This window comes from Lepisma saccharinum, chromosome 21 (genome assembly GCF_977018435.1).
Source record: "Lepisma saccharinum chromosome 21, izLepSacc3.1, whole genome shotgun sequence".
Taxonomy (NCBI): Eukaryota; Metazoa; Arthropoda; class Insecta; order Zygentoma; family Lepismatidae; genus Lepisma; species Lepisma saccharinum.
The window spans coordinates 49,085,809-49,157,897 of record NC_139249.1 but is presented as its reverse complement, the minus strand read 5'-3'; the positions used below and the strand labels follow the sequence as shown (position 1 = coordinate 49,157,897).

At 39.7% G+C, this 72,089-nt stretch overlaps 1 protein-coding gene and 1 long non-coding RNA gene across 2 annotated transcripts; both read right to left on the bottom strand.

Moving 5' to 3' along the window:
* Positions 1 to 32,028: 32,028 nt before the first annotated feature.
* Positions 32,029 to 34,065, bottom strand: LOC146004498 (uncharacterized). The gene is made up of 3 exons (XR_014443933.1): positions 33,979 to 34,065; positions 32,719 to 32,880; positions 32,029 to 32,124 (listed from the first exon to the last, which is right to left on the bottom strand). It is a non-coding gene; the product is annotated as an uncharacterized LOC146004498 (long non-coding RNA).
* A 6,078-nt stretch (positions 34,066 to 40,143) lies between these two features.
* LOC146004169 (uncharacterized) lies at positions 40,144 to 41,004 on the bottom strand. Its single transcript, XM_083142836.1, has one exon. It carries the CDS (start codon positions 41,002 to 41,004, stop codon positions 40,144 to 40,146), a length of 861 nt encoding a protein of 286 aa, XP_082998962.1.
* Positions 41,005 to 72,089: the final 31,085 nt, after the last annotated feature.

Genomic DNA, 72,089 nt, shown 5'->3' with positions numbered 1-72,089 from the left:
GACATGATATTTTTATCTTATGAGCTGCGCGTTCCCAAGTACAAAGCCAAACTTGTATGTTACAGAGACATTAAAAACATAAACGATGCGCAATTATCTGCCGACGCCGCCCTTCTCCCATGGCACGTAATCAGCACGTTGCCCACTCTCGACCAACAGGTGAATCTCCTTAACACTTTCATTCTCCAGCTGTACGACAAGCACGCCCCGGTGAAAAAGAAACGCGTCTCTCGCCCCCCTTGTCCGTGGTTGACGGACGACCTGCGGCAGCTCATGGCAGCCAGGGATCGAGCCTACGGCAAACATCGGAGGGACGTAAAGCGCGGCCAGTCGGCAAGTGGCAGTTTCGAAAGTTTCAGAATATTACGAAATCGTTGTAACCAAGAGGTCAGGAAAGCAAAGCGTCGATTCGCGAACGATCTTCTGAATTATGAGAAAAAGTCGGATGTTATTTGGAAAAAACTGAAAACTTTAGGGGTTGGTAAACAAAAAAGGAACGATCAATTAAACTTCTCCATAGAAATGTTGAACGAATATTTCAGCGAAGTTCAAACACTGGACAATAATGTAAGGGAAGAAACAATACGAACGATTTCGACCACCGTTCACAGCACCGCACCAAAATTTTTCTTCTCGCCCATTCGGCCAGAACACGTTCAGTCAGCTCTCAATAAAATAAAATCCACTGCTGTGGGAATAGACGAAATCTCTGTTCTAATGATTAAAAAAATTCTGCCGTACGTTCTCGCTCCTATAACAGGCATTTTTAATTTCTCCCTGTCCTTCGGCATATTCCCGTCGATTTGGAAACTGGCTAAGGTTCGTCCTCTGCCGAAAACAAACAAAGTTCTCAGCCTCGGCGACCACCGGCCGATAAGTATTCTTCCGGCTCTGTCCAAAGCTCTCGAACACGTTGTCGGTAACCAAACGCGTAATTTCTTATCACGAAACAATCTAATGAATCCCCTCCAATCGGGATTCCGGCGCAACCATAGCACCTGCACGGCGCTCATCAACGTGACGGACGACATAAGACACGCCATGGACATTAAAGAAGTAACTATTCTTGTACTTCTGGACTTTAGTAAAGCTTTTCAGACTATTGACCACGACATCCTGCTATCCAAGCTATCCTTCCTGTACAACTTCTCTGACCCAACCGTAGCTTGGTTCCGTTCGTATATTAATGAACGCCAACAATGCGTCTTCAACTCTGGTGAGAAATCGTCGTGGCGATCAATCAGCGCCGGTGTCCCCCAGGGAACCGTCCTCGGTCCACTCCTCTTCTCTCTGTACATTAACCATATTCCTGACGCACTCGAACACTGTAAATATCACATCTATGCAGATGATGTTCAGCTGTATTTGTCATTTCCTCCAAAGAATATTGAAAATTCAATTCGCGATATAAATTATGATCTGAACAAAATCAGTACTTGGTCAGCTAACCATGGGCTACTAATTAATCCTTCGAAAACCCAAACTATTATTATAGGTTCACAAAAAATGCTTTCCGCATTTGAAATTTCTTCCCTCCCGCCCATAATGGTCTTAGGGAAAGCTATTAAATTAAGTAAAACAGCCAAAAATCTGGGCGTAATGTTTAATCAGCATCTCTCATGGTCAGATCACGTAAATTTAACTAGTAAAAGAGCCTTCGCTGCATTACACGCTCTTGTTCGGCTTAAACATTTTCTACCCGTCAGCATTAAAATCAAACTGGTGCAAGCACTTGTTTTTCCACACTTCGATTACTGCGATTCTGTCTATTCCGAATTACCAGATGATCTCGCTCAACGTCTTCAACGAGTACAAAACACCTGCGTCCGCTTTATTTTCGATCTGAAATATAGGGACCATTTATCCGTTTTCTTTACAAAGCTAAATTGGCTCAAATTAATTGATCGGCGAAAGGTACACAACCTCACCCTTCTCTATAGGGCAATTAGTTCAGAAGAACCGGCTTATCTCTCGAGCAGATTCCCAATGCTTTCCGAATCACACAGCCTTGACACCAGATCGCGAGGGAGAACTCAACTACTCATCCCCCTTCATAACTCAAATTTTTATTCAAAATCTTTCACCGTTTCTACTTCTCGTCTTTGGAACTCACTGCCCCTCGAAATCCGAAACTCATCTTCAGCATATGTCTTTAAGACGCAATTAAAACATTTTTTACTGGGCACAAATAGTTAGCACATTATATTTTAGTGATAAATTGCATACAGTTAAGCGCAGAACAACACTGAAAATCCTTATTCACCTTAATATTTCAAATCCCTGACTACTGTCATGAATATCTGATTGTGTGTGTGTGTGTGTGTGTGTATGTGTGTGTTTTGTTGTATGTTCGTGTGTATAGGTTAGGTTTTTATTCCCGTATGTATTTTTTTTTTCTTATCATTTTTTTCTGTAATTTTTTCTTTGTAATTTTATATTTCTCTTTTTATATTTTAAAATTTACCTTTCTATGTAATGGTTTAAATGTTGTTGTAAACATGGTTAAGTGGTAGAAAAGGCTACAAAGCCTTAACTTCGCCATGATAAACAAGACGCAATAAATAAAATAAATAAATAAACATGAATAAATTTGCTTATTTTGTTTTATATTTTTCAAAATGCATAGAAACCGTCACTACTGACAAAATTCATGTATACATGGACAACATAAGATACCTATTTATTCTTTTACAGGAAAGGCACATGCTCATTTACATATCTGGTATAAGAAGAAACTAGGTTAGGTAGGAGAAAGAACTCACCCTGCAAAATGTATATGCACAAAAAGCATTGAATTCTGTGTAGAAATGGCTGACTTACAATTATGAAACCGATTATTCTTCAAAAATCTTACTATCCAACTCATACTCATGGAGATCTGAGGGAAGCTAATTAAGCAGATGAAATAATTTTCTCTCATAACAGAATGTGAGTGGGTTAGGTAGGTTGTGTTAGATTGGTTTAGAATGTCTGAACCTTTTATTGTAATTTGTGTGTATAATATTTGTTAAAAGCATTACATATGTGCTTCTAGGTGCTAAAATTTACAAGTACGAAGTTCCCCAATGTATTTTTGGTGCAAAATTACTGTCAGATGTGACAATTAGAAAACATTTTTTTTAGTTTTATTTATCTATTCAAACTACATTATAAGAACAAACACTTGGTCATAAGTGCAGAACATAAAAAAAAAGAATTAAATTGAAGTTTGGCATTAAAATTACCCCTGCACGCTGTTACTACTGTATGAAGACATTTTTTTTATTATTTGGTTTATTTTACTTCACTTTCCTTCCATTTCTGGCTAATTGAAAGATGGGGATGAGTGATGATAGTGAGGCATTTCATGAAGTGCCCTTACTCCATGTAAATAACAACATGAACTAATCTGGAAATAATTATGGTTTTTAATTGCATTATTGTTTGTGAATACGTATTTCATTTTTTTATTATTTGGTTTATTTTACTTCACTTTCCTTCCATTTCTGGCTAATTGAAAGATGAGGATGAGTGATGATAGTGAGGCATTTCATGAAGTGCCCTTACTCCATGTAAATAACAACATGAACTAATCTGGAAATAATTATGGTTTTTAATTGCATTATTGTTTGTGAATACGTATTTCATTTTTTATTATTTGGTTTATTTTACTTCACTTTCCTTCCATTTCTGGCTAATTGAAAGATGAGGATGAGTGATGATAGTGAGGCATTTCATGAAGTGCCCTTACTCCATGTAAATAACAACATGAACTAATCTGGAAATAATTATGGATTTTAATTGCATTATTGTTTGTGAATACGTATTTCACAAACAAAACAATATTAGCTTCTGAAGTCAAACGTTGCTACATATCACATTTTCATTAATACTTTTCATGCATTCAGGCTAGATCATCAACTCCAGTATTTTTTAAAATTCGTTAGCAGACAGCAAAACGTACTTTATACTTCTATGTGAAATCAGTTCGTTATGAAATATTTTAATCTGATCCCATTGCTAGAGCCTTATATTATACAAGTGTGAAATGTCACACAAGAACACTGTAATGCCCCTGTAAAATAAAATTGATGACGAGACTCTCATAAACAACAAACATGCCCAGGCCAAGATTCGAATCCAAAACCCAAGACCAAATATTGTCAGTTTTCTAGTCAAGAGGGTTGAAGTGTCAATTATGACAACATTATAATAACCTAACCACTTAAAATTACATTTTATGGGCACTTAAATACAAGGATGTAGCTACTTTTACTTGAAAATTAAGCACACACAAAAAAAGGAACCAAACTGAAGTTTGAGATCGAAAAACAATAAACAATCCCAAGCTTGCAATGTAATTGCCAGCTTTGATTTAGAACTTAATAAAGTAAAAGGATTTCACCAGCAAACATTCTGGCCCAAGTTCCTTTTGTTTTGTTGCTATTTCATCATGCAATTTTTACATGGTTCGATTTTGATGTATGTCTGTTAACACATACTGCGGAGTTTTAGTGATTACTTAGGATTTTGTTCAATATATGCTTTTGTGGTTAGGTTAGGCAGGTTAGGTTTGGTTCCCTTAGCATTAACATAAAGTCCCTAAATGCATTATACTAAGGTTCCGATTTACTTCTACATTCATTCCCATGCTTCTACTTTATTTACTGTCGCTTGTCGACGGAGAATATCTTGTCCATGAGAAATGCGTAAGGTGGTTCTACTTTACTATACCGGAGACACCTATCAATGATTTATTTCACAATTTTTTACATTGCTAACGTACTATTCTGCATTGCGGAACATTTCTTTAGGTGAAATAATGAATTTCTAACAAAAATAATGTCTTGGTAAAAATTTACTATCCTTCGGACACCTCTAATTTTTTCGTTTCATCAATTTTTGACATTCGTACTTACGTATCTGCTTCGCGGAACATTCCTGAAGGTGTATCAACGTTGTTTTGATGAAATTAATTGCAATTTTTTACATTACCAGTACGTCTTTCTGATAGGCCTTTTCGCTTGCCTGAGACGAACTAACCTAACCACGCGCAAATGGTTCGTGGGGCTAGCGCCAATGGTTCGCAATTATTTCCAATTTCTAGATCCTGATACTAACACGACACCAAATTTTAACTATGTTTCCTAACCTAACAGAACTAACCTATCCACGCACCGGAGAATTGATTTTCAACGAACAACATGAATTTCAGCTATGAAACATTCCCACATCACACAAAACACCTTCCCGATGTTCGACAATGCTAGAGGAACTTATTACGGTAAGTAGTTTCTTCTGTAAAAATAAATAAATTTGTCCAAAGGATAGTAAACAAGTACCCCAAAAACCATTGACGTTAGCCAAAAAATTCACGATAGCCCCAAGAACCATCACGGGGACGAGGTATGCCTACTATGTTAGGCTAGGCCTATTAGGTTAAGTTCCATTAGAACTCCTTTCGTTCAATTTAGCATATACGGACAACATCGGTTTTTCTCGATGAAAGAAAATACATGGGGATTCTTTTAATTTTAACCTTCCACGTCCTGCATTCCACTTATTTCTTCAAGATTCCATGTTGAATTACAAATTCCACAGCATCTTCCACACCCGGCAACAACTTCACGACGCATCCTAGACACGTCATCTTGTAAAAGCAGCAATAGCGCGTATTGTGCTCTCGTGCAGAAAGCAAATGGCGGCAGCAGCAATAGCGCGTCGGAAATAGATTCTCGTAGAAAACCACATGCATTCGCATTAAAATTGATCAAAACTACATTCCCGTACATCAACAACGCTACAGAAAATATTTTGCGTAAGTACTTTCTCCTGTAAATTTGAAGAAATCCGTCTCCGGTATAGTAAAGTGTTACCCGTACGGTAATTTTCAAGTTGTTTTTTTTTCAACATAAATAACTTTTTTCGAGTCCAAACAGTGATCATTACTTTAAGGAAGGTTCAAATTTCGTGTGACAATGATTTCCAAAATTCTACAATAATTAGTATTTGTGCTAGGAGAAATCATAAAACAATCGGAACCGTTACCACGTTTGTTACCTTCCTGTGACGCAGAACAGTCTGAAGACTTCCGAAAGGGAATATAGCACCAAACATGATATTCTACAACAGCAACTATAATTTTTACGATAATAGTACCATAAACATCATTAAGTTTGGAGTTGCTAGCATTTGTCGACGTCTTCTTTCACTACTCTAGTGTGCATACAACGTTTTTTACAAACCAATTTATCTTTGTTTTATAACGATTTCATCATGCTATGTATGCAATTACGTCTGTAACACATACTGTGAAATTTTAGCGATTACTTAGACAAAAAAGTTTTAAGATTTTGTTCAAAATCTAGTAGTTCTGTTACGTCCCTAGTAGGTTTAGGTCCCTAGTAGGTTACGATCTGTTAGAATTACCTAAAGTAATATCGCTAAATGCTTTCTAAAAAAAAATTCTAAATTACCTGTACATTCATTCCAACTTGTCTACGATACTCCGTGTTCTAAATACATAATAAACTTGCATTTTTGGAGGCAAAATTTTCACTTCAATTAATGTAAGAAAACAAAAATATTGGTACACGCATTAACTGAAACTCATTTTGGGCACAGGTTTGTATTGTATCGTCAATTTGTGACAGTTCGGTCACTCGTCTTCATTTGTTCTTAAGATTTGTAACATCCTCTGTCATTGGTTAGCAGACAAATTACGTGGCAGCAGCAAATTTGAGCCTCATACTTGCTGCTGCCACGCGCGTGGCAGCAGACTCGGCCATAATTGGCCATTTCGTTATCACCCCAACTCGTGATCGGAGAGTAAATCGTAGTCCTGACTGGTCGTTAACGAGTGCCGACTTCGATGGCTTACGAGTTCTCGCTAACGACTGAGAATATAGTCTGTGATGCACTCAAAACAAGTTTGTTGTAGAGGCTACACCCAAAGAACCAATCAGATGGCGAGAATTAAAATCGAGAGTCGTGAAGAATCGATCGATCTTCCTAAAAATCGATTGTGGTTTGTTTACTGTCTTATGAAGTTGCCCAAATGTCGAAATTGATCTTAAATGTAAAACTGCACGGAAAAATAAATAGTGAGTTTATTCGAATAGATAATATTCATGTATGTGAGTGGCACTCCATGAGGATTTTTCGGAAGAAAAAATGAAACAAATCTATGCACTTACCAAATTAGCTAATAACGTCAAGACTTAAAAAAGAAAGAAAAAAGTTGTACAATGTTATGAATGTCCAGCTTAATATTTTTTAAAGATGTAATAGTAGTTTTCTTAACTGCATAGAAGGCAGGGAGAGGGAGGGTGATTTCTTTCAAATTTATTATGAGAAGAGGTGTTTCAAATATGTGGTAACTTCTCGGTCCACGTTCAGATAGTTTAATTCAAAATTAATGGTGCAATGGTATTTTTTACACGGCTCGATTTTTTATCTGTATTAACACATCGTTACCACACATTCTTTATAGTTTTAGTGATTTCTTGCTGCATCTCGTGTGAAGAACGATTTTTCCCTTCCACACATACCTACATGATTGTTTGGGGAGTATATATATATTGCAACATATTGAAGGTTAGGTTTTTCTTGGTAAATAATATTTTACGTAATTTTAAGGGCAAAAATACACACATATTCCTAAAATGAATGTTTTGCTTGTCTTTGATACAAATAGCTGATTGGTACCTATCTTACGTTTTAGGTTAAGCAGGTTAGATTTAAGGCTCTTAGAATTAATAAAACATTCCTAAATACTTTCGTTGTAAGGTTGGGTTAGTCAGGTTTAGGGTTGATGAAAATCTGCTAAAACTCCACGTCTTACATAACCGGAAACCAAGAATTGTTATTTGCTGCAAATCACAGCTACTCGTGTAAGCTCCTTTAAAATTGTAGTATCTCGGGTAAATAATACTTTGTGTAGAATTTAACAGTGCTAATTCATTTCTCCAAGCTTCAAACTTACCTTCACATATTGTTTCCAGTATTTCAAACTACTTTCTAATACATCTATAAAATTTGCAAAAAGAAAAAGAAAGAAAAAAGAAAAGAATATCATTCAACATTCGGAACCATTGCCAACTTCTCTATTAATGGCAGAATATTGATTTTCGGTAGGTAATTGTGGGAGTTTGTGAATGAGGGCTGATTTTCTATGAGCATTGTAGGAATATGTATGCATTTTATCCTAAATTTTCCAAATTTTATTAGTAGTATAGTGGCACCGGTTCGGCAACCGAAAATGAGGCTCGGTGAGGCTCGCCTTAATGGATTTCTCTCGTAAGGCGAGCCTCATTTTCTTGCAGTGTTGCCAACTCCTCACTCGAAAAAATCACCAAGGTTTTTTTTGGGTCTAACCTAGCCTAAAGCAAGGAGCTGGCAACACTGCTTGAGGTCTGCCTTGCAGCGTTGCCAACATCTTACTCGATAAAATCACCAAGGTTTTTATTTTGGTCTAACCTAACCCAAAGCAAGGAGCTGGCAATACTGCTTGAGGTTTGTTTTGCAGTATTGCCAACATCTTACTCGAAAAGTCACCAAGGTTTTTTATTTTGGTCTAACCTAACCTAAAGCAAGGAGCTGGCAACTTTGCTTGAGGCCTTACAGTGCATAAAGCAATTTGCCAACCTACTGGTACTTTTGCCATAGCTTTTTACAAAAGAGAGAGAGGAGAAAAAGAGAGAGAGGGAAGAGTTAAACAACCGACAATGCTGCCAACACCTACCTACAGCTTTTTTTACTTTATCAAGGGTTTAGCCAATTTAGCAAGGAGTGCCGGCAACAAATATATACTGCCGTAAAAGAGAGAGATGGATGGATGGATGGATGGCAACACAGTATGTGTGTGCGTGTGTGTATAATATGTAGCATTATTAACTAGAGTGTGTTGGCAACCCATCTGCAACTAAAAAAAAAGATAGAGATACCAATATTGCTGTAAGATAAAGAAAGAGAGACCTATTGCGACTTTTGTAAACCTCTCTCGGGGGGAAACACGATGTGCTATACACATGTGCGCGCTGGTGCCTCTTATTATTTTTCGTATTGTGAGGCAAACAAACAAATAAATAATTGTTGTTTTTTAGGATGCCTGGCCCCTAACCTCGCCAGGGTGCGTGGTGCCCAACCCAAAAAGGTTCTAACGGCTGCGGCTCTAGATAACCGCACTTCTGTAGAGTTTCACGTGTTTTTTTTGTATGGTATAGGTGGTGCCGGCAATAGTGGATGGGTTAATTGTTGTTGTAGTATTTTGGTTATTTGGCAGAGTGCTGCTGGTAACTGGAGGAGTTAGCGTGGGAACGTGAGGCGGTGGCGTCTGATTGTCTCCCGCGTTATTGTTCCCACCCGAAGGTCCTCCCGGCTGAGTTCCGGTCGGTCTTTGTACGGGTGGCCTCGGCGGTATTGTGTTGGTTCCGCTGCCGGGCACGCCAGGAATGCTCGGGTATTGATCGACATCCGGCGAAAGCGTGGGAACGTGAGGCTGTGGCGTCTGATTGTCTCCCCCGCTATTGTTCCCACCCGAAGGTCCTCCCGGCTGAGTTCCGGTCGGTTTTTGTACGGGTGGCCTCGTCGGTATTACGTTGGTTCCGCCGCCGGGCACGCCAGGAATGCTCGGGTATTGATCGACATCCGGCGAAAGCGTGGGAACGTGAGGCGGTGGCGTCTGATTGTCTCCCGCGTTATTGTTCCCACCCGAAGGTCCTCCCGGCTGAGTTCCGGTCGGTTTTTGTACGGGTGACCTCGGCGGTATTGTGTTGGTTCCGCTGCCGGGCATACCAGTGATGCAGAAAGCTCCAAAAGCTACGATCCAAATCATGATGGACGGGTGTGTTGTTTTTTTTGTTATTATTTATCGTCAAAGGCCATGCACACGTAACTCGAACCAACCTTGGAATTTTAGCTACCGACAGGTATAAGTTTCTATTAGAAACTCCGCGCACATCAGTTGCAGTCGAGTATTGCTACTGGGTAGTCGCATAAAAGTGTACGCTATACCAAGTGTAATATCAAGTGTAATAGAAACCGAATTAGTTTGGTCTGTCAGATGAGTACCATATCAGCATAAGTTATATGCACACAAGTTGCTTGACCAGCTATAAAACTAAAATTTACGCAATTATACTACTGTTTTGTGTGTGTTAAATTGCTAGCAGCTTTTTGTAGGTAAGTTTTGTTTTTTTTTGTTATTTTTTTGCATGTGTGTGTGTTAATAATAATTGCGAGCGGCGTTAGTGAACAGAAAGTGTTGTTTTGATTAAACAACGAAATTACGCTAAACAAAAAAAAATATGAGTATATATAACATGTGCTTGAAAAAAACTATTCTTCATCGCAAATAACATAAAAGCGAGGTAACAATCGGAGGGAGAGGGGGCAATGATTATGATCATGTTAGTTTACTTATAGTGGATAGTATTGACGCGTGTACACTGGGTTGGATTTGTTTTTTTTAAAGTCTATTTTATGCATAGTAAGGCTAATCGAAACTGGGCCTACAGCGGGATCCGAACCACCTCTGCCGGGTATCGAACTTGGAGTTTACAATTATACAAGTGTACAGGGGAAACTTTATTTTTTTTGAATTTGTTGATACTCTCGATTAGATTTTGTTGTTTTAAGTCTATTTTATGTATAGTAAGGCTAATCGAAACTGGGCCTACAGCGGGATCCGAACCACCTCTGTCGGGTATCGAACTTGGAGTTTAAAATTATACAAATGTACAGGGGGAAACTTTATTTTTGTTTTGAATTTGTTGATACTCTGGATTGGATTTTGTTGTTTTTAAGTCTATTTTATGCACGTATGGTTAATCGGGACTGGACCTACAGTTTCAAGAACCACTTATACCTCCACCGGGTATCGAACTCTTGATTACAAGACAACAACGTTATCGCTGCGCCATCGCAGAAGCTGGTGGAAGTACTGATTGATTTGATGTTTTAAGTCCACTTTATGCACAGTAAGGCCAATCGGGACTGGACCTACAGTTTCAAGAACCACTTGTGCGGGTATCGAACCTTTAATTACAAGGCTATTGCTGCGCCATCGCAGAGGCTAGTGGAAGTACTGATTGATTTGATGTTTTAAGTCTATTTTATGCACAGTAAGGCTAATCGGGACTGGACCTACAGTTTCAAGAACCATTTGTGCGGGGTCGCTGCGCCATCGCAAAGGCTAGTGGAAGTACATAGTTATTCGAATCTTATTTATTTAAAATATTTAGTTTTTTTTTATGCACGCTTATTGATTTTTAAACCTAAAGTTAAATAAAATCCGGTAATTATATCCAAATATACTTATGACTACAACGAGCATTCGCAAAAAAAATGGTTTGAGATTTTTTTTTGCTACGTAAACAAAATAGTCGACATGCCAAATATGAACAGGCTATATAGATTTGAGAGATGGATAGAAAAAAAAATTAATTAAAATTTAATTTCATGATTGCAACACGGAACTTAATGATTGATTGATTGATTGATTTAGTTTATTTTAACTTTGCGTTTTGTGCCTCTTGGCTAATTTGCGAAGATGGGGATGAGTGATGAAATTAATAAAAATGGATATTCACAAACAACCATACCCGACCGGGATTTGAACCCGGGACCCTTGGCGTCGTAGTGCGATGTACTAACCACTCGGCCACAGGGTTGGGCAAGTATTGGTATATACATAGACCAAAGTTACATGGTTCTAGGCCCCATAGGACTCGAGAAAATCAATGTCTTGGAAAATGTCTTAAGACAAATATCTTAATCTTTAAGAAAGTCGACTTCCGGTCTGTCAAGATGTTACTTCCGGTCTGTCAAGAAAATTTTCTTAAGACATTTGTCTTAAGATGTTTTCCAAGACATTGATTTTCTCGGCTCCTAATTGACCTAGGATGATGATTTTAGGTTTGTTGGATAGGATTCGACGAAAACTATTCGACTAGCAAATAAAATCGATTCCACCCCCTCAAGTTTCGAAAATATAGACAATTTTTTTATTTTTGAGAAACTTGATTTGCCGGCTTAGTTTTTACCCTATTTCGAAAATTTTAATGATATTTGATAAAAAATTGAATGTACTCTGCAACCTATTGGAAACATAATGATTAGTGCTTACTGTTTTCGAGTTATTTTAAATTTAAATTTCAAGATGTAATTTCTAAGTTGTTTTGTAACTCGTAAAGTATGGGTTGTAGAAAACCCATTCTTGTTTTATCTGCTATTGCCCGACAAATACTATAAACACAAATAATGTTTATTGCTTGATTTAAAAAAATAAAGATCGAAAATAATTTTGTTTTCTGAAAATAAAAAAAAAATGTGTGTATGGAAAAAAAAAATACGATTGTGTAATTTTTTTATGATGTATGTTTGCATGTAAAAATAAGTATACCTGAAAGTTTTAGAATTTCAAAATAGCTATATATATATATATTTGCTATTATATCAGCCAAAATAATAGAATATATATAAACAAGTACATTTTCATAGTTTCATACCTCTACTAGATTGGTGGAAAAATATACTAATAGGCAATAAAATCTGAAGAAAATTTGTGTCTAACAAAAATAAACTAAATAAAATTACACATGCATACAATATTTATTGTGTTTTTTTCTATCTACAATTATATTTTTCTTATATATTTTTTTTATTTTTTTTATAGAGTTGATTAAAGCACATATTTGAGGAAGGCAACACCACCCATATATAAATAAACATACCCCGAAAAAATGCGCTCTATGAAAAGTTGCCCTGTGTGTAAAAAAACTATATCAAGCAAAAATTTTGCAAGACATTGTCGCACCTGCGTGCCAGGCAAGCATTTGGCTGCCACCGAACTGTGTTCCGGATGCAATAAACACATTACAATTGCGTATGTCAAAAACCATAAGCTTATTTGTCTAAGCAAAAATACATCTGGGTCCCAGCCTTCGACCTCCACCAAGAGGAAGGCAGAAGCAGCCTCCATCAATACACCACCCGCCAAATACATCAAGCCTGCGATAAAAGCGAACCAGACTGCTTTCCAGCGTTTGTTAGAGGACTTTCCCCTTACTTCGGAGGACTCATGCGACGTGCGTAGCTTTTTGGAGAACGTGCAAGCCCAAATTATTTCCATCCTCGGCGATACGCTTGCAACGCACTCCACCAAATTCTACGCATCGCTTCGTTGCTGGTACAAGAAGCCGTCTGATGAAATTTACAGCTTCTGCCACAACACCAAGGCGAAGACGCTGCATCTGGCGGATGTCGACAACCTCGAGGTCATCTACAACAAGTTTGTCGAGGAGCTGCTGGCAAAGCAAGAAGAACATGAAGCTAAGGGCTCGTGGGGTTCGCTGTGTGGCAAGCCTCACGAACTGCGCGTCAAACTTTCCAAGTTTGTGCCTCTCTCCGCGTCCAGCTACGTTCCCTTACCACCTGCCATTGCGACAAAGATGGCCGTCCTGAACATTCAGAACAGTGACGCCAAGTGCTTCGTTTGGTCGGTGCTTGCAGCGTTGCACCCTGTCGACCGGAAAAAACAACCACACCGAGTTAACCACTACCTACCCTACGAGCCAGAGCTAGAAGATGAGATGGCTGGGATCGACTACCCGGTGGAGGTCTCGGACATTCGCAAGTTTGAGGCCCGCACACACAACCCGCGGTTGGCCATCAACGTTTATGGCCTCACTGACGAAAATGTGGTGTACCCTATCCGGGTGAGTGACGTAGACGACAATGATGCTCGAGAAATCCATCTCCTACTCATCAAGGACGAGACCCATCACCACTACACCCTCATTCGCTCGCTCTCTCGACTTGTTTCGAGCCAACGGAGCAGTGATAGTCACCACATAGAAGTTTGTCGCAGGTGCTTGTCTATATTTCGTAATCAAAAACGGCAGGATTATCAACGCATCAGAGGTCCCAACATCGCTGCCGAGAAGCTCGCTAACCACAAGCTCTACTGCAATGCCAACGAACCGGGGGTGGCAGACTTGCCCAAACCTGGCACCGTGGAGCGTTTCCACATGCACGGTGCCATGGTGGAGCACCCCGCTATCATCATCGCGGATTTCGAGGCCTTCCTCAAACCCCTGTCCACTTGCGATCCCGATCCCGAAGTTTCCTCCACCACCCCTTACCAACTCCACGAGGCATCCAGTTTCGCATACGTTGTGGTGCGTCGGGACCAGCTCATCGCCCCCGAGCCCTACGTGTACCGTGGTCCCGACGCAGCCAAACACTTCCTCGAGAGGATGGTTGTCGAGGCCATCGAGATAGGGAAGGTGCTGTTGACCCCCAAGCCTATGCTCCCACTGTCCCCCGACGATCAACGTAGACACGACGAGGCCATCGCTTGCCCTGTCTGCGTCGAGGAGTACACCGCCAACAACTATAAAGTCCGTCACCACGATCACTTTAACGGTAGGTACGTTGGCCCTTGGTGCAACGATTGCAACCGTATGGCCCGGGACCCACGCTTCATCCCTGTGTTTTTTCACAACGGCTCGGGGTACGACTTTCACCACCTGATCAAGCATCTTGGGTACGACAACATGCAAATCAACGTTCTCGCCAAGAACGAGGAGCGTTACATCAGTGTGAGCAAATGGGTTCGAATCCCGGGAGCAGACTCTACCGTCGAGCTTCGCTTCCTCGACTCCCTGAGGTTCCTCCCAGCCAGCCTCGATGCTCTTGCAGGGAAGCTGAGCAACGAACAAATGCTTATTACCTCTGCAAATTTTCCAAACTTGGACGCCGGTCTCTTCAGGCGTAAGGGGGTCTACCCCTACGAATACATCACAGACCGTACCAAGTTTGCGGAGACGTCGCTACCTCCCCAGGCGAAGTTCTACAGTCAGCTACGAGGCTCGAACATCACCGACGAAGAATATCATCACGCCCAGTCCATGTGGCGCGAGCTAGGTTGTCGAACTCTCGGAGACTACCACGACGCCTACCTCAGACTTGATGTGACGCTCCTCGGCGACGTGTTCCAGACGTTCCGGGCGACCGCAATGAACATCTACCACCTGGATCCCGCCTACTTCTATAGTCTCCCCGGACTGGCGTGGTCAGCCATGTTTCTGGTGACAAAAATCAAGCTGGAGCTTCTTTCGGACGTGGACATGATGCTGTTTGTGGAACGTGCCGTGCGGGGTGGAATGGTCCAGGTGTCGCAACGGCATGCGCGCGCCAACAATCACCACATGGCTACTGGCTACGACCCCTCACAACCGTCGAGCTACATCATGCACACGGACGTGAATAACTTGTATGGGCACTCCATGATGCAGCCACTCCCTTTTAGAGGGTTCGAGTGGGCTGATTCTTCCAAATTTGACGTTGAAGGTTTCGACGATTCGGAATGTGGATTTTTCGCCGAGGTGGACCTTGAGTTCTCCGAGAAGCTGCAGGATTTGTTCTGCGATCTTCCCCCTGCACCCGAGTTCAAGTGTCCACCCGATTCCAACCAGACGAAGCTCGTCATGGATTTCGAACCCAAGAAGAATTACGTCCTGCACTACCAGAATCTCCGGTGGTTGATGCAGCAAGGGGTTACAGTCCACGCAGTTCACCGCATCCTCAAGTTCGAGCATTCTCCATGGTTGCGTCCATATATTGAAGTTAACACCGAACATCGTACAGCAGCCACGTCCGAGTTTGATAAGGATTTCTTCAAGCTCATGAATAATGCGGTGTTTGGCAAGACCATGGAGAATGTACGGAATCGCGTGGACATAAAATTGGTGACGAGGAAAGAGCGATGTCGTCAGCTTGTCGCGAGTCCACTGTTCAAGTCTCGAACAATCTATAACGAGCAGCTGGCTCTGATTCACATGAAGCAAGGTGTGGTGAAACTCACCAAGCCCATCTACGTCGGAGCCACGGTTCTGGATCTGAGCAAGCTCCACATGTTCGAGACGTACTACGACATATTATGTTCACACTACGGCCACAACATCTCGCTTCTCTACACGGACACGGACAGCTTGGTGTACCACGTTCGCTCAGCCGACGCATACGGGGATATAGCCACAGTTCCATCTTTGGTTAACCTCTTCGACACCTCGGGCTATCCCCAGCCGAACCAGTACGATATCCTGGCCCGCAACAAGAAGGTGCCTGGCAAACTCAAAGATGAGAAGGACGGAGATGTGATTCTTGAGTTTGCAGGTCTTCGCGCCAAGGCCTATACCATCAAAGCTGAGGGTAGCGTTACCAAGAAGGCCAAGGGTGTCGGCAGACAGGTGGTTCGGGAGCATCTCACATTCGAGGACTTCGTGGATTGCCTCAAGACCAGGTCGTCGGTTCTAAGAGCAGAACAGCGCATCCAGAGCGTCGACCATGTGTTGACCACCAACAAAGTGAGGAAGATTGCCCTGGATCCCAACGACGACAAGAGGTGCGTTCTCCAATGTGGAATCCACACACTGCCGTGGGGGCACTATCGCTTAGCAGAAAGCAAAACCTGCAACGTATGCCCATCTTCAACAGAAGATTCATAAAACAAAACAAAAAAAAAAACAAAAAAATTATTTTGTTAGTCATTACAAAAAAAAACACTGACTGTCATTACAAAAAAACTTTGACCGTATTCTTAAATAACCAGCATACCTATGAATCTCTTTGGTTTCCGAAAACAAACCAACATGGAGACTGTACACCGTGCGACGACAGATCATGAATTTCTACCTTCCATGTTAACTAAACTCAACGGTCTACTGATTGTTCACCTTAACAGTATTTGGACGAAATTGGATGACGATGTAGGCAAGATGTTTTACGTCTTCAACAACAATTTACATTTTTACAAAATTCCGATCGATGGAAAACTTCAAATCACCGTGAATCCGGAAAACGTAGGCGAAATCAAAATATCTACCGGCAAGAACATTTTTCGAATCAAGCACGACAAGATGCTTTCTAACATTACGTACGATGTTTCTGCAGGAGATTGTTTATACGTGGAACTCCTAGGAGATTACGACAAACTCATTCCTCTCTTCGTAGAATTACGAATCGTCTATCCTATTATAAATAACCGTTAACCAAAATGCCTAACGATATTTTCGGCAACACTAAGCGTGTAGACCACGCAGAAGAGATTCTCATGTTGGACGTCCGAATTAAAAAGTTGAGGAGCGATTTGATCGCTTTGCAGGAGACCTTAAACAAAAGTTCAGAGTCGGAGATCGCTACGCTCCAAACGCAATGTCTCGACCCTATTCTGAAAATCGATTCCGAACTGAAAACGCTCATAAAAAATTATGTCGACGTACCTTCTTACGACAACGTTCAAAATATACAGTTGAGCGTGGATAAGCTTCAAAATGATTTGCTCAAATTGCAGCAATTTCAATCGAAAAATGAAGATTTGGAAAAATTGAAACTCGAAATCGAAGAACGAACTTCGGCAATCGAAAAGAATTTCTCTGAACTTCAAACCATCGTGAAGGATATTGATGTAGAACGCTTGCATGTTGTTGTTTCCAAATTACAAGAAGAATTCGCCGGCACGTTGGAAGAAATTAAATCCAAGTTACAGACTTTGGAAGATACCATGACGAACCTACCATCGTCAGACGAACTGCAGGTCATCGGCAAAAGCGTCGCGAACATAAAAATTCAATTGGAGGCTTATCAAGATTTCGAACACATTCAAACCACCATCGCTACGCTTCAGGCGTCTCTGGAGTTGATCAACGAAGAAATTAAAAAATATTCACGCTGAAGCAAGTGCGTTGACGAGCATACAAGACACGTTGAGCACGGTTCAGCAGAAGATCGAATATTTAGAAAATTTGAACGTCGAATCGAACCTTGCTCATTTTCATCACGTACTGGACAACATACAGGGTGACTTGGAATCGTTACGGACGAGCGTACCTTCGAGCGAAGATTTGGAAAAATTGAAAACGGCTGTGACGGCACTATCCGATTCGAGCGACGTCAAAAGTTCACTGAGCGATCTCGAGAGTAGGGTGGCCAATCTCCCCACCTCAAAAGAATTACACGCTTTGAAAAGGAGCATATCACGTATGCTGAAACGACTAGAAACGGAAACGGCGAACGTGGAACAGATTCGAGACGAACTTGCTTCGCTGGTGTCGACGCTGCCCACTTCGCAGAGCGTCGCCGACCTTCACATGCAGTTTACCGAGATGCGAAGCATCGTGAACGATCTTACCGAGAAAAGTTCGAAATTGAATCAAGTCGAGAACCTTTAGAGTATCGTCGTCAACATCAGAGATCAAGTTGGAGTGCTGGAATCCACGCAGGAATCGACGCTGGCCTCTTTCGGTGCCAAATTACAAGAACTCAACGAAAACTTCAAGCAGTTGAACGTGGAAGTGAAAATCAAACCGTCATTTTCTTCAGTAACGGATACCATCGTCGAACATTTGTTGCCCGTACAAAATACACTGGGACAGCTTCACAGCAACCTCGTTAGCGTCGATACTAAATTCGCTAAACTACATTCTCTGCAAGCCATCGAAATCAACAGCGTACCCAATCAACAGAGAATCTCCACGTTCGTCGAAGGTAACAAACTGTACATGTTACATCCTTATCATCCGTACTACAAGTTTCTCCTCGATGGCACGATTCAGATAAATGAATTTTCGTACTGGTCTCACGGCAGAAAAGCTAGCGTTCCCACCATGACCTTGATATCGAATCGTGGTGTCCAGAAAGCAGGAAACATTCCTCTGGCACGTTGGAACGAAACGCGCAACATATATGAAATACACGAAGACGAAGATCTTACCGTTTTTGACGTGAGTGCCGGCGATAAGCTGATCATTCAAAACACGAGCGAAGTGCCACCCTCTTTGAATCCCATCACGCTGGTGCTTCTCTTCAAACGTAATCTCTAAAAAAATGTCTAGGCAAGCCATCGTCGAAGAATTGCATAAACCTGCACGCCGCAACTACAAACGTTTGGCGGTGGTAACCAAGGGAATCGATGACCTCTGGCAAAGTGACCTTGTGGAGATGAGTAGCGGCAATCTAAAAAATGTGCATAAATTGAACAAGGGCAACAAGTTCCTCCTCACCGTCATAGACACATTTTCGAAATTCGCATGGGCTCTACCTTTGAAAGCCAAAACAGGGACATGCGTCACGGAAGCATTCAAGACAATTTTTCGCGAAAGCGACAGACGACCACGGTTTTTGCAAACAGACAAGGGGAAGGAATTTTACAATGCCGTATTCCAAACGTTTATTCGGAAACACGACATTCGACATTATTCAACCTTCAGTCACATCAAAGCCAGCATCGTGGAAAGATTTAATCGAACCTTGAAAACACACATGTGGAAACGATTCACGCTTCGAGGAAATTACAAATGGGTCGACATACTGCCGGAACTCGTCGACACCTATAATGATACGGTACACAGAACGATAGGCATGAAGCCAGCTGACGTTACGAAATCTGACGAGCAGCGTTTAATTTCTACAGTTTACTGTCCAAAGTACACTCCCACGACTACCAAGAAATCAAAATTCAAAATTGGAGACCAGGTGAGGATCAGCAAATTCAAACGCACCTTCGAGAAGGGATTCACAAAAAATTGGAGCACGGAACTTTTTACGGTGGTTCGAGTTTTACCCGGAAACCGACACACGTATATAATAAAAGATAGTAGCGGCGAGATTTTGAAAGGAAGATTTTACGAAGAGGAACTCTCTAAAACAAAACATCCCAACACGTACCTCATCGAGAAAGTATTACGTAGGAAAGGCAACAAACTGTTTGTCAAATGGCTGGGACTTCCGGAAAAGAGTTGGATCGACGCGAACGAAATGATCTTGTGAGTACGTGGAACGTGGTGAAGCGTCTACCGGATTCGGAAAGTCAAACAAAAAAAAAAGAACGGCGAGTTGCTTCCCGACAGCATCCGCTGTCTGATCGTAGGTCCTTCGGGGTGTGGGAAAACAACACTGCTCGTGGACAATTTTCTCCTCGCACCGAATTGGTTAGATTGGAAGAACAGGCACCTGTACATGTTCTCGAAAAGTTTGGAGCAATCCAAATACCAGCAACTGATGAAACTGTACGATGGTCTGGACATTGCAACGTTCTCTTCGGAAATAAAGCCACTCGACGATTGTCGTGAAAATTCAGTCGTTGTGTTCGACGATGTCATCCTGGAAAATCAAAATGAAATTCGCAATTTTTTCACGCAAGGTCGTCACAAAGGAATAGATTGCTTCTTCTTAGCTCAAACGTTTTCCAAAATTCCAAAACAGTTAGTACGCGACAACGCTAATTTCATATGTTTGTTTCGTCAAGATCACACCAACCTCAAGCACGCGTACGATGACTACGTAGGCGGAGACATGAACTACAATCAATTTTCGGAACGCTGCTGCTCCCACTGTTGGAACAGTGACGATTTCGGATTCGCGACGATCGACATGACGAGGAAACCCAACGACGGAAAATACAGAAACAAAATCAACGACTTTCTAAACGTTGCAACGTTGTGAGAAACGACGTGTATAAATAACGCTATGACGAAACGAAAAATCGAAGACGAAAATCTCAAGCTTCGCGATTACCTCGCGAAACGTTTCAAAGGTTGGAAATCCGAGAATCGCGGATTCTACGAAGAGAAGAACCGTCAAGATCAACCTGTGATCGACGCCATCAGCGATCTAGGTAAAGAAATTAAAGGCGTCACGGAACAAAATAAAAATTTGATCAACGAACTCGTACCACTTGCAGCTAAAAGTTACACCGTACCCACGCCTATTTCGAGCATTCCTTCGACGCCGTTCGAACTGAAGGACGTACCGGCACGACGTCGAGCCATAGGTAGCACGCCGTCGTCTTTGGATAAGATCGAGTTGGGACCTTTGGCACGAGACTACCTGAGCACGGGAAAATTCGACAAAGATGAAGTGTTCGGATTGTATCCGAGCATGGAGAGCAACGAAGGCGGCGGTGTGGTTTGGAAGATTGGAAAATCGAAAGTCACCTTCGAAGGCAACGACATTAAAGTTAATTTAGGCGAGAAGGATAGTTGGAACAGGTATCCGGGCACGGTGGGACTGTGGGAACTCGTTGCCAAAAAGCAGCCGAAAGATTACACCGACGAAGATTACCAGAGTTACAAGGAAATTTTGATCATGACGGATGCCTTGTACCAGAACAACGACGCCTCGCAGAATAGGGTGAAATCGAGCAGCGGCGAGAAGTACAGAAATCTCATCAAACCGATTTGGAACCAGGTGAAAACAGGCAGCGGCGTCAAACTCTACAACACCCTGCCCAAAGAGTTTGTGTGGGTGGACGACGTGCGCAAGCTCATAGACCGATTGTTGGTTATTGCAGGAGAGGAGAATGCAGGCAATCGTAATTTCTACAACGAGAAGGTGGGAATTGTGGACATGATCAGCACAAAACTTTCCAACTTCATCGTGAACGACGACAAGGGCATAGGTTACCTCATTAAAATTATCAACACGCTGCCTCCGAGATTCTGGAACGTGGCCGAAGGAAAAGGACTAGTGAACGACATCATCAACAAGTTACCTTTCGAGATGCATTTACCTGGCTACCAGTACTGCGGACCGGGTACCAAACTCGAGAAAAGATTGGAGAGAGGAGACAAGGGTGTGAATCCATTGGACGCCGCATGCAAAGATCACGACATCGCCTACAACACCACTCGCACCGATCTGGATGCGCGTCACGAAGCAGACAGAAAATTAGAGCATGCAGCTTTCGAAAGATTTGTTAGCAGAGACGCTTCGCTGGGAGAAAGAGTTGCAGCACTGGGCACCACCATCGCCATGAACACGAAACAAAAATTTGGATGGGGTGTGTAGAAATAAAAAAAATTCTCGAACCATGAAAAAAATTTCTTCGGTATATAAATAACACTACGTAAAAAAAAAAAACTCCAGTTGTGTTTGCCATCTTATAAAAAATGAGTAAACAATCACTAGACGCCCAAGCATTAAAACAAATGCTAAATTCATCAGTCGAATATGTAAAAATTCAGGAATTGGAAGTGGACAAACCTTACACGATAACTTCCGGTTCAATTGTTTCTACCCAGTATGGTCCCAAGGCGCGTCTGTTGCTCAACGCACAATACAGTCTATTTTTACCAGATCGATACGCTAACATGTTATCCGACGAAAAGCTAGCTATTTTAATCGAGAACAAAACTCAAATCGTGTACAAGGGTACAAAGGAACTTCTTGGTAAGAAAACAAAGCATGTAATAGAATTTGTGTAACGGCTCTGCGCGGAGTATATTCTTGAAAAAAAAATTACACGGAACAAAAAAAAATCTCAGAACATTTATATATAAATAACATACCGAAAAAAATTACACAAAACAAAAAAAATCTCAGAACATATATATAAATAACATACCGTGAAGATAACATATAGAGCATCAACATGAAGCCCAAAGGTGTCGTGTACCAGATACCATACTCCAATCTGAAAAATCTAGGTGCCCTCGATGGGTTACTCACCAAGAAACAACGCGAGAAGAAACGTTCTTGCTTGACGAAAGGACACGGAATGAAATTACTTCTCAGCACACCTCAATTGAGACGCTTGCAGCGTTCGCGGAAACAGCAAAAAATCGGAGGTTTCATATTCAGCATCCCAGCCATCCTGGCAGCATTGGGGGCCGTTGGAAGTTTGGCCGGCGGTAGCGCCGCCATCGCGAAAACCGTCATCGACTCGAAGAAGAACAAGGCAGAATTGGAAGAACAGAAACGTCACAACCTGGCTTTGGAGAAGAAGGGGAAAGGTATAACCAAAAAACAAAAAAGCAACCTCGATGCTTTGAAGAAATATAAAAAAAAGAAGAAGCCCTGTCCAACTTCGATATTGAATCTCTGATCGAACTGTTGGGAATAAAAAACTTCAGGGGTGTTTTCATGTCCGATTCTCTACCCTCTGCTGTGAAGAAAAAGGAGTATGGCGTGGTCAACCTGGACAGTTACAAAAATCCTGGTACACATTGGATATGCTACCTCAAAATTGACGATAACAATGCATTTGTTTTCGATTCGTTCGGTGGCACACCACCTGCCAGGTTGGTAAAGTATCTCAGTGTTGCCAACCTCTACTACAATGACAAACGCATCCAGGGTTTCACCGATGTTAACTGCGGCCACCTATGCCTTTCCGTTCTCGCATACATGTCTAAAATAAATAACCCGTCGGTGGAACATTTTCAGAAAGCATTGTGGAACCTTAAACACGATGGGCGTGTTCCATCTCACGAGCGAATCTTCAATCTTGAAACTCACGCTGCACGACGACATCGTCTATCCTAAATCCGTGGCTCTGCGTGCATTCTACAGCATGTACCTCATACCTAACGTCACGCAGCACAACAACAAAATTAGCGTCGGAAGCGAACACATCGTCGTCACGCCAGGTCAATACAATCTTTCCACTTTGCAAGCTCAGTTACCCAAAGGCACGTACCTTTCTCAAAATTCGGTCACGCACAGAGTGGAAATCGTGTCGGCGACGGAGACCGTGGACCTGGGCACCATAGGAGAACTTCTAGGTTTCGAGAACAACACCAAACTCGAAGCTGGCATCAAGCACACGGCAGTCAATATTCCTAAATTTCTAGCCATAGAGACTCTGAACGTTCACTGCAACGTGGCGGAAGGCATGATCACGAAATCCTCGGACGGATTGTTAGGAAGTCACAAGCAGACGGGAATCATAGCCACGTTCAAACCCAGTTCCGAATTCATGGAACCGATCATCTACACACCCTCTTCGCCGATCTATTTTCCAGTATGCCGCAACCGCATAGACGACATAGAGTTGGTAGTGACAAACGAGAAAGGAGACGTGGTGGATTTCGCAGGTGCCACTACGACGGCCATCGTGGAGATCAACGTATAATAAATAACATGCATAGTGAAAATGGAGCAAATCGAAAGTTACGAATTGCAATCTTTCCCTCCCAACCGTCGCACGTTCGCCAATCTCAACGAAGCGAACAGGGAGATCGAATACGACGTGGACGTAGGCGACGGGTTCGTTCATCCTCACAGAGCGGACCTCTACCTTCAATTCGACGTGGTGAAGAAGGAAAGCGGAGAAGCGTTTCCGCCCAATGCAAATTTAATACTCGTGGACAACTTCGTGCCTCACCTGTTTTCGCAGGTGGAGGTGAGGAAACACAACACCGTCATAGACAGAATAGACTATCCAGGCATCACGTCGACGGCAGTGGGAACTTTGAAATTATCCAAAACGGACGCAGCATACTACCAGGCGGGAGGATTCGAAGCAGGGACCAAAATATCGACTAGAAATCACACGGTGCTCTTTCCCATGCGTCTGCTGCCGGGATTCTTCTCGGACTACAAGAAGATCGTGTGGAAGGGAGGACTGAGGATCACATTTCGAAGAGCGGCTAACGACAACGACGCACTGATGCGATACACCAACTTAAACGCCGACGGCACGCCGATAGCCAACACATTACCCGAAGCAGCCAAGTGCATCATCCGGAGCATGGAATTGAGAATGCCGATCGTGGAATACGAAACAAACTACGCCCTCAAGTACAAAGCGGAGATCTTGAAGAGTCCGCAGGTACCGATTCACTTTCACGGTTACCAGTGCGTGCAGAAGATGGCGTCGGGAAGTCACATGGAATTCGACGTGACGACACAGTTCAACAACATACAGTTCGACATGCCAGATTTCGTCGTAGTGCTCTTTCAGACCGGGCGCGATAACAACCAGGAAAAAGATTCCAGCAAGTTCGACGACTGCAAGATCAAAAACGTTTATCTGAAGAATGGACGCAACGAAGTGTTCCCGCGCGAGAATTACAACCTCGACATGACCAAAGATGATTATCTCAAACTTTACGAAGCTTACACTTCTTTCAAACGTGTGACCGAGGGAAGCATGGACATGTACTACACGCCCAGCGAATTCAAAACCCGTAGACCCATGTTCGTCATCAACACATCTAAGAGAAAGCAGGTGGTGGTCAACGATCGAACCAACATCAAGGTCGTCTGCGAGTTCCACGAAGCCTTGCCCGAGGACACCGTGTGCAGCGTCATCCTGATCGCAGAGAAGTCCTTCGTCCACGACGTGAAGAACGAGAGGGTCACAGAGCAGTTTTAACAAGTTTTTAACATTTTTTCTTGCACAATAAGAAATTTTTGTACTAGCACAATCAGTTTCAATAGCACAATACGAAAATTTCACTAGTTCAAGATCAGTTACAATATCAATTTCATCAGTTATCAGTTACAATATCGTTTTTTTTGCACTATAGCACGAGACAATCAGAAAATTTGCACAAAAAAAATTTGTTGTTGTTTTTTTTACATGAGAAAATTAACAATAAAATTCTTTTTTTTTATCGTTTCAGATGCTGTCGAACATCAAAAACACATACACATACAAACACACTAAAAAAATAAGCATGCAACTTTATTTGTAACACACACACATACATTCTCCATCTTCATCAAGAAAATATTATAATAAACATAATTATTTTTATCTATCACACAATAAAACTCTATATCCAAAATATTACAACATCAAATAACACTAGAGTCGTTAGTACACATTGCATGCATTACGGAGGTCCTCTGTAGGGTTTCATGGAAGTTTGGGGAAAAAAAAAAAACACGTGAAACCCTACAGAGGTGCGGTTATCTAGAGCCGCAGCCGTTAGAACCTTTTTGGGTTGGGCACCACGCACCCTGGCGAGGTTAGGGGCCAGGCATCCTAAAAAACAACAATTATTTATTTGTTTGTTTGCCTCACAATACGAAAAATAATAAGAAGCACCAGCGCGCACGTGTGTATAGCACATCATGTTTCACCCCGAGAGAGGTTTACAAAAGTCGCAATAGGTCTCTCTTTCTTTATCTTACAGCAATGTTGGTATCTCTATCTTTTTTTTATAGTTGCAGATGGGTTGCCAACACACTCTAGTTAATAATGCTACATATTATACACACACGCACACACATACTGTGTTGCCATCCATCCATCCATCCATCTCTCTCTTTTACGGCAGTATATATTTGTTGCCGGCACTCCTTGCTAAATTGGCTAAACCCTTGCCAAGTAAAAAAAGCTGTAGGTAGGTGTTGGCAGCATTGTCGGTTGTTTAACTCTTCCCTCTCTCTCTTTTTCTCCTCTCTCTCTTTTTTTTTGTAAAAAGCTATGGCAAAAATACCAGAAGGTTGGCAAATTGCTTTATGCACTGTAAGGCCTCAAGCAGTATTGCCAGCTCCTTGCTTTAGGTTAGGTTAGACCAAAATAAAAACCTTGGTGACTTTTCGAGTAAGATGTTGGCAATACTGCAAAACAAACCTCAAGCAGTATTGCCAGCTCCTTGCTTTAGGTTAGGTTAGACCAAAATAAAAACCTTGGTGATTTTATCGAGTAAGATGTTGGCAACGCTGCAAGGCAGACCTCAAGCAGTGTTGCCAGCTTCTTGCTTTAGGTTAGGTTAGACCCAAAAAAACCTTGGTGATTTTTTCGAGTGAGGAGTTGGCAACACTGCAAGAAAATGAGGCTCGCCTTACGAGAGAAATCCATTAAGGCGAGCCTCACCGAGCCTCATTTTCGGTTGCCGAACCGGTGCCACTATACTACTTTTATTTACAAAAAAAAAATATTGAAAAATCGAACGAACACATCAAACATTGGGAAATACAAGAGTTATCCATTGTTGACATAACATTAAAGTGCAAAAGCAACCTTTTGATGTAATTCTTTTATGGCACATTCCTGGTAAATCCAGGTTCCTCCCCTCACTAATTCATAATTTATTGAATGGAGATGGAAGTATACAGAATATCTTTGCATTACCAATACAAGTGTGATTTTCCCCAGTGAAATGTACAGAAAACATACCTCAAAAATGACAAAAATATGCTGTCATACAATGAATTTGCTAAAAAATATGCCTTAGGTTTTTTATGCATTTACATGACAAATGACAGCATCATCATAGCATTCACAGAAGATAGGAAATTTAATTTGGTGTGGAGAAATAAGCTAGGATAAAAACATGACAAAAATCTGAGGTCTGTAAGGAGAAAAAAATCTGAACATATACTTACTGATTTCATAAAGGTGCTTTGTCAAAAATGAAAATTGTTACTTCTGGAAGTTTATGACAGCCACACAATCTTCATTGTGTACCTCAACCTATCTACTTACCATTCAAGTTAACATTTCTGGAGGTGTGAATATCCTTAGCTAGTTATATGCAATAGCTTATGGCAAGTTGTGAATATGCTTAACTAGATGGCACCTCCATTGCAGGAAGAACACAGCAATTGCATGACAAATTGTATGCTGCAACTTATTAATGCCTAACAGAACCAAGAAGTTACAGAACTGGCATTGTAAATTTACACAGAGATCCAAGTTGTGGAAATTATGGGAGTGCAATACAGAGGTTTTTTTTTTTTTTTGGAAACTCTGTGAGCATTGGCACATAATACCAAAGACATGTTTTTCCATTTCATAAATTTTCAGTCAATTATAATGTCTCTAACATGTAAATTTTGCATTCCTAGATGCTATTTAATTATTGGTACAACAACTATAATTCCTCAAAACTATTTATTCAGTGAAGTGTAATTTTCAGTCGTTATAGTACCGAGACAGTGATGTGAAAAGATTTATGAATTATAATGACAATCTTAGTGTAGGATTTCCCTTACTCTTTGAGTGGAGTGGAGTTTTAAGTCCACTTTTGTGCACAGATAGGCTAATTTGGACTGGACCTACAGTTCAAAGTAGGATCCAAACCACTATGCCTCACCAGTTCTCAAACTTGGAACCCCTTGATTGCAAAGCAAATATGTTACAACTATGCCTCGGGGAAGCACCCCTACCATTTGAAGTAGATGATGTAACAAAAATTATTGTGGATGCCGTATGCAAATGGAAATATAGCATCAAAAGGTAAAAATAATAATAAAAAAAAAGTCTCTCAAGAGATTGAAAATGAAATCTGGAGTCCCCTTGATGTTGAGGTAATTAAGATTTGACTAATCTATTAATGGGGAGACTGTTCAAAGAAGTCCTCCCATTAATGACTATTGCAATATTGTTGTACGAGAACCAGATGGACCTAACTTAAATTTATGTAATTTTCACGAGTGATTATGTCTGAATATAAAAAAGTCAGTAATTTGAAGATACTTAAATCCTCTTTACCACTAATGAGAAAAGCTGGACATGGGTGAATCTGACTCCAAACACAGCTTTTTTAGAGTTACGTTCCTCTGGTTCTCACACGGCAACATATGACATGAGGTCGTCTTTATGCACAAAGAAGCTACAGTTTAAATTGGTATCTGAACCATTAAGTGCCTCTGCTGAGTATTGAACATGGAATCCCAAGATGATTACAAGATGGCAACATTAAACATTTCCAATACACCAATGAAGAGGCTTGAACTGTCAGTGAGCAAATGAGTAAAGTAAACCAATTTCAGATAGAACAGCATTGAAAAAAATATTTGCAATGAAACTTTTCTAAATCAAGTGGGAGGTGATTGTGTACATTATGAAACATGTATTCATGAAATCAGATACACACTGATGCAGACCTTTTGTACACAGAAAATGCATAGTTAAAAAAAAAGAAAACTTGACTACATAGGAACTTTGCATGTAATATCAGCTTTTTAAAACTTTAGGAAAACCCTTTTGTGTGTTCTGTTACAGCTCTTGCAATAACAATCTCCTACAACAACACACTACTTGATGGCAAAAGTAACTAAGGCAATGAAGTACATTGATATTTCACAACGACAAACAAGACTTAAAAACTGTTGCAAAGGGGAAGCTTTAAACAAAATAAAATAAACCTTTTCACGTTTCATCTTGCATATGAAAATATAAATCTCCTTTCTTCAAAGAAATATATTTTAAGGTAACAGCCATCCAAGCCATATGAAATGGCTGATGTGCATTTTAATGAAAAATTATCTGAAAATTCTGGCTCAAGCAGATATTTAGTTTTCTGTTGGTTGAGTCCCAATCTTCAAAAAAACTTTCCAGCACAGTGGCGTACGCAAGGGGGGGTTACCGGGTTTAACCCCCCCCCCTTGAGCTCTTGAATTATTATGGAAAATGCTGTAGAAAAAAAATAAAAATGGCTAATTTATCACAGTCAAAGATCTGCGGCAGCATGAAGAAAAACAACATTCCAAACACATTCTAAGCGACCGCAAAGTTCAATTTTGCATTTTTTTTTTTTTGCAAAAACTCGCGCAGTGACTCTCGCGAGAATTGTGAAAATTCCTTTCTTCGTCGCAGTGTGCCGACCTTATTGCAAACATTCTTCCCGGTACTGATTTCACATCCCCTTGTGAACTCTCAAGTGATGCCAAGTCTACATCCACATCATTAAATAATGTTGAAGAATTACTTTGTGAATCACCTAGAAGTGATAAATGTGTTGGAATGTCTATAAACTTACTTTTCAATGAAAATATAGACTCAGTGGAATTTAGCAACATGTATTCTCGCGCTTCATCATCATCCTGGGCGAGTTCTATAGGTAAAGGTAATGTAAATTCCCCCGTGCATATAGCACCGTGCCATGAAGGCACACGAAGTGGTGTGGTGGGCCCCAAAGATTCTCGATCTCGAACTATTTTGCAGGTGATGTGATCAGCACCATGCTCCGGCAGCCTTCATCCCCCAGGGTTGCTCTCAGGTACCCATTGCTATGAGGCTGGGTGCGGAGACAAGGCTGGATAAATTCCAACCAATTCCGAGAATCGAACCCGAATATCCCACGAAGTTGTCAGACTAGACCAGCGCGGCTCCTTGAATGAGTTTCATATTTCGATTATTTCAATAAATTTAATATATTTGCTTGTTTTTATGGATTTTCTTCACACTTAAAATGTCTCACTTATCATATACAAATAACCGTTGACTAGACAATTATTTTGTAACAAAGAAACAAAAGAAATGTAATTTTGTTCTATTTTTTCATAAATAGCAGCTGCATTAGTAGTAATTAAACTAATTAATTATAAGAATTATTAATTAATTTATTATTATTATTATTATTTAAAGTATAATAAAACAATGGTAATGTGATTTGTAGAAAGTTTTCGAAATAACACCCCCCTTGATGAAATCCTGCGTACGCTACTGTTCCAGCAGGTAGTAAAAATAAATAAGTGAACCATTTAAAGTATTCAATAATTAAATGAAAGAAGTGAGGAATTGGCACTGCTAACAATATTGAAATAAAGTTCTGGTGTACCGTTACAATGTAATATTTCAAAAAGAATGTCACAGAAAACCTATTTCACACAAACTTAATAACATTAAAGCACATCTGAAGTTTCACACACACACACATGCAGAGTTGACAGTGGATGGGAAAATTGAATTTTCTTCCATCCCTCCATCTTTGATTTTTTTTGCCATAGGATGGCGATAGTGAAGCACCATGTTCTTTAAAAGACACCTCCATCTTTGTTTTAGGATGCCAATGGTCCATTAAATTAAACAGCTATGCACCTCAGGAGTGTTTTCACCAGCACCATCTATTGGTGTCATGACCCATGGTCCTCTGGATACCCACTGTTACCTGCAAAGATAAAGAAAGGCCTGTCCTGAGTTTCCACTGTAGATAATAAATATCCCAATAACAATTAAAAGTAACTTCACTTAAAAGATTTTAAAGGATCAGCAGGAATTCAAGTATTAACTTATGAGCATTTCTATAATCTATTCTTTTACTTCAAAACATCTAAAGTGCACATATCCGGTGATGGTTCCACCAGTCTCTTATGAAGAAACTGTATGTTAAATTTGGCAATCCTCTAAAGTGCCACATTTATAGAAATTTTGAGTACTTTTGTTCAAATCGCAATGTCAATGTTTGACTTCTAAAAATATGCAAGTGTTCCACAAAAGCTTTATTTCCATAGCAAATGGAATGTTGAACAAATGAACATGTAATAGCCCCATCTAGTTGCTGCACTTTTTTCCACTCTGTGCAGTGCAGGTGTATCCAGTGTCAAGAGTAGTGCAAGGAAATCACGTTCAACCAACTAGACGGAAAGCAGTGTTCCAGTTAAGAAGATTCATCAAATGCCTGTCTGCTGCTTTGAACGGTCATTTGATTAGTTAGCACACACCACGTGGCCATACACCAGTCCGAAAGGTAGTGCAGATGGTGCAGACACCAAATACACTACTTGACTCCAAATCAACAAACTAGACAACTCAGTGTTGCACCGTGCAACCAACTGGACGCTTCAGTGCAAAGAGAGTCAAAAAGTGCATTCAACTAGATGGGGCTAATGTGTTATGACTCCAAGGTGTTTTATAAACTTGCCTACAACAAACGAGGTTAGATAAATTTATCATCCTCAATTTACATTCTACAAATTCTATTACATTTCAATACTCTTGTTATTCATATCCAAATTAAACATGTTCATATTTAATCACATGCTCATTGTGTGGCAAACATTACAGATTATGCTAACTGTGAATGTTATGTGAAGGCTTCCATGTAAAGTATTGTCTGGAATAAAAATAGTTGTATGATTTTATGAAACATTCATGTAACATTTCTATTAATAAAAATGCTTCCACATAAAATTGTCCCTAGCATGGTCTTGTTGTATACTGGTAGGGTTTCTTCTTCTTATTATTATTACTACTTGTATCTAAGAATAAAACGTTTTGATAACATTTGAAGAACTCAGAAATGTTTAAGTTTAAAATTTGTGGATAATGCACATTTTGTAATAACAAAAAGGTGAGAGAAGAGAATACTAGACTTATTGTAGAATATAGATAATTATGAAACAACACTGCACATGTATTCATAATACAGTAATGGTAATAAACATAGTACTTCACATCTTTAATAATGCAGTTCATATATGAGATGAGTGCAATTTAAATACTTCATGGAAAAATTATTAACAATAATTATTCCAGACTTAGAACATCTACATACCTAACAGCCAAGCGTTTCTTGTACCTACCTTATTCTTATATTGACAAAAGTATCTGATGTTGGAATTCCTCATGTGTCCACCCTGGATACCGAGAGTAGTCACAATATTTTCATTTTAATCGGCTATCTGCAAAAGAGGAAAAGTACTGTAACTTTTGCACAAATAATTGGGTTAACAAGTTGAGTTATTGATCATAATAAGATACTGCACAAAGTTAATGATTTTTTTAAAAAAATATATATATATTCATGTTATTCTGAATGAGAAATACATCTGATGTTACACATTACTCAGTTGTTTACTTCTGATTTATTTGAAAATAGCAACTGTTTTGAAAACCCCACAAATTCACCTTTTACTGTGTTCCAATAAAAAATAATAAAATATTAAAAGAATATCACTCTGGAACTGTTATTGCCATGAGCACCTTTGATTTGGTTTGTCTTAACAATTATAATTGTATTGTTTTGTCCATGCAAATAGGAATACGAGATAAAAAGTGATACAAATTTGTTTGCTAATCCAGAACTATATGGATAGTATTGAAAATAAACTAGCATGGTCACTTGCACAATATACCTACCTACATGGCCAGTCAGCCACTCATTTCAGTATTTATGTTTTATTACATTTTATTGTAGAAGCTGTCTAAAACCCACCACACGATGGATGTCAATAGGTGTTATTATAATGAAACAAAAATAACGTACACTATCTTACCTCCTTTTAACATCCAGCTGATCTGCTTGTATCATTGGGAACTTCATCCATTGTGAGGAGCAATAACCACGATAGCACTGCACACTTGCTCTATACACTGGCTGATGACCTATAACCATCTGGCTGGTACCTCCATGTTGTGAAAATGAGAGCTTCTAGCACCTATAAAATTATTTCAGAAAAAATAAATATAAATTCTCTTACAAGGAAACTTCTATCAAACAGTTCCCACTGACTCAAAGATTTTCATGTTTAAAATAAATTCATGCTACCCACTATCAACACATGACATAAGGTAGTTAAACTGAGTGCATTCTGTTGATGGTTTCATATAGAAAAAAATATTTTCCCCTTTTCAATTGATGGTTATGGATACAGTATACCATGCACACACACACACACACATATATACATTACTAATGAAATTTTTGTCACAAAAAAAGGTTCTCTCTCACCAGTGTCGGGGCAACCGAATGGAGTACTTTCACTTTTACTGGTGCTTAGGCGTTTAGGTTAGATTTTGTGATTACTATAAAAAAAAAAGAATTTTACATCGTGATAAAAAAATAGATTTTGGATAAATTCTAATGTCCATAACTCTGTAAATATACGTTTCTATACCCCCAAGCTGCTGATATAATCTTAACAACAGTTAATCTTTCCATGGGGAATTTTTCCTGGAAATTCGAGGGAGTACGTAATTTAGTACACTCGACCTGCAATTAATACAACTTAAAACATAGTGTCAAAATTTCCTTTAAAATCTTTATCATCAGTTCACGTACTGTATAAATCATGCGTACTATTTTTCCCCCCTATATATAACATATGGTAGTGGTGCCTAATTGAAGTATTTTATAGTACCGTAATTTCATTTACTGTTTGCAACAGGACAATATGTTGCAGAAAATTAATTGTTCTTATTTTGTGCGGCATCGTTATTTTACATTTTGATGTGACGTGGGTGGAATGTTGGCATACATTTCCCAGGTGTATCAAAATATATTTTGCAGTAGTATTTTATTTTGCGATTGCTAAGCTTAAGGAATGTTGCAAAAATATCAGCTCTAATTCTTACAAAGTACGTGGAACAATGTAATTAACAATAAGAAGGAAAATGGCACGAAGTATTTAATTCTTTAGGTACATCGTAGCAACAATTCACAATACATACGTATTTCACTCTCCCCCAGATTTGTTCCAATTGCCCTTATGTTCATACCCAATAATATTAATAACATACTAACATGACGAACTTACTCGAAATACGACTGAAACGAAGTGGGCTTGCAATTCTTCTTTCTTCAAAACCATCATCCGCAACAGCTGATAGTGTCCATCTTGAAAATCTGCAACTGTGAACGAACTCGGTAGGTGCCTGGCTTGTGAGTAGGTTCCACTCGTTTTCTGTTAGTGCGTCCGTATCCGTATTCGTTAACGAAGAGTGGAGACTACACTAAATGGCATTCGTTAGCCTTTCTTGACAAAAACGTCACGAACTCGTTAGACCTTAACGTGTTGACAGTTCAAGACTTAGGCCTCAGGACACGGTCGCTCATGATTCACAATCACAAGCTCCAACTTTCCACCATATATTCTCGAACTGAATGGTTTTGAAAGAAGGTCCCTAATCAAGTCCTTACCTGCAGTACTGCAAATTGATGGCTCGTCTAGTGGAAATTTTCAATGTAGAATCATGCTTTTACACCAGGTACAAAAACACGACACAAAGAACAGAAAAAGCAGCACAATATCACAGCACCCACGCTTCTAAATTAACCTTTCTTTTCACCCTACCTGCAGTGTTACATACCCTCCATATTTCCGAGTAACTGACCACATGACGAATATGTTCAAGTACCGGCTGTGATTTCATTTCTTATAAATAGCATACGACTGGTGATCACTGGCTAACTTCATAATGTAATTTGTTGATTACTATAGAGTTTCAAACATGAAAATCGTACCGCGTTAGGTGGTGCTACGGATGCACAGAAAATTCTGGAAGTTAGCAACACTTGTGGCCAGTGTGGACGAATTCTTTCCAACACCCTTGCCAAAGACAGATGCGGTCTTAGTGTTGCTTGCCCTCGGTCTTTTTTCTTCGTAAACGGGGATGGACAGTGTCCATGCAAGAACTGCATAAGTCACTCGAAAAGCAGGGAGAAAGGCAAGCAGTCCTCTTCTTCTAATGCGGTCAGTCGTGCCGCATCGCCCAGCGTCGTTAAGGGTGTAGCCGGTTTATGTTTCAAGCCAAAAGAACAGAAAATAGGGGAAATGAAAATTCTGCAATGTAAATCTCTTATAGTAAAAAAATTCGAATCTAATGTGTATAAAGGCATTGAAAAACATGAATTAAATATAGCAAAAGTGTTTTAAAAAACAACGCAAGCGGCGCTTGCCCCGCCTTTCCTTACTGCACGCATCTGCGACCCTCATGAGAGCAGACCTCACCCTCCGAAGTCTTGTGAGGGTGTGGGCGAAAGGCGAGTCGTGAGGGCTGGGGGTGTGTGAGGGTGAAGTCGATCCGTGAGGGTGTGTGAGGGTAAGGGCGAAGTCGAGTCGTGAGGGTGAAGGCAAAAGGGCGAGTCGTCGTGATGGGTGAGGACGAAACGCAAGTCGTGAGGGTGAGGGCAAGCGGCAAGTCGTGAGGATGTGTGAGGGTGAGGGCGAAACGCGAGTCGTTAGGGTGACGGCGAAGTCAATCCATGAGGTGAATGACGAGTCCCGAGGTCGTCTGAGGGTGACGGCGAGCCGTGAGGGTGAATGGGAAGTCGTCAGGTCATGTGAGGGTGAGCCGTGAGGGTGAGGGAGGTTGAACGAATATGACCATCTCTGATACTAACAACTCGCCAAGTAGAAGTATATAAATGGTATGTTGTAAATGGAATTAAGGATTTGATCCTTGCAAAGCTGAACACTGTGCAACACTGTTTCATGGTATTTCTAGCCGAAAACGCATTTTTATAGTGTAAATGTCTATTTTGAAGGCTAGTGCTTATTTCGCTTAATCGTACCTAAAATGTCTACCTTGCAAGTTCTGTTTACTTGAGGTGTTTTTACGCGCCTGGTATTCCAGTTGAAGGTGGAATGGTACGCCAGATCTTTGGAAAATCCAAACTGTACAACTGATTTTTGACTCATGCCAGTGGCGGCCGGCAGCAACTATGATGGGTAGTGCCAACGTGATCAAGAAATCGAAAAAAAAACCCTCCGCAATGCCACCCCCTCTCCTTGCGGTTTCGTCACTGGGCAAGATGTTTATCCTCGTTTGGTAACGTGGTAAACAATGTGTGTTTAAGTAATAAGTACTAATCCGATTAATCTTCACTCACTAACCTATCTTTATACACTACAGGACACTTCCCTAAAAATATAACAATTACAAGAGGAAAGCAAAAACAAATCCTATCACCTTCTCCTCCTCCATACACACGTATTCTAACTGGATGTCAAAACTATCTTTATTATGAAAATAAATTGTCGAAATGCCAAAGGAAACTCGCATCATCATAGGATTTTTTACTTTTATATTTTTAAAAAAGTCTGAATGGCCCTCTTGGTGCATCTATCTTTTATCAAAAATGTTCACTTAGCTTTGGAAAAGTACTAGGTTCATTTCTCCAAAAGTAGGCAGCAATTACTTCCCTTCCCCAACGGGTCTTACAAATCAGTCGTATTTAGCGACTTTTCTCTGAAGGTGGCAACTGTGTCAACACTGCTAAAGTTCCCCCGCCGTGCGAGGCCAAGACGGGCACTGTTTCTTATGGGGTAACCCCGCCCCCTGCCACTTTGTTCTCGGCTCATGGTGGAAATGTTCCTCGCTGAGACTTCTTCAACCCTCTGCACGTGTGTCAACTTGGTTGGGCCAGCTCTTGGTCGGCACGGACTGTTGCATCGCGAGGGTATGAACGAAACAGCTGGCGATGCAGTGAGGAGGTTGGGGGGGGGGGGTCGTCACGTCAGCTTGACCGATTGCAAGATTCGAATCTCCTTGTCTGCAGACTATCAATGTATTCATTTAAAAATACTTGGCGAGGTATGCGTTTCTTCTGAGGGTAGTGCCATGGCACGGCGGCTCTACCCCTTGAGCCGCCACTGACTCATGCTAGGACATAAGGACGCCAACTCACCCTTTCTTTTTGCTGCCTAAAGCTTGTAGGAGTCAAGCATTACTCATTTCCTTTATTGTTCCTGTGAAAGAAATGTGGTTGTCTGTGGATGTATCATGTGTTTCAAATTATGAAAGGATAAGACAGTCCTAAGTACATTAATCAGTGGCGTGTCCGTGAGTACCCCCCCAATACCTTTTCCCTAGGATTTTTAAAAAAAGAACATCAAAGGCAGGAAGAGATGGCAAAATAAGAACTGACTCCATAAAAAAAAAAAAATCCCTTTCGAAAATTATGGGCAGGGAATCGTCAGTTAAAGTGACATGCGCAAACCCTCTGATTGGGGGTGGGATGGGGTCATTGATGAAAGTTATGGAAAGGAGAACCTCATTCTATCATTGTTTTGTTGAATAGGTACGATAGGTACGAAACAGGGGCGTATGTGTCCGTATCCACAGAAAATCTTATTAGGTCTAGTGTAATTTTAATGGAGAGCCGATTCTAAACTAAATTCACCACGCTTGCAAATTAAAGGTGCGTATATTTACACAGACAAATATTGGATAGCATATGAAACACTGTTGGTCCAACATTAGAATGAAGTAATGCAATCTAACAAAAATATCCTACACTACAGTGTGGCCTTCTTTCAGTTGATAGTACAAGAGTCTTAAATATCACCATATCTGCACGGCAAGATTTTGCTCAACATAAGGCAACATTAGAGAACGTATGAAATGTAAAGAAGAAAACAAAAAGAAAACTTGTGCTGCATATTCACTCATCTAGTGGATTTATTGATTGATTGATTTGTTGTTTTATGTCCACTTTATGCACAGTAAGGCTAATCGGGGCTGGACCTACAGTTTAAAGTGGGATCCGAACCACTTGTGCCTCCACCGGGTATCGAACCCGGGACCCCTTGATTACAAGGCGACGACGCCACCACTGCGCCATCGGGGAGGCCCGTCTGGTGGATTGAGTAAGCCCCCTCAAGGATATAATAATTATATTATAAATAATAATAATAATTATTATTATTATTATGGAATAAGATTGCTTTATTATTATTAAATTTTAATTATTATTGTATCATTATTGAAATTCAAATTTCTGGCGACGCCCATGGCTATAATTATGAATGAACCCCCCGAAAATTGTTCCTGCCTACGGCATGCTGGTAAGCGTAAAAATATTAGAAGTTGTTGATTGACGTGATGAATATTCTAAGATAGAAATCTAAAAATAGTCTGCCAATGCTTTCGATATTGTGAAACCAAACATCGCTGAATATGCTTCCTAGTTCCTGGGTGTGTGATTTCGCGTATGTCAGTTTCACTCTGGTACAAATGAAATATACAACCTCTGACAATAAAGTTCGGTGAATGATCCTGAATATCGAAAGTAGACGAATTCTTAATGAAACCTACCTCACTGTCCTCCGAAGTAGGAAAATTTGTTGTTCCCTCCGGCAAGAATTCCTTGTGGATAATGCCATCACTGTCAAAGAAAGTGATAAGCATCGTCTTGATGAGTGATTTTTACGCCTTGACCTTCTTCCGACGGGGTGATGCAGGAGAACGCCATTCCATGCTTTGGCGTTTTGTTTCAGGGTCGTACATCACACACCAGCTCTCATCCTCTGTAGCAATGCATTGAAAGAAATTGGGATCTGAATCCTCCAGATTTCTTTCTCTTCCCACGCCTCAAAATCGCTTTGAAAGGTCAGAGATTTGAGGATATTCCGGACATCCAACGGAACGTGACGAAGGTCTTGAACACCATCCCGAAAGAAGACTTTTCTAAAAGTTTCCAGGACATGTACAGCCGTTCTCAACGGTGCATAACCATGGGAGGGGACTACTTCGAAGGACCGTAAGGTAGGTTTCATTAAGAATTCGTCTACTTTCGATATTCAGGATCATTCATCGAACTTTATTGTCAGAGGTTGTATGTATATGGAGACTTATATATACTTTAATAACCTGAAGCATGTAAAATAACACTAAATATAATGAAGAGTTCCTCACAAATGTACACGAATATGACGAGGCGTACAACACACGTACGTCGTGTCACGACTAAACTCAGACTCACACTGCGGATGCGCACACTGCATGGCAACAAGCTTAATGAGAATGACAATTCGTCTGAACATCACGGCTCTCTTGGAAGATCAGCTTCCAAAATTAGCATACACAATAATTATTACCCTTTGCAATATAACATATTACACTTGAATACATAGGGTTTTCTTTCGAACGCACATGAAACCACTGTTGAGGATTCGTCAGTTCGTGAATGAGTGAAACTCTGTTTGAAACAAAGGTACTCCATCTTGATGGATCTGATTTAATCGAACATTAGGTGATCTGTGGTGAGGTGGGTTGGTGTTTTAAGTTCACTTTATGCACAGTAAGGCTAATCGGGACTGGACCTACAGTTTAAAGTGGGATCCGAACCACTTGTGCCTCCACCGGGTATCGAACCCGGGACCCCTTGATTACAAGGCAATGACGCTACCACTGCGCCATGGGGGAGGCCCCATTAGGTGATCTGTGAATCAGACCAAAGGAAAATATCGTCTATACGCAATGACAATGATGACTGCACAACACTAATCAATTTGGCTAACAACACAATAGCACGTAACTCTGAACGTGGCAATGTTACAGGTTTTATGGGTACAAGCTTTGTTTTCGAAACTAATAATCTGACTGTAACAGTGTTGTCATCATATACTGTTCGTTGATACACAATAGCACATGTACCTTCCTCACGGGCATCACAAAAACCAATCAGTTGACACAAAGTTGGTTCTCTACATTTTAAGCATCGCGGAAACTGTATGCTCTGTAACACATGTAATTCAGCACCATGTATTTCCCATATTTCTCTTGTGTCACTAGGAATAGGTTCATCCAAATTTAACTGTCCCTTCCACAGTGATTGAATCAATATTTTAGCTAACATTGTGACTGGGGCTAGTAATCTGAGTGGATCAAATATACGAGCTACCTCAGACAACAACAACCTTTTGGTTAATACAGGGTGTTCACTAGGTGGAATAATGATGAAACTCAAATTATCAGTACCCGGGTGCCACAGAAGCCCTAGTGTTATTATGAATTCACTGTTATGGATAGAAGATATTGTAGGTTTCTCTCGCAAATATTCAGGAATACTGTTCAACACGTCAGAATTATTCGAGGTTCACTTATGCAACTCAAATCCACCTTTTGTTGCTGCATCTCTATTGCTCCAGGAACACTGTCAGCTCCACTGCATACATCGTGCATATAAAACTGTTGCTTTAAGACTTCTGTTGTAATCGGATAATTTCACCTTCATCGTCTGCTAACTGACGCAACACTCTCGTAGCAAGAAAAGCAGCTGGTGCCGTGCCATACGTGAGCGTATTTAAACGATAAACAATCACAGATTGACTGGGAGACTCTCTCCACAAAATTAATTGGTAGTCTCTGTCCTGAGGATTCACTTCTATCTGGCGATACATCATCCAAACATCACTCGTCAATGCAATAAGATGACCACGAAAACGTAACAAAATGGATAGTAACTCTGGCTGTTGTTTACCTCCATTCATTAACACGTCATACAAGGACACGTTTGAGCTAGTTTTACTCGATGCATTAAAAACTACCCTCAGTTTCGTACTTGTGCTTGTCTCTTTTGTTATAGAATGATGCCGAATGAAATAAGAATCAGCGGGGGTTCTGGGTGGTTCACAGTCCGCCACTGGTGTCATATGATTCAAAGCAATATACTCCTGCATGAATAACTTGTATTGTTCTAGTCTCTGGCTATCAACTCGAAGCCTACGCTCTTGACTAAGCAAACATTTCATCGCCTTATCCTTTGAATATCCTAAGTCGTCGCGGTTGACCTTAAATGGTAAGCGGATGACATACCGACCATCATCCTCGCGATAATGTGTTCGTACGAAATGTTCCTCACACAATTGTTCTCCTTGACTCGGCACTCGTAAGTTAGTAATCTCCTCCGATTCAAAAAACTTATTCAGAGTTTCGTTCAGATCATTTTCTTGTACAACAATGTAATAAGAAGACAGATATTGTTGAGGTCTTTGTTGAGGAGCTTTGCCACAAACAACCCATCCCAAGCGGGTATGAATACCCACGGGTTCATTCATTCTCCTCTCTCTTCTTCCACTAATTAGTAACAATGGGAAAAGATCAGCCCCGATAAACAACTGAATAATGTCAGGTTTGTGATATGAAGGATCGGCAAGTTCAATGTTACGTAAATGTTTAAAACTTAGGGTGTTAGGTAAAAATGCTTGTGGAAGAGAGTTGGATATTTTCTTCACAACTAAAGGCGAACAATGATAGGATCTGTCCCCGTTTTTAGAGAGTATATTCAAATCAACAGTAGAGTGTGAATTGCCGGCGTTTACACCCGAAATTCCAGTAACCGAGACGAACACCTTTTTGTGTCAAGCCTAATAAATGGGCTGCGTTCTCGCACAAAAAGGATTTTCACTAGCACTATACAAAAGTGCTCGCAGGGAGTGAAGCTGATTTTGATTATCCTTTTCTCTCACAAACAGTCGGTAACAAGACACGCGTTGCGTCACACTGCGAATCAGATGTTATGTCCGATACCACTTGCGGTGTTGCCACATTTTCACTTACCTTAGCTCTTTGCGAAGTTTCACGATGAATAGACGTGTGGTGAAACTTACCACAAGACTTACACGAGCCTGATGTACATTTATTCAAAAATGGGAATTATCTAGACAGTTGAAACACAGGACCCTTGATTTCACAAACACTTCCCTCTCTGGGACAGACAAGCTCATGTATTCTTTACATTTACTCAAAAAATGTGATTCTCGACACACAGGGCAAGAGGACGACACGTGAAATGAAATAGCACTTCTTCTAGCACTGTATTCATTGTGGGGGTTGCGGGGTTTCCTTTTGGATCCTGGTTTCGGGTCCTTGGAAGATGCAGATGCTGCGAGCGCTCTCGCTCTGTTATCCAGGAAGACGCTCAGCTGTTCGAAAGTAGGAAATTGCTCGGACGACACGCTCAGCTCCCATTGTTGCCTCTAAGTACTGTCCAATTTCTCCACTGTATGAAACACTAGGATAGCGTTACAATGCTGCACTGGAATGTCCAACACACGTAAAACTCGAACACATTCTGTCGTCACGTCCACAAGCTTGCGTAAGCCGACAGCAGACTCAGTTTGTAATGAGGGTTGAGACACAAGCTGTTTCTGTTCATATGTGTCAGTCAGAATGTTCCATGCTTCTTTGTAATTCGAATCAGTTATCGTTATAGACTGTAAGTAGATGTAATTGGCCGGTTGACAAAGCTCTTTTTGGGCACAATGGGCTCGCAGTGTTGTCAACCCACCCCACAAAAATTTCACCATATGATATTTTGCAGGCGAAGCTAATCTACAAATAGGAGTTGGCAACACTGACTAGTACCAAAAAGTCGCTTCACAAACCTTTGTTTTTAATTTTGCTATATGATATTTCACAGGCGAGGCTAACCTACAAATAGGAGTTGACAGCGCTGACTACGATCCATGCTGTAATATTTTGTAGTCTTCTAAGATAATAAGTATGCAGTAAGCTGGAGAGTTGGTGACAATCACTACGATCTAACACATGCTAACTGGCAATAGTAGTGGTGCAGTGTTGATGCTCTTGTTAACCCCCATTTTTTCTGTCTTTTCTAGCATACTGATCTATTGCATGCTAACAAAAAAAAACAACTTTAAGCAGGCTCTTCTCTCGTAATGCCATGGACGGAAACATGCATACTTTTGTCCCCCACATGTATGTAATGCGATTTGGGGGGAAGGGGGGGCCAATTTTAACCTTACAGCTTAATTAATCTGCATGCATGCTTAATGTTTGACTTCTTTATTTCTAGTTCGACATGAGATACACACAATTTTACTTTTTGAAGTACAGTTAATATTTCTGATTAATTTTACTGTCCAAAAGTGAGCAATTTCAAAATGTGATCTATCGTGAATTAAACTAACCTCACCCACACACACACACACTATGCCTTACAGAGTAAGGCTGCTATATCACTTGTCAGGGCTGACGGTTGGCAACCCACAAGATCTATTGCAAACTAAATTAACCTACGACATAAGCCATGGACACACACACCAAGCCTTCCAGATAGGGTATAAGCAACTCACCTCTTGCAATTGTTCCTTTTTTTATATTTTATGACGGGGAAAATTAACCTACAGCTAGCAACACTATTTGAGCTGCTTTCGACGAGCAGTGTTACTAAACTTTAACTTTAACATTCTATAGGCTAAAGCTAATGCTCTACAGCTAGAAGCTTGAAACATATACACACAAAACACCCTAGCAGAGTATGCTAACTTACCTCGTATAAAAATATTACCTAGTATGGTTTTTCACGGGTTCAGCTGTGACATACAACTAGCGATGGACACGACCACCTGGCGAAAATAAGACACAGAGACAGAGAGAGTGAGACAGGTTATACGCAGTTTTTCCTACACATGTACTGGGTTTAAAAGGTAACTTGCAACAACTATTTCAATCACCTCCTATCAATATCGCCTAACATATAATAAAATAACCACAGGTTTTTGATACTTGGTGCCAGAACATAGTGGATTTAGACTGTAAATTCAGTCCGATTATTCTATTTGTGCATAAAGTGAACTTAAAAAAGTAAAATGATGCCTGCATTTGGAATATATAATTCTTCTCTCTTGGCTTACGGTATTTTGCGTGCCCCAGTAAAATTGCGTTCAATTCAGGGAAGCTATGACGTGTATTTCCTGTTTCGCGAACATCCGAGAACCTTTCACAACTGTTTTTATTGTTGCATCAGATAATATATTGCAAGAGTGAGTTGGTTGTGTATATAAATCTAGTCTTGGAAATGGACATGAATATAATGTCAAAATTATTGCATAACTTAAAACATTGATAAAAAGGACATTTATTGCACTGCGCTTTCTAGCAAAGGTATTATTGTATGTAAATGTGGAATGCAAAAAGCTCAGTCCCAGGCCTTTCAGAGATTCGAATCCTGTTAGGTTAACAGCATAAAAATTTCATCTCTGACAGCAAGCATTGTCAAATGGACTGACGATTATTAAAAAACAAAACAAAAAAAAACAGACCTAGTAATGAATTATAACTTGTGCTGTCTTGCAAGTCACTCAAGTTTGATATCTGGTGAAGGAATATGATGCCACTATAAACTGTACACAAAATATGCAGTCCCTGGCATGAGATGGACGAGGATTATGAACCTCGACATATACAGTTGTACATTCTGGCAATGAATGGATGTTGTTTTTTTTTTAAGCATAGCGGTGTGTTTTCGCTTATTATTTCAATGTCAGCGAGCGTGCATGCAAAGACAGGAGGGAGACCATAACCTATAATTCTTATTTCGATTTCAATACTTTTTGCTAGTCACAATTCACCTGCTATCTAGAAGGACACTGAACGATGGCTGAAAGGAAGGAGAGAAATGTTACCTTTTACCCCTTTGCCTGGGTGTGATGAAATAGATTTACATGCAGCGAGGCTGAAAGCAATTTCAAAAGCAGTCTCGGGCATCTTCGCTTTCAGCCAACAAGAAAAAAAAAAAACTTTGCACATGGAGGGGTGCAACAGCCACAGTACGGTATTGTCCATGGATGTTAAAACTTTTGGGTTTTTCTGAATAGACATACATATCAGTTTTGCAGTCTCCAGATGGGACCTTAGCATTCGTTTTTTGGACAAGTGGGGTTCAGATCAATGCCTGGACTAAAAACTTTCGTTCATATTAAAATAAAAGAAAGAATTTTACTCCACTGCTCACTTGTTCAATTTTTTTTTTGTATTGAAAAGAATGAGGCGCCGTGTCTTATTGTATAGTTTTCCAACAGCACACCTCGGGGCGTACATTTCTACTTCTGCATGTATGCAAAATATAGTTAACCCTCTAGTGCTCGCGCGGCTTCCCGTAACACGGATACTCGCGCGGGTGACAGTTGTGATCCATAAGGTACTTTATTTATTTCGAAAAGACTAATTATAATATGGTGGATTTCTTTTGTTTTGTTACATTTACAATCTATTCTAGTAAGACTTAAAGTATTTTTTTGAATTATTTTTGTATCAAACAGGTGTTGTAAAGAAAAAGATACCAAATCGTTCTTTAACAAAATTTTGCATGGGAACAATATCCTAAAGTTAAGGCTACCATAACTTTTTTAATGCAGGGTAACATTGTAAAACACCTTGCTCATCTGAAAGACAGCTTTATTGAGAATCCATAAACATATATATTAACATATTTTCGCCTTTATTACAATGCAAAGAAATCTCTAAAACGTACCCTGCATTTTACATATGGAAAGAGTATAGTCACAACAATGTTTGTTACTCGTCATATTTTTTTACGCATATTGTAGGTTGAAAATTTCAATGTAATAACTAGGCCTATAATGTCCTTATTTTGTTTCACATTTTTTTCATATCAAGAATGAAATGGATGTTAAACTACAGAAATACATATGTACATAAGAAGTCAGCAATATTTTACAGTTGCAATGGTTGTGTTACCTTAGTCCCATTCCAGGCATTCAGTACAAACAATTGATGAACGGTCACTACAGATATGACATCCACATTTTTCACAATGTTTTCTGGTTGTATTGTCTCTCGCCCTCCCACACACATAGCAGCGACCTCTACTGTTACCTTGTTGTCTGCGCTCAGGCTGAAGAAGAGTTTCTTCGATTACAAGAATGGCCTTTCCTCTTCTCTTCAGATGTACAGGGATGAAAGAAAGCTGGATTACGCTCTCAATCAGAGGTTTTATGAGTTCCAACGCCAAACTTTATAGGAATTGTTGTCTTGCAGGTGTTTTAGCTACATCATTGTTGAACTTGTAAATGATTGAGACGTTGACCACAAGTTTTGCACCACAAGTTCTAGGACTTTTCTGATATGCGCAAGCCCAACAATTTCTCTTCGCTGCTGACGATCTCTGATGTCATCAAAACGAAGACATCGCATGAGAAAATGAAATCTATTCTCACTCATGGCAAGATAACAGACTTCCACACCAGTCCCTGCAGAGTTGTCCCGCAAATGCTTAGTTTTTTTTTCCTGTTACTGCCCAAACAGCCGGGTAGTAGCAAAATGCCTATGAAAGCACGAATTTCAACAACATTCGTGTGTTTGGTGTCCCTGTCTCGGCTAAAATGCTCCTTTATATGGTCAATATAAATGTTGGTTGATGTAACTATAGTTCCAATAACGTTAAAAAGTACAAAGCAATCAAGTGCACTGCGTGCTTCCCTACCATGTCCAGTTGGTCCTGGGAGCCGCAAAATAATGTTGTCAGCTCTGGTTTGTATATTTCTGGGCTGAGGGGATAGTTTTTCCACTTCATTACATTTTTAAACTGGTCTCTTACAATGCATAAATTTGCAAATGGGATGTTCTCTTCATCACTGGATTCTTTTTCCGCATTTGGCGCCAGGTCATTTTCGGCATTTTTCACTTGGTCCTTTTGTGGCTTATCTGCTTCTTCGGTGTAAAAGAGATCGTCCTGGACATCTAAATGGTCATCTCCACCATCGTCACTATCATTCTCCACAACATCGTCCTCATCGGAACTCTCACCAAGCAATACGTCCAAAATAAGAGAGTTATTACAGAGTCGTGGATGCTTCGGTGCATTCATAACGCCGTTAATCGCGCGGGTGAACTGACTTTCAAGCGCAATAACAAGGCTACTCCTCACTACAACATACAAACGCACATTAGTCAGGTACCTTGGAAATGCAGGCGGAAGGTACTGAAGCCCCTACCACTCCCCTCCACCACACGGCTTGGCGGTAACGAAAACAAAGGGGCTGGGTGAAATGGAGATAAAAAAGAAGAAGCGAAGCTATTTTGGTTAATGGAAACGTTGAGGATGAATAATTGTTATTTTGATGAAATTGAGGAAGTGGAGCACTTAGAAAACACACGTCTGCTTCGAAGTGCATTACACCAACAACTACAATTGTCCCTCCTAACCCACACGAGGCGGTTAACAGAGGTGTACTTTTGTCGGTCTACGATTCTGAGGGCTTAAGTTACTATGTTTACCTATAGCTGTACATATTGAAAAGAAAATGACCTCAGCAATAAAATGTAACAATACCGATCCTGACCTTTGTCGGATGTAACGTTGTTGCAATCCCACCCCCGATGATGTATAGACTTAAATGTTTGCATAACATGAAATACTGTTAATGGAATTGTGTTGTTTCTAATGTTCAATATAGAAATCAAATAATAAGAAGAAAAGAAGAAAAGAAATGTTGCGGGCAGATACGGAGCCTCAATTCAAACAGATACATGATCAGACAGGATGTCAACAATGCGTTCATAACTAACATGTGATTGTTCAAAATTCAAATAGTGCAGTGAGAAACAACCAAGTAACTAACTCTCTAACCTTCTTAAACCCGAAGAGGACAAATACAAGCCCATCCTGATCTGAGAAAGATCTATCTATTCACTCTTTTTCCATCCTAACCGATTTTGCTCTTAGGTCCATTCAACCCCTCATGGTATACTGATTTTTTTTGACGAGCTCCCACTGCCCATCCTCCTGATGGTGGAGGAAGCGAATCTATTTATCCTTGCCAAGTTGGACATGAAAGAGCATGATGTGTGGGAGACTATAATTTATACATGTGGTTGCTTGGTTCACTTTCTTGATGCTTACAGAGGATGACAAGATACTCAAGGATGCCATAGCTCGTGAGATTGAGAGGCATTTTCTTAAGCACATATTTTGATGAGCGTAAATAATTAAGTAAGTCACAAGTGACTGAGGCATGGTTTGAATCTCTCGGTGTAGGTATGGATGCAGACAGGCACGAAGTTTTGTGTGTAGACATAATTGATAATGAAAAAAATGTTCTTCACCCCGATAGCATAGTGGTAATGTTGTTCTTGCCTTGTTCCCATCGATAACATAGTGGTTACACAAAAAAAACACACACTGTCCCCTATTAAAAAGTTCTTCTCAAAATTATTCAACCACTCTCTCTCTTCTCCTCCTATCTTCGTAACCAAAAAAAGGTTTTGTCAATAGTTTAGACGACTACGAAAACGTTGAAATGTATGAAGTAATGATGAAACATTGTTGCATTGTAATCAAATGAATTCGTTGAATATGCAGAACAGTTCTCTCTCTAGCCTAAAATAAAATTCAACAATTAATGTTATTAATAGAGTTAAACATTTGCCAGTCTGGAATGGCGACGGAGAACACCTAGGCTATCATAACATCATTTTCAGCAGGATAATAATAACAATATGCTTATCAACGTATATTAAGGATTAGGCCCAAGGAATTCTTATTTCAGTATTTTATTTACTACACTCGTTTCTAACCTGTCCACATTGGAAACCGAAAACACAAGTACAAGCAGGGGCGGCCGGTCATAAGGACGATACGGATGCCGCACTGCCGTGTGCAACCACAAGTGAACTAACATTACATTAACATTTATATATTAGCTTTTACATTGTCTGAATTGCAAATATTCCATTGCTTTTAGATCGTTGGTTAGTCGGTTCTGTATTCATTCTTCCGCGACAATTGCAAAGTTTGCACGCCACCGTGCGGGGGAATATGCAACTTGGAGAGAAATGTGGCGGGGCGCCGTCCTCCCACTTTACGAGACGTGGAGCATTCTCTATCGCGGTCGCGAGGGGTAAGAGGCGAGGGAACTGTGGGAATAACACGCGCGGGATCTCTGGCTGGGAGGACGGAGGGTTTTGTCGTCCGAAACCCACCCCCCAGGCGAAACTTGCCCTCTCTCAGGGGAACGCTAAATAATGAAGAGTTGCCAGAAGCAATGAAGTTAACATAAGAAAGAAAATTACCAACCATTGAAAAAAATTATTCTGTATTCCATAATCTTATTCATTTATGACATAAGAGTAGAGCAATAAATTACGCAATTTCCAACGAGGAAAGAAAATGTCGATAACTGAAAAAGTACAGACTCTTGCATGATTTTTGTTATTTACCGTCGCTTTCTGCTACTTTTCGGTAATCACGACGATGAGGATGAGTGATGATATAATGAAATTGATGGAGGGGCACTCACAAGGAACACACATACCCATGCCGGGATTCGAACCCAGGAGCCCTGGCTTTGTAATGCGGTATGCTAGCCACGAAAGTCGGCTATAGATTCTTGTTACACGCAAAATTATCTTATACAGGGAGTCCATAAAGTCCTGCAAGAAACTAAAATTCTATAACTTGAAAACTATTAAGTTTATTAACAAAATATTTTGTGTGTACTTACAGCAAGGTTCAAAGTTTATTTCCTGCTTGTTAGGTTCATCGCCAAACCTCTAATTGTGCACCATTAATGTCCAAACACTGTTGCAGTCTTTTTGTGAAACCGAGAATTGCGTTCTGACGGTGCTCTCCTGGGATATTCAGAATCACATCTCTTATTTTTTCTTTTAGGTCATCCAGGCTAGCTGTTTTCTGTGAATACACCTCGGTCTTTACAACTTATAATCGCAAGGTTTTACAAGTCTGGTGATCTTGCAGGCCAAGGTGTGGGCCCTCTTCGGCCAATCCATCTTCGTCTTTCAGATCGTGTACAAATTTTAACTTGTAGGGCCGGGCCTTCACCTTCTTGCGTACGATCTTGTGTAATGTTGACTTCGGTATTCCCAGTTCCAGTGATCTTCGTTTCAGCGATTTCATTGGACTCCGATGCACGCTGTCCTGCACTGACTGAATCACATCGTCAATCGATCCTGGCCTTCCACTGCGTGGCAAATCTGACACACTTCCCGTTGCCTTGAACTTTCCATACCATATCTTGATACTTGAATTTGCTGGGGTGGTTTCCCATATGTTGTCTGGAACTTTCTCTTCACTGAAACACAAGATTTTAACTCTGCAAACCACAGAACACACTGTGCCTTTTCCTGGATGGACGCCATCTTAAGTCACATGATCACGTGATTACCATTAACAGCTAAAAAGTTATAGAGTTTTAGTTTCTTGCAGGACTTTATGGACTCCCTGTTATATGCGTTGTATTTTTTCTTAAGTTAGTGAAAAGTACATTTGGATTACAATGATGTGGAGTACATCATGTAGATTTAAATACATGTTTTGATTAGCACGTTTGAAAAAATTGCTGATAATGTGACAAAGTTCTCCAATTTCTTTTCTAGGCGGATGTTAACTAAATTAGAAATTCGTCATCTAAAGTCACCAAGAGCCGCTACAGGAACCTGTAAACTACAAATTTCTTAAAATTTGGCAAAATTGTCTGGCAACCCCAAGCAATAAAACGACCGGATGGGAAGACGATAGAATTGACACTTGTTGTTCCTTCGTTTTTGGAAAAGTGAAGCTTCTTCGGTAGTTGTGTGCTGTAGTTGTGCATTGTCGGGATGAACAGTGTGGAGAAATTGTTGGTGCGAAGTTTTTCTACCAGAAGTCTAAAGTCTGGATGAAAAAATAAACATAAAAAATCTAGTCCGAATTTGAATATAGAACAAGTGTCAAAGAAGAGAGGTCGTGAGTTCACTCGCAAATTTCGCGTTGAAGGACAGAAGGATGAATTTCAGTTACAAGCATGCCTGAAGATTTCTGGTAAGTTTGAAGTTTTTACTAGAGCTTCTGGTAACGCAGATATCACCTTTCCAATGAGTTATTTATTTTGTTGGCCTATTTCACATATCAATTAGTCATGTTGGACGGGAGACATTTTCTGTGTAATCTTTTTACTAGAAATGTTCACGATCAATGCACGTAAATATTCGTCATTGTGCTTATCAAGTTGTGTAACAATTAATATCCTTTCTTCTGAATCTTCCTCTCTGTTAAACGACTAAATCTGTTAGAATTCTATTTCATCTTCCATCTTCTTCGCATTACTGTTAAATGATTATTAATTTAAAAAACGTGTAAAACATGATATTCGGTAAACACGAACGTATCAATTTCTTATCATGTTGGCTGTTATACGAAATTCATAATTTAAACGCATATTACTAGTAGAGGAAATTTGTGCCGACGCCAGGGGTCCTGTGTTCGAATACTTGCCTGGCATGGATTTTGTGAGTGTCCATTCCTCAATGTCATCATATCACTCATCCCCATCTTCGCAAATTAGCCAAATGTGGCACAAAAGGCGAAGTAAAATAAATCAAATCAATAGAGCAAATTTGTGAGCTATCGACCCTCCACTTAGGATCACCATGAGCCGCCACTGAGTACAAGACACTAACTTAGGCACAAATATTCCTGTTCTTGAATAAGAAGCGCCTATGCCTTCAGAAAGAGAGAAGAATAAATAAATAAATCAACTCATGCATATTCTTCATGTACGTACGTGTGTTTAAAGCTTGCTAGCAATGTGACAAGAAACAGTATGTTTTTTTTTTTACTCTTCAAGGGTGTTTTTTTTCAACTTTTTGCTGGGTGGGCCAACAGGAGTGGACGAAATAGATTATTCATACAAACTGGAAGCTTGCTTTCCTCTCAACAATGGAAATCACGTTATTTCCAGTGAAATATCTACTCAACTACCTTTCTAAGATGCTAGAATGGCTACCACGGGCTTGGTGACTGAACACTTAAAACCACCGAGCGACTTACTTCACAGCAGTGTCACTTAGTTTCAACAAGAACAGTTCAAGGCTTCCCGGGTGTCCTGCAAGATTCGGCATTTATTTTTTAATAGCAAGCAGATGAACTGGCTTTACAATATGAAGACCCCTCTCACTGTGTCGGTTTTGGCGAACGTCACGACTGTGTTTGTGTCTGTACTGTGAGTTAAATAAAAAAAAATATGGAATATATCAGGCAATGCAACCTCTTCTTTCGTGTTCCGAACTTTGAACAGAAACTTGCAAATATGCTTGCCGAGATTTGATGTGATGTGTCAGATATTGAATTTCTCCAATACAGAGGAGAAGAATATATTCAAAGCAATCACGATACCGATTCATATGTGTCAGTTGACGGCGATGAAGACAACCAAATCAGTGAACCTGATACAGTAAGTGACAAATATTTTTATGTTAAAAAATAGATTCAAGAGATCTTCAGTGGAGACTACTAAACATACCAGAGTCCCGGAATATAATAAAATTAAAATTCTTTTGTTTCATCTCGAACTACAAAGAAGAAACATAATAGATCCAGTTGATGCATGGGGCTACATTATCACAGACACTATGCTGGAGAACGTGCTAAAATGGACAAACAAAAGAAAATTGAAAATGTGAGAAAGAAATACATTAATTCTGATAGATTTGTGCTCAAATATTGTACCCTTACAGAACTGAAAAGCTTCCTTGGCCTCCTCATTTACAGTGTAATTTTAAATAGAACAACAAAAACTTTCGATCTCTTTTTGCTACGGATGGAACAGGTCGAGACATATTTCGAGTAACCATGTCATCAGCTAGATTTGCCGTACTTCTAGAGATTTGTCAACCCTGAAAGCAATTTTGCAAGTTCTGAGTGAATTTAATGTCAATTCTCAAGCTTGCTATTCGCTTGGTGCTAATATAACTAGAACTAATAATCAGAACACATTACATTTACAATACTTATCTCTATTGCGATAAAGGAACAGATGGGCTAGAGTTATGTGAAAACAAGAAAAAGCTTTCTATACATAGGCAGGCTGTAGTAAGATTGTGTAAACCTAATTTTGATACCAACAGAAATGTAACTACTGATAACTGGTACACTTCCATGGAATCTGTAGATGTACTGTTAAAAACTTGGCTAACTATTGTAGGAACAGAAAAGAGATTCACCACAATTTCAGGCTCAAAACGAACGAAAAATTGGAAATAGTATATACAGCTTTACGAAGTGTGTTACAATAGTTTCTCAAGTACCTAAAAAAACGAAAACCGTAATTCTCATTTCAAAATTTTGTGTTTTGTCTAACAATTGATTAAATTAAGTACTGAACATTATCGAAAAGCAATTCTCGAAAACATTATACTGAAATGTTTACATTACAATAAGTGTCCTTGCATAGCCGTTCCAGTCTTCAAACTGTTCCCAACACAGCTTCTGCTTGCTTTTCAATAAAATCTAAATTATGTGCATTTCAATTTACAGTGCTAATGCGTCTCACTGCTACTCAGAAAATCCTACAGGAGTTTATTTTTCCTGGAGCTCTGAGACTCACCAAACCCTCTATGGTACTGAGTATCCTTGACCATTGATCATGCATTATTATTGCATGTTTCCCATGTCAGCACAATATATTTTTCTCTTGGATCATTCATGACTATGAGGATGAAAGAATCAGAAAATCAATGTTATTTAACAAGTAGCATATACGTTAAAAGTTCCTAGAGAGAGATGTACTTGACACAAGAATATAATTACCAGAGAATAATTGATTGAATTGTAGTTTTAAGTCTACTTTGTGCACGGAAAGGCAAATCGGGATTGGACCTGTAAATTAAAAGGGGGTTCAAACCACCATGCGCCTCCAACAGGTATCAATCAAAACCTGGCACCTTTTTATTACAAGGCGAAAACGCTACGACTTCGCCATTGGCAAGGCATAATTATCAGAGAATAACTGCAACCGACACAGTGAGAGGGTTCTTCATATTGTAAAGCGAGTTCATTTGCTTGCTATTAAAAAAAATGCCGAACCTTGCAGGACAACGGGAAGCCTTGAACTGTTCTTGTTGAAACTAAGTAACACTGCTGTGAAGTAAGTCGCTCGGTGGTTTTTAATGTTCAGTCACCAAGCTCGTGGTAGCCATTCTAGCATCTTAGAAAGGTAGTTGAGTCGATATTTCACTGGAAATAATGTGTTTTCAATAAGGAGAAGAGAGAGAGTGGTTGAATAATTTTGAGAAGAACTTCTTAATAGGGGGGGACAGTGTGATTTTCTTTTGGTGTAACCACTATGTTATCGATGGGAGCAAGGCAACAACAACATTACCACTATGCTATCGGGGTGAAGAACATTTTCTCATTATCAATTGTTTCTACACACAGAACTTCGTGCCTGTCTGCATCCATACCTACACCGAGAGATTCAAACCATGCCTCAGTCACTTGTGATTTACTTAATTATTTACGCTCATCAAAATATGTGCTTAAGAAAATGCCTCAATCTCACGAGCTATGGCATCCTTGTGTATCTTGTCATCCTCTGTAAGCATCAAGAAAGTGAGCCAAGCAACCACATGTATAAATTATAGTCTCCCACACATCATGCTCTTTCATGTCCAACTTGGCAAGGATAAATAGATTCGCTTCCTCCACCATCAGGAGGATGGGCAGTGGGAGCTCGTCAAAAAAAAACAGTATACCATGAGGGTTGAATGGACCTAAGAGCAAAATCGGTTAGGATGGAAAAAGAGTGAATAGATAGATCTTTCTCAGATCAGGATGGGCTTGTATTTGTCCTCTTCGGGTTTAAGAAGGTTAGAGAGTTAGTTACTTGGTTGTTTCTCACTGCACTATTTGAATTTTGAACAATCACATGTTAGTTATGAACGCATTGTTGACATCCTGTCTGATCATGTATCTGTTTGAGTTGAGGCTCCGTATCTGCCCGCAACATTTCTTTTCTTCTTTTCTTCTTATTATCTGATTTCTATATTGAACATTAGAAACAACACAATTCCATTAACAGTATTTCATGTTATGCAAACATTTAAGTCTATACATCATCGGGGGTGGGATTGCAACAACGTTACATCCGACAAAGGTCAGGATCGGTATTGTTACATTTTATTGCTGAGGTCATTTTCTTTTCAATATGTACAGCTATAGGTAAACATAGTAACTTAAGCCCTCAGAATCGTAGACCGACAAAAGTACACCTCTGTTAACCGCCTCGTGTGGGTTAGGAGGGACAATTGTAGTTGTTGGTGTAATGCACTTCGAAGCAGACGTGTGTTTTCTAAGTGCTCCACTTCCTCAATTTCATCAAAATAACAATTATTCATCCTCAACGTTTCCATTAACCAAAATAGCTTCGCTTCTTCTTTTTTTATCTCCATTCGCTCGACAAAAGAAGTTAACCCTCCAGTACTCGCACGGGTGACCATTGTCACCCAGCCCCTTTGTTTTCGTTACCGCCAAGCTGTGTGTGTGGTGGAGGGGAGTGGTAATGGGTTCAGTACCTTCCGCCTGCATTTCCAGCTACCTGACTAATGTGCGTTTGTATGTTGTAGTGAGGAGTAGCCCATGTTATTGCGCTTGAAAGTCAGTTCACCCGCGCGATTAACGGCGTTATGAATGCACCGAAGCATCCACGACTCTGTAATAACTCTCTTATTTTGGACGTATTGCTTGGTGAGAGTTCCGATGAGGACGATGTTGTGGAGAATGATAGTGACGATGGTGGAGATGACCATTTAGATGTCCAGGACGATCTCTTTTACACCGAAGAAGCAGATAAGCCACAAAAGGACCAAGTGAAAAATGCCGAAAATGACCTGGCGCCAAATGCGGAAAAAGAATCCAGTGATGAAGAGAACATCCCATTTGCAAATTTATGCATTGTAAGAGACCAGTTTAAAAATGTAATGAAGTGGAAAAACTATCCCCTCAGCCCAGAAATATACAAACCAGAGCTGACAACATTATTTTGCGGCTCCCAGGACCAACTGGACATGGTAGGGAAGCACGCAGTGCACTTGATTGCTTTGTACTTTTTAACGTTATTGGAACTATAGTTACATCAACCAACATTTATATTGACCATATAAAGGAGCATTTTAGCCGAGACAGGGACACCAAACACACGAATGTTGTTGAAATTCGTGCTTTCATAGGCATTTTGCTACTACCCGGCTGTTTGGGCAGTAACAGGAAAAAAAAACTAAGCATTTGCGGGACAACTCTGCAGGGACTGGTGTGGAAGTCTGTTATCTTGCCATGAGTGAGAATAGATTTCATTTTATCATGCGATGTCTTCGTTTTGATGACATCAGAGATCGTCAGCAGCGAAGAGAAATTGTTGGGCTTGCGCATATCAGAAAAGTCCTAGAACTTGTGGTGCAAAACTTGTGGTCAACGTCTCAATCATTTACAAGTTCAACAATGATGTAGCTAAAACACCTGCAAGACAACAATTCCTATAAAGTTTGGCGTTGGAACTCATAAAACCTCTGATTGAGAGCGTAATCCAGCTTTCTTTCATCCCTGTACATCTGAAGAGAAGAGGAAAGGCCATTCTTGTAATCGAAGAAACTCTTCTTCAGCCTGAGCGCAGACAACAAGGTAACAGTAGAGGTCGCTGCTATGTGTGTGGGAGGGCGAGAGACAATACAACCAGAAAACATTGTGAAAAATGTGGATGTCATATCTGTAGTGACCGTTCATCAATTGTTTGTACTGAATGCCTGGAATGGGACTAAGGTAACACAACCATTGCAACTGTAAAATATTGCTGACTTCTTATGTACATATGTATTTCTGTAGTTTAACATCCATTTCATTCTTGATATGAAAAAAATGTGAAACAAAATAAGGACATTATAGGCCTAGTTATTACATTGAAATTTTCAACCTACAATATGCGTAAAAAAATATGACGAGTAACAAACATTGTTGTGACTATACTCTTTCCATATGTAAAATGCAGGGTACGTTTTAGAGATTTCTTTGCATTGTAATAAAGGCGAAAATATGTTAATATATATGTTTATGGATTCTCAATAAAGCTGTCTTTCAGATGAGCAAGGTGTTTTACAATGTTACCCTGCATTAAAAAAGTTATGGTAGCCTTAACTTTAGGATATTGTTCCCATGCAAAATTTTGTTAAAGAACGATTTGGTATCTTTTTCTTTACAACACCTGTTTGATACAAAAATAATTCAAAAAAATACTTTAAGTCTTACTAGAATAGATTGTAAATGTAACAAAACAAAAGAAATCCACCATATTATAATTAGTCTTTTCGAAATAAATAAAGTACCTTATGGATCACAACTGTCACCCGCGCGAGTATCCGTGTTACGGGAAGCCGCGCGAGCACTAGAGGGTTAACTATATTTTGCATACATGCAGAAGTAGAAATGTACGCCCCGAGGTGTGCTGTTGGAAAACTATACAATAAGACACGGCGCCTCATTCTTTTCAATACAAAAAAAAAATTGAACAAGTGAGCAGTGGAGTAAAATTCTTTCTTTTATTTTAATATGAACGAAAGTTTTTAGTCCATGCATTGATCTGAACCCCACTTGTCCAAAAAACGAATGCTAAGGTCCCATCTGGAGACTGCAAAACTGATATGTATGTCTATTCAGAAAAACCCAAAAGTTTTAACATCCATGGACAATACCGTACTGTGGCTGTTGCACCCCTCCATGTGCAAAGTTTTTTTTTTTTCTTGTTGGCTGAAAGCGAAGATGCCCGAGACTGCTTTTGAAATTGCTTTCAGCCTCGCTGCATGTAAATCTATTTCATCACACCCAGGCAAAGGGGTAAAAGGTAACATTTCTCTCCTTCCTTTCAGCCATCGTTCAGTGTCCTTCTAGATAGCAGGTGAATTGTGACTAGCAAAAAGTATTGAAATCGAAATAAGAATTATAGGTTATGGTCTCCCTCCTGTCTTTGCATGCACGCTCGCTGACATTGAAATAATAAGCGAAAACACACCGCTATGCTTAAAAAAAAAACAACATCCATTCATTGCCAGAATGTACAACTGTATATGTCGAGGTTCATAATCCTCGTCCATCTCATGCCAGGGACTGCATATTTTGTGTACAGTTTATAGTGGCATCATATTCCTTCACCAGATATCAAACTTGAGTGACTTGCAAGACAGCACAAGTTATAATTCATTACTAGGTCTGTTTTTTTTTGTTTTGTTTTTTAATAATCGTCAGTCCATTTGACAATGCTTGCTGTCAGAGATGAAATTTTTATGCTGTTAACCTAACAGGATTCGAATCTCTGAAAGGCCTGGGACTGAGCTTTTTGCATTCCACATTTACATACAATAATACCTTTGCTAGAAAGCGCAGTGCAATAAATGTCCTTTTTATCAATGTTTTAAGTTATGCAATAATTTTGACATTATATTCATGTCCATTTCCAAGACTAGATTTATATACACAACCAACTCACTCTTGCAATATATTATCTGATGCAACAATAAAAACAGTTGTGAAAGGTTCTCGGATGTTCGCGAAACAGGAAATACACGTCATAGCTTCCCTGAATTGAACGCAATTTTACTGGGGCACGCAAAATACCGTAAGCCAAGAGAGAAGAATTATATATTCCAAATGCAGGCATCATTTTACTTTTTTAAGTTCACTTTATGCACAAATAGAATAATCGGACTGAATTTACAGTCTAAATCCACTATGTTCTGGCACCAAGTATCAAAAACCTGTGGTTATTTTATTATATGTTAGGCGATATTGATAGGAGGTGATTGAAATAGTTGTTGCAAGTTACCTTTTAAACCCAGTACATGTGTAGGAAAAACTGTGTATAAGCTGTCTCACTCTCTCTGTCTGTGTGTCTTATTTTCGTCAGGTGGTCGTGTCCATCGCTAGTTGTATGTCACAGCTGAACCCGTGAAAAACCGTACTAGGTAATATTTTTACATGAGGAAAGTTAGCATACTCTGCTAGGGTGTTTTGTGTGTATATATTTCAAGCTTCTAGCTGTAGAGCATTAGCTTTAGCCTATAGAAACAAATATTTGCAAAGTTAAAGTTTGGTAACACTGCTCGTCGAAAGCAGCTCAAACAGTGTTGCTAGCTGTAGGTTAATTTTCACCGTCATAAAATATAAAAAAAGAAACAATTGCAAGAGGTGAGTTGCTTATACCCTATCTGGAAGGCTTGGTGTGTGTGTCCATGGCTTATGTCGTAGGTTAATTTAGTTTGCAATAGATCTTGTGTGTTGGCAACTGTCAGCCCTTACAAGTGATATAGCAGCCTTACTCTGTAAGGCATAGTGTGTGTGTCTGTGTGGGTGAGCCGGTAAGGTTAGTTTAGTTCACGATAGATCGACCTGTCACGACCAATCAAAGCTATGCACCACTTTGAGTCACATCTGCTGTACTCTGTAAGGCTATGTGTGGGTGGGTGAGTGAGGTTAGTTTAATTCACGATAGATCACACTTTGAATTTGCTCACTTTTGGACAGTAAAATTAATCAGAATTATTAACTGTACTTCAAAAAGTAAAATTGTGTGTATCTCATGTCGAACTAGAAATAAAGAAGTCAAACATTAAGCATGCATGCAGATTAATTAAGCTGTAAGCAGTGGCGTAGCATGGACATTTCGGGTGGGAACGCCAAGTCCAAAGGAAGGGTCGGTCCTTTTTGCTTAATAATTTACTTATGTATTAGTCGCCACAGGTATTGTTTATTTGCCTGAAGTCAGCTGGGTTTTCAATAAAACATCATCCATGCATGTTTTAGCTAGAAAATAGAAATGCCTCACTATGTCACAAATGTTTTGAACTCTGGTGTTTTATACCTTTTTTTATATTTTTCTGCATGACGCAAGTCATTAAAAACCTACCTGAATCACAAGCGCCTCTGCACAACAGTAGACGTCATTCTTGTGGATGATCCAACTACTGATTGATTTGGTTTATTTTACTTCGCTTTTCTGCCACTTTTGGTTAATTGCGAATATGAATATGAGTGATAATATTGATGAAGGGACACTGACAAAGAACACCCGTACTCACGCCAGGATTCGAACCAGGGACCTCTGTCGTCTTGGCGCACTGTGCAAAGCACTCTGACACGGAGGTGGGTGGATGATCCAAATATCGTACACTCTACTGACAACAGTGCCGATTAGTAATTCAGACCACTGTTTATTACATCTTGAGAATGCTGATAAACATTTAAAAATAATTTTGTCCAGAGACAATTCGATGTTAAGAGTTTTAAAATGAATGCTAAACATTTCCATTGACACAATGTTAAGTAATTAGATAATAACGAAAAAATACAATAAAAAATAATAGTTTTGCGGGTTAAGTTTGTAGAGCAGCCACAGGCTGAATTTCTACCACGAGGACTTCACCAAATTATTTGACAAAAACTGTGTTGATCTTTTAGTTTCTAATGCACATCGCTGTTCATGTGATAAATTACACAATGCAGTGGTCATTAAGAAGCGGTATATTTGAGATTGGTAAAGTACGTCAGTCAATATTGCGTATTGTAGCATCACATAGCACGAGTTGCATGAGCGCGAAGAACCAGGTAGGAATTCTACCGCTGTCGTCTGCTTCAGAAGGCAGGAAGGGTCACATGAACGAATCACGGTAGACCTCTGCTGCTCTGTACGCTGGCGTATGAGAGAGCATTTACGCGCGTGCTGTAGACATCGACGCTTTCCCTCCAGAAAGGCAGAAAGGAATATAGAGTCTTGTACGCCGGACCTGCTCGGCGTCCGGCCGGGAAAGGCATTGAAAATAGATGCTAGAACGAGTGTTGAGAGTGGAGCGTTGCAAGCGGATCGCGAAAAATAGCTATTATAATGCCATGAAGGTCAAACATATATGGAATTAGTCAAGTTTTACTTTACATTCACAACATTTTTGAATTTTTAAATCTGGGAACGCCGGGCGTACGGGCATACTATAACGCTACGCCACTGGCTGTAAAGTTAAAATAGGCCCCCTCTTCCCCCCAAATCGCATTACATACATGTGGGGGACAAAAGTATGCATGTTTCCGTCCATGGTATTACGAGAGAAGAGCTTGCTTAAAGGTTTTTTTTTTTTTTTGTTAGCATGCAACTCTCCATCTTACTGCATACTTATTATCTTAGAAGGCTACAAAATATTACAGCATAGATTCTAGTCAGCGCTGTCAACTCCTATTTGTAGGTTAGCCTCGCCTGTGAAATATCATATAGCAAAATTAAAAACAAAAGGTTTGTGAAGCGACTTTTTGGTACTAGTCAGTGCTGCCAACTCCTATTTGTAGATTAGCTTCGCCTGCAAAATATCATATGGTGAAATTTTTGTGGGGTGGGTTGGCAACACTGCGAGCCCACTGTGCGCAAAAAGAGCTTTGTCAACCGGCCAATTACATCTACTACTGTAACAATAACGCGGGTTCACCACGAACGTTCGATTTCATATACTGCAGTTTTTGCGCGGGCGAAAGTGACGCGTTGTTGTGTACTGACGCCACGAACAAGTCTCTAAAAGAAAGCTGCAGATTTTCTGTAAAACTAGGCAAATCTAACCTCGATAGACGCACATCACTCACTGTCTTTATCTTGGTTGCTGTCGCGGTATTTTGCTGTTTTTTTCGCGATGTATAACTTGGCCAATGCTTCGTCGAGCCTGTCCTGCACTGAACCAAGTTCTTCATCATATTGATCAAACTGTTCGTCGATGCACTTTTCTGAGATTTCACGGATCAGTTTTTCAGTGTCTTCGGTCAATTGTAAAGCTTTGTCTATCTACACTAAAATATTACCTTTGTTGAGATCATCTGCCGCCACTTTCTTCTCCAAACGTGTGATGTCACGTTTGAGAAGACGTTTGTTTGAAAGTATTTGCTCCATATTTAAGTCTCAAAACACGTAAAGTACATAGACGAAGATCACAGACACACCCGGCAAGGAATACGGTGCAATGAATTGCTGGTAAGCACAAAAACACTGTCTCTCGAAGCTCAAACACAAAGCCGTTAATAAGGCTCAATTTCTTAGCGGGAAGCCAATTGATGACCGGGCCGTAACGAATCGAATCAACCATTTATCCGGGCACAGGAGAACCATAAATAGGCTTCCTAGTTCCTGGGTGTGTGGCTTCGCGTATGTCAGTTTCACTCTGAAACAAATGAAACATATATGGAGACTTAATTATACTTTAATAACCTGAAGCATGTAAAATAACACTAAATATAATGAAGAGTTCCTCACAAATGTACACGAATATGAGAAGGCGTACAACACACGCACGTCGTGTCACGATTCAACTCAGACTCACACTGCATGGTAACAAGCTTATTGAGAATTACAATTCGTCTGAACAATCGCAATGTCTGCATGACAATCACATATTTTTTAATTTTTCTATTGGCGAAAATAGTTTGTTCAGCACTTGACAAATAAATAGAAACTGTTTAATTAATGAAATATTTCCTCAATTAAAGTATCAGGTGCAAGCGAATATTCCACTGTTTCCCCTATTGACAATGACGTCACTGTAACCACATTCGTTAAAATAACAGCATTCATATCACTCCATTTACCTGGTAGAGGTTAAATCAACAAATTTTCTTGACAGAAAAGAATATGAACTAAATAATTGATAATTACAAGGTTGTGTTCTCAGAGACTATTTTACACATAAACATGGTTTCGTACAGCAGATTCCAAACACTGATTCACTGAAATTGATACTCCAACTTTGAAAGTCAAGATGGCGGATGGTTGACGGAGTACGTTTCTTCGCTCCTCAAGTTTAGCCTGTGTTGTTGTAGTGTTTTTTGCATGGAGGTAAGAAAAGGGAGGAGGAAGCCCCGCGCGATTTTTCTGAAGCCGGGTCACGTGACAGAACCGGAGAAGTCGGACCAAAACATTCAAAGACGCCGTAAGAAAGCATGCAATTTTGTGTACTTTTGAATAAGATTTAGGAAGCAATGGTGCCTGCTCAACACACGGCTGAACAAACAGAAGCGACAGGAAACCTTAAGGAATAAAATTCCATAATCAAATAAAGTTATACTTTGTTTTCTAGTATATAAGTGTAAAGTAAAGCCTGCATCTCACGGAACTTGATTTCCAGTAGGTATGCCCTAGTTGGAGCTGGACTGGCTACAGGGTACGGCACCAGAAATTTTCGACCGGGTGGGCAGAAGCTCCACATTGATAAATTAGGGTGGGCAGTATAAATGTATGACCATATATAGTATATACGCATGTGTATGTAAGACGTATGTATCTCCTCTCTCTTACACTCCCGATTTTCCTCTTACTTCTTTTGCCTTTCCTTTTCTTGTTTTCCTATTTATTATTTTCTAATCTATTCTCTCATCTTGTTCCATTTCCTTTCGCTTTCTCTCTGATGGACACAATTATTTCAAGGAAGTGTTTACCCATGCGCAGCCATAAATTCTAATCACATTCCTTCATGGATGTTAATACAGTGAAATAAATGTGAATTAGGTTTAAGCTTGTGTTGCAAATACAAGGCACATAGTTGATTTTATGTATTCGGCGAAAGTGATAGAAAGTGCGATGATAGACAATCGTGAAGTTTCTCGTAATTTAAATGCATGTTCCAGAGCATAGTATTTTCTTCTTATGAGTTTTTGACTGAAAGAGTTTTCTTACTCTTTGGGGGTCACTTTTCTTAGCATACAAGGTTTGTACAACTGACAAATCTATCTGAATGTTTGTAGTAGCGGCGATTGGGTGCCAACATTTGCGGGGCAGGGACAATATACTTTTTCTTGGTAGAAAAGGCTTAGCATAAAGAGGTCATAGTGCGGGGGCAAAAAGTGGCAAAATGTGGCTAAGGAACTGCATTCCCCACTTCTCGGTCCTTCTAATCGCCGCCACTTAATGTTTGGATTAAAATGAACGTTTTATTAGGAATGATTTAAAGCACACACGGAAAACCAATTCTTTGTTCATTGTCCATGAAGTATTCCTAGGCTAATGAAAGGCTATTTTGACAAAATATCACTCATAAGTAATAAACAAGTAAGGTTGAAAAATCTGTTCAGAATTGAAAGATTATTAGCTAAGTTGCTATTCGTTTTCTGAACAGTCATGTTACTAATGTGGGTGAAACAATACACGTATGGTTAAATGAACATATTTTTTGAGGTAACAAAATGATTTAGGACACATTGAATCACATTGAAGTTGATCACCGTACCAGTAACAATTCATCTATTTTTCATAGATGTCTTGAGTTGTATGGCAAGACCATTTTGAACCCACTAGAATGTCAACCTCTATCCTGTGCAGCATACCCTGGAAACTTTATTCTTTCAGGGCAACGAGTCCCTGGCACCTGGAACCACTGTCAAAGTAATAATTTATGAGGGTTTGTATTTTGAGAGTCAGCATGTGTTTGTTTTTGCCCCTTCGTTACTTTCATCTAATCACCATTGAACCTTACCGTCGTCATTATCAAAATTAGCAGAAAAATGACTTAAAATAAAACAAATCAACCACAACTTACTCTTCCAAAAATTGAGTTTCATTAGTCCATAGCTCTTAAAAAGTTGAGGTGGTAGTTTCAATTGCACAGCGTTTCATTAGTGGATCAAGGCAGCTAATTACGTGAACAATTACATTGTTTTCCGAAAGTCTCAAATATTTGTCTCAGGCAATCACCCTCATAAAATGGACACATCTTCTGTGGTGATAAAATGACACGTTTGGTGTGAGTTCTTTCTGTATATATTATTTTTCACAATGGCATAACGCTGTCGTTATAGTAGAGAGGTCCTGTGTTCAACTCGCCCTCCTCTGGTGGAAGTGCACACTGGTTCGGGCTACACGTTAAACTGTAGGCTTAGTCCCGATTAGCCTATCTCAGCATAAAAGTGGGCTTAAAAACAAACTCACAAAAACGTCTTCTGGATACTTCGTGACATAACTTTTTTCTTTACTTCAGCTGCATATACAGATTCTGTCGACATTTTCGGCTCATTCATATGGCAAAATTTATGTGTGGAACGAGGATTTCTAAATAAGATAAGCCACTCATTAGCAACTGAATAATTCTGTAGCTTTTTCCACACATAACTGGTTTATTAAAATTTATTTACTTAGGTATTGTAGTGATTATTGTGATTCCTACTTATTAGTAGAACGAATATAAAGTTGATGTTTCGCATACCATATTGATATATGAAGATGACAGATATATAAAAATTGTAATGAAATAAAAAAGGGACATTTCTGGAATTTAAATGCAAAGCTAATTAAAACTATATTATACTCTGATCACATCACCTCCAGATTCGGCCGAGAACAAGAAAGTATGGGACTCTTACTCCACACCCCCTATACACCTTCATGGTATGATGCAGAGCACAGGGGAGCACTTTACTTTACTTTTTTATTATACTCTATAGCATACTTAAACACGAAGCTTTATGGCTGCAGCAACACAAGCCTTCCATCTGTCCCTATCCGAGGCAAGATCAATCTAATCTTTCCCATCCTTACCGATTTCTTTCAGGTCCATCTCAACGTTATCCCTTAATCCTCGTCTTGGCCTTCCTACTGGTCTCTTACCATCAGGTTTCCCAACAAGAATCCTGTAAACTATACTTTCCTCTGCCATTCACATCACATGGCCTGCCCATCTAAGTCTTCTTGATTAAATTATTCTAATAACAATTAAAAAGTCGAAATAATTTATTGTGTTGCTGAAGGAAGTAGCGCTAAGATGATGTTTTTATTTGTTTACTTGGAGATTTATTAACCATACCCAGGCTGGAATTTATATACGCATGTGGAGGCCCGGAGCTGCAGTCCTCAAGTTCACCCTAAATTCTGATCTAATTTTGATCATACCCTGCATAATTTTAAGCCTCCTAAGCCTTCTAGCGGCTTTTAATCATGGAAGTATTCATTTGATCACAGTTTTTGTTTCAATAGCTCTAGTAATTACTTTGACTCTTTAATGATAAAATTGGCTTTTTATAGGTTGATAATATGTGAACGTTTCAGCATAGATAATATTCACAAGTAAAATATACATGTTATGAACACCAAAATACACTCATTTATTGAATCATTCATATATCCCCAAGTATATGTACTTGTTGAATTTGATTGGGAGGGCAATCAGGTGGGCACAGGAATTTTTGGGTGGGCACTTGCCCATCCCTGCCAGGCTACCATTTTGCTAGTTTTCGCCTCACACGATAGCCCTACTTATCAGCATACTTGTCGATAGACTTTTGTTCCCTTGCGAGGTAAGTTGTAAAGGCGGGCGCGGGAGATGTAAACATTAACAATGTATCACTTCACATTTTTAAAAGCCGATAACTATTCAACTGAGAGGAATAACGTTTCGTATAAAACGTTATTAGGTACAAAACAATGGCGCCACTTAAACGTTTACTATACAACATTTGCTATACACGTATGGAAGAATATTTTAGTTGTTTCTAATGTAAACACCATGCACTCAGCATAGATGGTGTAACTCAACGCGCCTTTCATACTGTATATGTTATACATTGCTCGAGTAACACTAGGAAACCACAGACAAAAACGCTCCTTTGAACACTCAAAGATTATCTTCACATGGCGAAACTTTGCTCTGATTGGCTGTTCCACAGAATTCAGTCGAGGTAAGCAAGTAGCAATTAGAACATGTCCTATTCCTCCAAACCAGTCAAGCAGTCAGCCAGGCGGCCATGATTGCTACCTAGAAAGTTAGTTCAGCGCCAACTAGGGCATTCCTACTAGAAATCCATTTCCGTGTGATAGGGGCTTTAAACTCGAGTTGTAGTTGGAGCCTATAACCATGCTTCTTCCAACCCGCGTGCACTTGCAGCAGCCGATGCGATGTTCTTCTGTCTGTGAAGTCATTGGTTGAAGTAGATACGGCCATCTTACTCCGTCAAACTTAAGCTCCGCCCACTGGCTTCAAAACGAAAGCAAAGAGTGATACGAGACTGCAGGCACCTGGTGTTTTGTGCCATTTGTGTTTTCCAACTTCATGAAACTGTGAAGTTACACCCTGGCTCGTCATTGTGGGCTAGGGATCCTGTGTTCACCAATTGGGTACTTCGTTACAGAAGTTACTTTGTTCCAGCTATTCAAATTGTTACCGAGCTCTCCGCAGCCATGTCTCAGCGGCCGGTACAACGGGACCCGCACCCTCAAGGTAAGTCAACAACCCTCGCCAGCTACCGTCACTTCCTGTGCCTTGCGCTCCTGTGTGGTGACGTTCATCTGAATCCCGTGCCCCTCCAACGGAACGCTACCTCGCTCTCAGTTTATTACCAAAATAATAATAATATATCTATATTGAGCGGGCGAGGTTCAGCCTATGCTGTTCTCCCACCTAACCCTTGTCTGAATACAGTCTACAGTTACAAACGGTATATATATCCAATAAGAAGAAAAAAGAAACAAGACAAATAATAATAGTAAATAAGTAAGAAAGATGAAGAAAACATATGGGCAATTTTAAAACAAATAAGAACTGTAAAGATACCATTAATGAGTATATGTAGCCTATACACATAAAACTACATAAAACTAAATTTTAAATACACTCATTAAATACAGGCCCATTCCGAAAGTCGCACGAGTTAACGCCTTAAACGAGTTATGGTAACTTGAAGTCTCGTAAGTGCTTTCGTGCGTTTCGTGAGTTTCATTATGCTGTTCCAAAAGTCGCATTCCGTGCCTTTCGTGCAAGAACGAGATTCACCAAACGCACGGGCCAGGAGGCTGGTTTGTTCGGTGAGAATCGTCTGCTGCTTCCAGACAACCGCACGTGCCGATGGATTCAAACTGCACTAGTTCGCAAAATGTATTATAATCTTAACAGAGAGCGATATGGAGCAACATGCACAAGATGAGTATGCCTTAACTATTCTTCGAATGTGATTAAAATGAGTAACAGTGTCCACAGTAGAGTTCATTCTTGCCATAAGGATCTGTGATATGGACATTCCTTCCGCTGGACGCAATGTGGAAACTTTCTCCAAACAAAACGTTGCGCCTGCGCTTTCGCCTAGAGTGTACCATAAGTCTGTAAGATAACTGGTTTCAGCAGATTCACGAGCCCAGTTATTTTCTTTGAATGCGTTCGTTTTGTTAAGACTTTCGGAACGCACCCTTTGTGAATGATTAATGGTGCAGGAAGATAAATATTTGACATGATGTAATACCAAGTTCTTACATTCACATTAATCCATTGTGGGATGTATATTTATCCATGTGTGCTTCTAGATTCTAACTGTTTACATAGTAGATAGTCATTTGCTTTGGATTTAAGAACATGCGGTGTTGATTGGTTAGTTTTTGTTATGGGCAATTTATTCCAGGTTGAAACTATATTTCGCTAGAATGATTATTTGAAGGAGGCGGTACTGCAATGACATGTAAAAAGTTTGTTATGCCCTCGTGTGGAGTGTGAGTGTATTGGAGTGCCTAGTTTAAGTTTTCTGAATAGATAATCTGGTTTGCTTACTTTTAAAATTTGTTTATGTAAGTGATATAGTGAAGAGCATAAAGAATAAACGCACCGACTGTACTACTCATTTGACAGAGCTGTTGAACTGTGATTGCTTGGTGTTTACGGATACCTGGCTGAACGACACTGTTTCAGACAATGAATGGACATTTCCACTCAATTTTTTTTACAACAATTTTAAAAACTACACCCTGTAAAAATGACGCCTGCAAGTTCTCGCGTTTCTCTGCGTCCAGTTTAAGGCAGAAACGAAACTTCCAAAGTTGCGAGGCTAGCGTTGCGCTGAAAACACGCCCCGCCATATTAATACGTCACGACTTAGAGAGTGCTCGTTTGTCGTCTGCTTCGAGCATCCAGTTTACTGCGGGTAGCACCATGGGGTAGCCCACAGTGAGCGAACATGTGCAGCAGTTTTACAAATCTGTACAGATTTAAATAATGGAAGAAGGAGCGATAGTGGAAAGGAAACGTATGCTTTGTAATGATCATTCTTCCATGAAATATCCGTGCTGCTCACGTGCAAGATAAATGAAAGGGCTTTGCTGCGTGCGTGTTTTCAGGTCATGAGAAAAATATTGCTTGTAAAATTGGTTGCTGACCAAACTTTCAAAAATATATATATTTTAAACTTATATTTATCGAAATTTACCGTAACCTATGTAGTGCAAAATAAGAATTTTTGTATTCTTCACTTTATTTATAAAGCCTATGTTACTTTATTTTCCATAAAGCAATTTCAGTTTGTGTTTCATTTCTGTTGCGCAGGTTATGAACAAATATTTTTGGGCAATTAAGAGAAAATACACTGAGAAGTTGCACAGTACATATTAATACTTAGTTTATGTATAATTAATACAAGGAAATAATATGTATAACCAAGGGCGTATTTAAGGGGTGGTTCAACGGGTCCACTCCCCTTTGGTTCAGTAAAATTACCAGAGTTACCTGTTCATACGTTTGTTCATAAAAATTTATTCGGACTTATTTTATTCTCTTAAATTAGAGACGTAGGACGGGATACGGATGTGAAGGAAATTACGTAATTCCACACACCAGATGGGACTGCAGACCAAATGTCTGCAATTTCCTGATAGCTGATAGTTTCGGAATTTCTGCGATAAGAAATTGCATTGAGACTGTCAAATCAGTTATGTTTACCCCCTCGAGTCATCTTAAAGATATTTGGTTTTTAAAAACGCAGTGACACAGGATGAACAGAAAAGTATCAATACTAGCATGACTTCGTTACCCCGAACGCATTAATGGACATTTCCACTATGGCATGAAAAACGTTTTAAATCTATTCATTTTACTGATAATGACACCAAACTGAAATGTGCAAAATATCTCGGAGATATTTGTTTTGGTTCTCGAGATACACGCCTTCAAACACTGCTGAAATTCACCTCCTATGTCACAGATTTGAGATTTGAAAACGTCCTCTACAGACTAGACAGGCTTGACGTCATTGTTTAGAAATGCGTGCAGGTATGGCTTCTGCTCGTCCCGTAAACTAGCATGGGCCGTGCAAGCGACAGTCATAACAAGTATCTTGTTATAACTTCCATTGCAAAAATATTGTGTGCTCCATTTCTTGGATATGAATTATACCCTAACAGTGTATCAGTATTTACTATAATTCAGCCACTCGGTAGCCTTGTTCATTGCCAATACATAGGTTCTGTCTGGCAAGAAATTCTTGTTACAAAAAAATGTCTTTTATGGAATTACAATTATTTTCGTCATATTTTCTTCGCAATTTTTAAAATAACAATACGTTTAGACAGGGTGCGAAATCACTGCAGATTGGTGGGGGAAGCAGCAGACAGTCACACACACACACTATATATATACCTAGGGATATATATATATATATACAAATACGTATATATAATGTCATTAAATATGTGTCAATTATTAAATAATAAAATTAAATTATAAAATATACAATATATTATATTGACACTCCTTCATTCAAAATGTAATTGCAAATTTAAGATTTTAAAGTAGCTACTACTGATATGAACCATGATTTGCCTAAGAAGGGAGGGACAAAAAATAAGAGACATTAATGTAAGATGATAGTTTCCTGTATAAAATTCACATATAAATGCTAATACATGTTTTATTAATATATTTATATACTTCGCGGTTGCAAACGAAAGTCGATGAGAAAAGGAGAAGAAATAACAAGTCGGTTTTATTTCTGTGTTCTGGGGATAGCTGTGTTCAGTGTCCTTAGAGACGAGGCTCTTTGTTGTCCGTTCTTTTTGTACGTTTTCGATATTATTCCAGTCAAATATATTCGAATCGCAAATTAATTATTTATGTTTCTTGTTAAAACCAAAATTCTCCTCCCCGGAAGAGATTGGTGGGGGGAAATTTCAGGACAAGATCATTGGTGGGGTGAAATTCCCCCTCCTCCCTGGATTTCGCACCCTGCGTTTAGAACACTCGGGTTTACACTCCAATTTCTTCAATATAAGAGGTGATAAGGTAAAAAAAAAGGTACGCGGAGTTTTTAAATTTCCTGCAGTAAACGACAGTTTTCTTTAGTTAATATATATGTGGCAAATTTATGTATTGATCCTACTTTGACGTCGCTTTCCGTCATATTGTTTAATGGTTAGTATATCCTTATAAGCAGAACAATATCCAGTTTAAGAAGGCTCGTATCGTTGAAACGAGGAGTCAAACAAACAAAAAATAATTAAGAAAAGTTGTTTTGTCTTTATGATCTCTATGCACTGTGAAAATTTGTACGATAAGCCATTGCATAAGTTCTTAATTCTATATTTTTCGAGACTTGAGACAAGAACGAGAATTGCCCTCCGAAACCCAGACGAGACTGTCAACGAGGCATTTACAAATAAACACGAGACAGACATTTACAACTCTCAACGAGAACGAAACCAAGACTGCCATGTCTCGTCTCGATAGGATCCCTAGTGAGGAGGTTGTGAACCAATTAATTAATGCGTTCGGGGAACGAGATGAGGCAGCTTTTTTCGCAGTACAAAATTCAAAATATATTTCAGTATGTGATATACGTAATGTTCTATACATTATTTCCTTGCAATAATTACACATAAACTAAGCTTTGAAATGTACTGTGCAACTGATGTAATCTTCTCAGTGTATTTTAAAAGAAGGAAAGAAAGAAAGAAAGTTTTCTCTTATCTGCAAAAAATATTTTATCATAATTTGCGTAACAGAAATGAAACACAAAACTGAAATTGCTTTATGGAAAAGATAGTAAAAATAGGCGTTGTAAGTAAAGTAAAGTGAAGATTGTGAAAATTCTTATTTTGCACTACATGGTTTATGGTAAATTTCGATAAATATAAGTTTAAAATATATTTGTGAAAACATGGTCAGTAACCAATTTTACAAGCAATAGTTTTCTCGTGTCTTGATGAAAACACGCAAGCAGCAGAACTCTTTCGTTTATCTTTCATGTGAGCAGCAGGGATATTTAATAGAAGAATGACCATTATAAAGCATAGCTTCCCCTTCCATTACCGATCCTTCTTCCATTATTTAACTCTACACAGATTTGCAAAACTGCTGTACACGTTGGCTCTGCGTGGGCTACCCTCCCGTAAACTGGACTCTCGGAGCAGACGACAAACAAGCTCTCTCTGAGTAGTGACGTATTAACATGGCGGGGCGTGTTTTTCAGCAGCGCAACGCTAACCTCGCAACTTTGGAAGTCTGGTTTTCCCCTTAAACTGAACGCAGAGAAACGTGAAAAATTGTAGGGGTCATTTTCCAAGGGTGTAGTTTTTAAAATTGCTTTTAAAAAAGTCCATTGGTTGATTTACAACTTCACCACTAAGGATCCTATCGAGACGAGACATGGCAGCCTTGGTCTCGTTCTCGTTGAGAGTTGTAAATGTCTGTCTCGTGTTTATTTGTAAATGTCTCATTGACAGTCTCGTCTCTATTTATAAACATCCGTCTCGGTTTGGGAGGGCAATTCTCGTTCTCGTCTCAAGTGTCGAAAAATATAGAA

Coding starts and splice junctions, on each gene's coding strand:
- LOC146004169 (XM_083142836.1), bottom strand. CDS start 41,004: ATGAATGAACCCGTGGGTATTCATACCCGCTTGGGATGGGTTGTTTGT.